At 38.8% G+C, this 72,089-nt stretch overlaps 4 protein-coding genes across 13 annotated transcripts; 2 read left to right on the top strand and 2 right to left on the bottom strand.

Moving 5' to 3' along the window:
• Positions 1-24,540: 24,540 nt before the first annotated feature.
• LOC142163280 (uncharacterized) lies at positions 24,541-25,281 on the bottom strand. Its single transcript, XM_075220551.1, has one exon. It carries the CDS (start codon positions 25,279-25,281, stop codon positions 24,541-24,543), a length of 741 nt encoding a protein of 246 aa, XP_075076652.1.
• Positions 25,282-28,313: 3,032 nt separating this feature from the next.
• On the top strand, positions 28,314-39,217 carry LOC107811392 (betaine aldehyde dehydrogenase, chloroplastic-like). Of its 8 annotated transcripts, XR_001653899.2 has the most exons (17): positions 28,314-28,399; positions 28,518-28,666; positions 29,141-29,274; positions 33,146-33,226; positions 33,310-33,458; positions 36,016-36,108; positions 36,202-36,325; positions 36,410-36,475; positions 36,578-36,647; positions 36,746-36,822; positions 37,515-37,628; positions 37,843-37,920; positions 38,004-38,155; positions 38,235-38,295; positions 38,408-38,514; positions 38,590-38,731; positions 38,845-39,217. XR_001653899.2 is itself a non-coding variant. In XM_016636311.2 (16 exons), exons 2-16 carry the CDS (start codon positions 28,549-28,551, stop codon positions 38,933-38,935), a joined length of 1,515 nt encoding a protein of 504 aa, XP_016491797.2. In that variant the 5' UTR covers positions 28,314-28,399; positions 28,518-28,548; the 3' UTR covers positions 38,936-39,217.
• Positions 39,218-39,662: 445 nt separating this feature from the next.
• On the top strand, positions 39,663-43,969 carry LOC107811391 (protein EDS1L). Its single transcript, XM_016636310.2, has 3 exons — positions 39,663-41,057; positions 42,104-42,907; positions 42,986-43,969. Exons 1-3 carry the CDS (start codon positions 40,734-40,736, stop codon positions 43,685-43,687), a joined length of 1,830 nt encoding a protein of 609 aa, XP_016491796.1. The 5' UTR covers positions 39,663-40,733; the 3' UTR covers positions 43,688-43,969.
• Positions 43,970-45,109: 1,140 nt separating this feature from the next.
• On the bottom strand, positions 45,110-47,921 carry LOC107811393 (uncharacterized). 3 transcript variants are annotated; one of them, XM_075219582.1, is made up of 3 exons: positions 47,708-47,921; positions 47,503-47,587; positions 45,110-46,246 (listed from the first exon to the last, which is right to left on the bottom strand). In XM_075219582.1, exons 1-3 carry the CDS (start codon positions 47,783-47,785, stop codon positions 45,330-45,332), a joined length of 1,080 nt encoding a protein of 359 aa, XP_075075683.1. In that variant the 5' UTR covers positions 47,786-47,921; the 3' UTR covers positions 45,110-45,329. The 3 variants fall into 3 exon arrangements, with proteins under 3 accessions (XP_075075683.1, XP_016491801.1, XP_016491802.1); XM_016636315.2 differs by having other exon boundaries at positions 47,521-47,587; XM_016636316.2 differs by having other exon boundaries at positions 45,110-46,241; positions 47,521-47,587; positions 47,708-47,852.
• Between the last annotated feature and the right edge of the window lie 24,168 nt (positions 47,922-72,089).

The following is a 72,089-nucleotide window of genomic DNA, read 5'->3' as shown; positions in this document are numbered from 1 at the left end:
TTGAAATGTCGAAAGGTCAATTTTTGAAGTTTCTGAATCGATAGTGAAATTTTGATATCGGGGTCGGAATCTGATTCCGAAAGTTAGAATAGCTCCGTAGTGTTGAATGTGACTTGTGTGCAAAATTTGGGGTCATTCGGACTTAGGTTGGTTGGTTTCGGCATCGGTTGTAAGTTTCTTAAAGTTTCAAGTTCTTTAGGTTTGGATTGGAGGGTGATTCGTGGTCTTAGCGTTGTTTGATGTGATTTGAGGTTTGGACTAAGTTCGTACGATATTTTAGGAATGGTTGGTATGTTTGGTTGAGGTCCCGGGCGCCTCGAGTGAGTTTCGGGTGCTTAACGGAAGTTGAATTGGACTTAGGAAAATCTTAGGTTTGCAGAAACTGTCATAATCACACCTGCGTGTGTGGGACCGCAGGTGCGGCACCGCAGAAGCGGTTAGGGAACCGTAGGTGTGGTCCAAGGTCTAATTGGAGTTGGTCGTAGATGTGGCCCAAGGACCGCAGAAGCGGACCGCATCTGCGAGTAAGTGAGTGCAGGTGCGGAATCTGGGCCTTTAATGAATTCTCGCAGGTGCGACTCCCCAGCCGCAGAAGCGGGACCGCATATGCAGTCCCATGGTCGCAGAAGCGGAAATTGCTGGGCAGAAATATGAAAATCGAGGATTTGAGTTCATAACTTGAAAAATCAAATTTGGAGCTCGGGGTAGGGAGATTCTGTAGGGATTTTGAAGAGAAGATCATTGGGTAATGATTCCTAATACCTTTTTGATTTTATCTCATTAATCTATGCTTAAATTCATCAATTAATTTCAGATTTGGGATGAAAATTTGGGAAATTTGAGGAAAGGTTCTCCAACTTAAAATCTGAGATTTGAGAGAGATTTTGGGCGTCAGATTTTGATAATTTTTGGACGAGTGTTCTCGTGAGTGAATGGGTGTTCTAAATTGGTAACTTTTACCCGATTCCGAGACGTGGGCCCGGAGAGGATTTTTTGGCATTTTCGTATTTTTTTAGCTTAACTTCGATACCTTTAGATAAATTAGTTGCTTATTGTTTTATTTATATTGTGAAATTTATTTGATTAGATTTGTGCCACTTGGAGTTGGATACTCGTGGCAAGAGCGTGGTTTCGGGTTAATTTTGAGCCGGTTCGAGGTAAGTGCTGGCCTAACCTTTTGTGGGGGAATTCCCCTTAGGATTTGGTATTGTTGTTATATGAGTGTCGTGTACGTGAGGCGACGAGTACGTACATGTGCTAATTGTTGAAGAACCCCATTTTCATTAAGTAAAGATCTATGATCTCTTGTAACTGAGCAATACGCGTACTTGAAGCCTCTTGTTTAGTTTAGGAAAAGCATGCTTATGTGACCTAATTGTCTTACCTGCTTTAATTGCTTACTTGTACTCTGTGCAGCATGTTTAGGGTAGAATTACTGTTTATTCTCGAATAGAATTGTAGATTCTTTCTGAGACTGGTTGTGTGTTTACTTTGGGACTAAAGGACGATATCCTAGGAGATTCCCCTTGCATGTTTCCTTTGGGACTACAAATCGGTATTCCGGGAGAACCCCTAGCACATTTACATTTGGGACTACGGGACGACACCTGGGAGATTCTATGTAATGGATATTTACTTTGGGACTACAGATTGGTATTCCGGGAGTTTCCCCTACATGATTATGATTCAGACGAGATCCCGGGAGAACCTCTGGACATTTACGTTTTGGACTACAAGACGATATCTTGGGAGATCCCCTGTTGCTATTTCTGTGCACTGAGTTAGATTCTTTCTGTGATTTTTATTTTCCATCATCTGTCAGTATTTTAATTATATTGTCGTATCCTATACTATTTACCTTGTTTTTCATATATGACCAGTAGGGCCCTGACCTTCCTCGTCACTACCCGACCGAGGTTAGGCTTGGCACTTACTGAGTACCGATGTGGTGTACTCATGCTCTTTCCTGCATATGTTTTCATGTGCAGATCCAGGTTCTTCAGCTCAGCCATACTATCAGTGAGGCGCAGCAATTCTCAAAGACTTCGAGGTGTATTTGTTGCGTCCGTAGACCAAGGAGTCCCTCTTTATTCCCTCTTTTAGCTGTAGACCTTCTGTACTTACTTCGTGTAGACTTCTAGAGTTAGAACATTTTGTATTTCCTCTAGTTTGTGATTCATGAGATTTCGAGTTTTGGGAAGTTGTTTTCAGTATTGTGAGAATATATTGTATATGCCGAGCGGCATTTCTAAACTCTTTATTTATACTTTTACTCAAAATTTTCCAATTTTGTATTTTATTTCCTTTTTCCACAATTTGTTAGGCTTACCTAGTCGTAAGGACTAGGTGTTGTTACGACAGTTCACGGAGGGAGAACTAGGTTCGTGAAAAAAGCTTAGACAAGAATCTCAATGAAAAGGTAATGTTTGTATCTTAGCAAATGAGACCCGATTCTCTTTCTCAAATCAAAGTGTATTTTTTTACAAATGAATATCATATGCCAACTATCATAGTGTCTTTTTCTTTTTATAGGGAACACGCTCCTAAAAAATCCTAATAGTACAAGTGCCAAGAATATACACTCTTTCAAAGCGATTACTTTGAAAGATTTTTGAATTTATCGTAATTGTCAAGCATTAAGCTGCGTTTTTGGCAGAAAACATCACGGAATTATACCCAAAACTGAAGGTACAACCTTAAAGCTATCAAGGTAAACAAAATACATCCTTAGAAATTTTCATCCTAACTAATTAACGGAACTACCATGTGCAAAGTCACATGACACCAAAAGCTTCAACCAAAACTTCTCTTGAGGGCTTACTCACTAATTAACGGAACAAGCCATATTAATTTTCTTATTATTTATACATACATATTTACGAATTTTTTTATGAAGTGGTGTCACGTGACACCGTTTGAGATAAAGTGCCTACGACTCTGACTACAACAAGGATTTTTACACTTTGTAGGCCTGAGTGAAATACTATAAAGACCACTACAATATTCAAAAGAAAATAACCATCTCTTGAAATTTTCATCTTATTATAATATAGTTCACACTCTCTATTTTTCTTACGGACTATTATTCTATACCATAGCGGTGATGTCTCACTCTTTCTTTCTCTGTTTCTTGGTGCAGACAAATGAGGAGAAAGCTCCTCGATTATAGGAGAAAGTCGTAGGCTCTAAATATGTTGCAGGAACAATTTGATTCTCCTACAAACTTTCCAAACTCAGTCTCTGGGTATGAACTTCAGCCATGTATTATTATATAGGCACATGCCTATTTTAAGAGAAGGACCCCACACCATGCCCCTCTCTCTGTCGCTTCCTAAAATTGAAACAGATCAAATTAACTCGGAGTTCAACATTTGTAGAGAGAAAGAGTAATCTCTATTTTAATTTGTTGCTTTTTTTTTCTTTATTTTAGTTTTTACCATCTTTTATTTTTAAGTTCATACAATGTAGAACAAGCACATGTTGCATGCTAAAATTCTTTTAAGAACCTTGTTTGACCAAAAAATATAGATCTTGTTTCAAATAATTAAATTTATATAAATTTATAGTTAATCTTAGCTAGCAATAATACCCCTAGATAGAATCATAAAGAAGCAACAAATACTATGTAGATATGGTCGGACAGTGGCGGTGGCATATAATAAATATTCTAGAAATCATAAAAAATAATGTACCATTCAATAACAATTAATAGCAATAAATAGTATTTAAGTAAATAGATTGAATGATTCGCCCAAGAAAGGATGGAGTAAGAATATGTTATTTCTAACAATGATGAATGATAGACAATTCCTTGAATATGTCATGACCCGAATTTCCCACCGTCGGGACGGTGATGGCGCCTAACATCGCACTCGCTAGGCAAGCCAACGTTAGAGTTTTGTTCACTTTTTCCCTTTACTTTTGTAATTAAAACTTAACAAAAACTAATTCAAGAGAAATACATGACTAACTGGTTATCTTTATGCTATTAACAAAATAGAAATAGTTACCACCCAGAAACTGGTGTCACAACTCACGAACATTCTATGAATACTACAAGTAATGGTTTGAAAGAAAAGTACATATGTCTCGGAAGAAGATAAAAATATAAATATAAAACATAGGAGGGGACTCTAGGACCTGCAGACGCCTGCAGGACTACCTTGGATCTCCCGAGTGAAATATCAGCAACCGACCTCTCGATCAGCCACTACCAGCTCCGAAATCTGCATATAAAGTGCAGAGTGCAGTATCCTTACAACCAACCCCTTGTATTGGTAAGTGCTGAACCTAACCTCGACGAAGTAGTGACGAGGCTATGGCTGGGCATAAACAATATATCCTGCAATAGTTTAAAATAAGGCAGAAAGAAAATATAGATTGAAATAGGATAGTAACTTGCATTAAATAAATACATAACCCAGTCGTTCTACCAATACTCAGCTATAACCAATCCTAAGAGAGTTTCAATACCACAATAATGAATCACAACAGAAGAAGAATACATAACCAATAACTGATGCGGCGCACATCCCGATCCCACCATATAATCAATAACATTATGAATATTCACCCTTATTACTCATTGTTGCGGTGTGCAACCCTATCACACCAGTCCACCCTTATTACTCCTCAATATATCACCCTTATTCCTCCTGTTGCGACACGCAACCCGATCTCACTTGTCCACCCTTATTACTCCTTGTTGCGGCGCGCTACCCGATCCCACCAGACAATCATATTTAACCCTTATTCCTCATGTTGAGGCATCCAACCCGATCCCACCATATTAGTACCAGTCACAAAATAAGAATAAGTATTTTATAAGTTAACTCAAATCCTCCACAACATTTATGCCTCAAACTAAAACAACGGAAGATCTCTACAATTATGAAACTTCATCTGCTAATACTACATAGCGAGACCAACCAAAGTGTACCATGAAGCACCAACAAACCAACATAAACCAACAATATAATATAATGAAACTACGGAACAATTAATACCTTCAATAGAGAAAATAACATTTAACAAGAAGCAATTAGACATGGAAGCACCAATAAGCAAGTAGCAGTTAAGACATGAAAACAATATATTAGGAAACGGGAAAAGCAACAGGCTAAACAGATAATTTGGTGGTGCATAGGTACTCCTCACCACACCTATAAACCACACACATGGAATTTCACATAGCAATTAAGTCGGAGATCACTAATCCCTCGAGTCAAGGTTTGACCAAACATTTACCTCAAGCCAACGGGTATTTCAAAGCTCAATTACCGCTTTACCTCTCGATTTCACCTCCAATCCGCTCGTATCTAGTCATAATTAACTTAATAACATCAATTAACACTAAAAAATCAATTCCAATGCATAATTATAGATTCCCCAATATTTTCCCCAAAAAGTCAAAAATCGACCCCGGGCGCACTTGGTCAAAACCCGAAATTCAGACCAAAATCTGATTATCTATTCGCTCCCGAGCCCAGATATGCAATTGGTTTTGGAATCCGACCTCGATTTGAGGTCTAAATCCCCAAATTTTGAAATTCCTAAGTTCTACCCAAAAACACCCAATTCCACCATGAAAAACCCTAGATTCGGGGATGAACTTGCCCAAGGAAAATCGCCTCTTGAAGTTTAGATTTTGAAAAAATGGGAGAATGAATGAAAGATCCCGTCTAAGACCCTTTTACTCAGCTGTAGATGTCGCAATTGCGACCTGAATTTCGCAAATGCGAAGGAGCTATCACAAATGCGAAGCCCTTAAAAATCCTGATGTCTTCGCAAATGCGAAGAAAGTGTCGCATTTGCGAAAACTATTCCTCGCAAATGCGAGTAGAAGATCGCATTTGCGATCATACCCCTTCCCATACTCCCTTCGCAATTGCAAAGATTTGTTCGCATTTGTGAACTCTACTGCCTCAGGCTTTCTTCGTAAATGCGATAAATACCTCGCAATTGCCATGCATGCATGGTTCGCATTTGCGAAGCCTAATCTCGCAATTGCAAGATCAAAGGCCTGCTACAGACACCAGTTACACCAACAAATTTCTAAGTTCCAAAATCATTTTGTAGCCTATCAAAAACTCACCCGAGCCCTCGAGGCTCCAAACCAAACATGCACACAAGTCTTAAAATATTATACGAACTTGGTCATGCGATCAAATCACCGAAATAACACCTAGAACTAAGAATTTAGCACCAAATTGCATGAAATTTTAAAGATAGTTTCAAAACTTCTATTTTCTCAATCAAAAGTCTGAATCACATCAAATCAATTCCGTTTTCACCAAATTTCACAGATAAGGTTTAAATATCATAACGGACCTGTACCGGGCTCCGGAACCAAAATATGGGCCTGATACCAACAAGATCAAATCCTTTAACTTATTACATTTTCAGTTTTATCAATTTCCTTCAAAAATTCATTTCTCAGGCTAGGGACCTCGGAATTCGATTCCGAGCATATGCCCAGGTCCCATATTTCATTACGGACCCTCTGGGACTGTCGGAACACGAGTTCGGGTCCGTTTACCCAAAATGTTGATCGAAGTCAACAAAAATTAACTTTTTAGGCCAAAAATCATCATTTATTAAATTTTTATGGCTTTCCGGATACACGCCTACACTGCGCATGCAAATTGAGGAGAGATAAAATAAGATTTTCAAGGCCTCGGAATACAGAATTGGATTATAAAACAAAAGATGACCTTTTGGGTCATCATATTCTCCACCTCTAAAACAACTGTTCGTCCTCGAACGGACACAGAAAAATACCTGAGTCAATGAAAAGATGGGGATATCTGCTTCGCATATAGAACTTGGACTCCTAGGTAGATGCCTTAACAGACTGACCTCTCCACTGTACACGAACCGAAGGGTAACTCTTCGATCTCAAATGTCGAACATGTCGGTCTAGAATAGCTACCGGCTCCTCCCCGTAGGTCAAATCATTGTCCAACTGGACAGTGTTGAAGTCTAACACGTGGGATGGATCTCCGTGATACTTTCGAAGTATGGACACATGAAACACTGGATACACCACTGATAAACCTAGAGGCAGCGCAAATCTGTAAGCCACCTCTCCCACTCGATCAAGGATCTCAAAAGGCCCGATGAACCTAGGGCTTAGCTTGCCCTTCTTCCCAAATCTTATTACGCCCTTCATGGGCGACACCCAAAGCAACACTCTCTCTCCGACCATGAATGCCACATCACAAACCTTACGGTCGGCATAACTCTTTTGCATGGACTGAGCTGTACGAAGTCTATCCTAAATGATCTTAACCTTATCCAAGGCATCATGTACTAAATTTGTACCCAACAACCGAGCCTCCCTCGGCTCAAACCACTCAACCGGTGATCGACACCATCTACCATATAATGCCTTATAAGGAGCCATCTGGATGCTCGACAGATAGATGTTGTTGTAGGCAAACTCCGCTAATAGCAAGAACTGATCCCAAGAACCTCCAAAGTCAATAACAAAGGCGCAGAGTATATCCTCCAAAATCTGAATAGTACGCTCGGATTGTCCGTCTGTCTGAGGATAAAATATTGTGCTCAACTCGACCCGCATACCCAACTCACGTTGTACTGCCCTCCAAATATACAAGGTAAACTGCGTACCTCAGTCAGAAATGTTACACACGGGCACACCATGAAGACAAAAGATCACAGATATAGATCTCTGCCAACCGCTCTGAAGAATAAGAAACTGCCACATGAATGAAATACGTTGACTTAATCAGCCTATCCACAATAACCTATACTGCATAGAACTTCCTCTAAGTCCGTGGGAGTCCAACAATAAAATCCATAATGATATGCTCCCACTTCCACTCAGGAACCTCAATATTCTGAAGCAAACCACCGGGTCTCTGATGCTCGTACTTTACTTTCTAACAATTCAAACACCAAGCTACATATCTAGCAATATCCTTCTTCATCCTCCTCCACCAATAATATTACCGCAAGTCCTGATACATCTTAGTGGCTCCCGGATGGATAGAATACCGGGAATTGTGAGCCTCCTCTAGAATCAACTCTCGAAGTCCATCCACATTAGGCACACAAACTCGACCCTGCATCCTCAAAACTCCATCATCTCCAACTGTAACCTGTTTGGCATCTCTGTGTCGCACTGTGTCCCTAAGGACAAGCAAATGAGGATCATCATATTGTCGATCTCTAATACGCTCAAGCAAGGAAGACCGAGCGACTATGCAAGCCAAAACACGACTGTGCTCAGAAACATCCAACCTCACAAACTGATTGTCCAAATCCTGAACATCTAATGCAAGCGGTCTCTCCCCAACTGGAATATACGCAAGGCTACCCATACTAGCTGACTTCCTACTCAAAGCATCGGCCACCATATTGTCCTTCCCGGAATAATACAAGATGGTGATATCATAGTCTTTCAATAGCTCCAACCACCTCCTCTGCCTCAAATTGAGCTCCTTCTGCTTGAACAAATACTACAAACTTTTATGATCCGTGAACACCTCACACGACATGTCATATAAAGAATGCCTCCAAATCTTCAGTGTGTGAACAATGGTTGCTAGCTCCAAGTCATAAATTGGATAATTCTTGTCGTGAATCTTCAACTGCCGCGAAGAATATGCAATAACCTTGCCATTCTGCATCAACATTGTACCAAGTCCAATACGAGATGCATCACAATATACTGTATATGGCCCTGAACCTGTGGGCAATACCAAAATCGGCACCGTAGTCAAAGCTGTCTTGAGCTTCTGAAAGTTCGCCTCACACTCGTCCGACCAACTGAATGGGGAACCCTTATGGGTTAACCTGGTCATCAGGGCTTCTATAGATGAAAACCCCTCCACAAACCGATGGTAATAACTCACCAAACCCAATAAACTCCAATTATCTATAGCTGATGTGGGTCTAGGCCAGTCCTTGACTGCCTCAATCTTCCTACGATCCACTTGTATACCCTCTACTGATACAACGTGACCCAAGAATTCAACATAACTCAACCAGAACTCACACTTCGAAAACTTAGCATATAACCGGCTGTCTCTCAAAATCTGAAGAACGACTCGAAGATGCTGCTCATGCTCCTCTTGGCTGCGGGAGTAGATCAAGATATTATCAATGAAAACAATCACAAAAGGAATCCAGATATGGCTTGAACACTTAGTTCATCAAATCCATAAATGTTGTTGGGGCATTTGTCAACCCAAATGACATCACTAGAAAATCATAATGCTAGTACCGAGTGCCAAAAGTTGTCATAGGGACATCGGATGCTCTAATCCTTAACTGATGATATCCATACCTCAAATCGATCTTCGAAAACACCTTGGCACCCTGAAGTTGATCAAATAAATTATCAATCATCAGCAATTGATACTTGTTCTTGATGGTGACTTTGTTCAACGACCGATAGTCTATGCACATCCTCATTGATCCGTACTTCTTCTTTACAAACAATACCGGCATACCCCCAGGGCAAGACACTAGGTCTAGTAAAGCCCTTATCAAGCAAATCTTGCAATAGCTCTTTCAATTCTTTTAACTCTAGCAGGGCCATACGGTACGGCGGAATTCAAATAGGCTGAGTGCCCGAAGCCAAATCAATGCAAAAGTCAATATCCCTATCGGGTGGCATCCCCGGCAGGTCTACAGGAAATACTTCTGGAAACTCTCAAATAACTAGCACAGCATCCATAGAAGGAACCTCGGCACCACAATATCGAACATATGTCAAATAAGGCAAACACCCCTTCTCGACCATACGCCGAGCCTTCATATAACAGATAACCCTACTGGTAGAATGACCAAGAGTCCCTCTCCACTCTAATCGACGCAATGCTGGCAATGCTAAGGTCATGATTTTGGCGTGACAGTCCAATATAGCATGATAAGGTGACAACCAATCCATCCCCAAAATGATATTGAAATCAACCATATCGAGAAGTAGGAGATCTACACTAGTCTCAAGACCCCCAATAATAACCACACACGAGCGATAGATACGATCTACAATAATAGAACCCCCTACTAGTGTGGACACATACACGGGAGCACTCAAAGAATCACGAGGCACAACCAAATTTGAAGCAAAATAAGATGACATATGGGAGTATGTATACCCTGGATAAAATAGAACTAAAGCATCTCTACTACAAGCCGAAACATTACCTGTGATAACTACACCGGAGGACTTAGCCCCAGGCCTGCCTGGGAAGGCATAACATCGGGGCTGGGCCCTACCACCTTAAACAATATCCATTGGAGGACCTCCTTGTGGCTGGCCTCCACCTCTAACGGGCTGACTCCTACCTCTATCTCCATGATCCCTACCTCTAGTTGGCTGGGCAGGTGGTGCTGGAATCATGGCACGATAACTCTGCTGCTGCGACTGAACACCCACTAATCTCGGAGAGGTCCTCCAGACATGCCCATACTCACCACACTCAAAATATTCATCTGAATATTGCGGCTGAGGAAACTGAGCCTGACCCTGAAGGGCCGACTAACTGCGATAATAACTTTGAAGAAGAGGTGCCCTGATAGGGGCTGGCGGTGAACTATAAGATGGTTGCCCTAAAGGAGGTACATTAGGACCACGACCCCCTGAAGCTCCATGGGATATATGAAGTGTTGAATGAAATGGCCTAGGATGATGGCCTCTACCAAAAGTACCTCGACCTCCAGATGAGGCCCCACTGAATCCATCGGAGTTACGAGGCCTCTTGTCAGACCCCTAACCACTCCCTTGAGTTAAAACCATTTCAACTCGTTTGGCCACATTGGCTGCATCTTGGAAAGAAATCTCACTCCTTGTCTCCTTAGCCATATGCAATCTGATAGGCTGAGCAAGTACCTCAATAAACCTTCTCACTCACTCACTCTCTCTCTCGGTGGGAAGTATAAGAAGAGAATGATGGTCCGAATCGACAAATCTAGTCTCCTACTGAGTGACTGTCATAGAACCCTACTGAAGTCGCACGAACTGCCTCTGATAGTCCTCTCCCTGAGTGATAGAAAGATACTTCTCCAAAAATAGCTGAGAGAATTGGTCCCAAGTGAGAGCTGGTGAACCAGCTGGTCTAGCCAAACAATAATCCCTCCACCAATTCTTGACGGAACCTGATAGATGAAAAGTAGCAAAGTTGACCCCATTGGTCTCCACTATCCCCATGTTACGTAACACCTCGTAACAACTGTCCAGATAGTCCTGGGGATCCTCTGAAGATGTACTGCCATAGGTAGTGGTGAAAAGCTTGGTGAACCTGTCCAATCTCCACAAGGCATCATAAGACACAGCTGATCCATCACCGGTCTGTGCTACAACACCTGGCAAAACTACCCCAACTAGCTGAGCTGCTGGAGTCTGAAACTAGGGAGCCATCTGCTCCAGAGTGGGAGTAGCGGGTGTTTGTGTTCCTCCCCTAGCTCAAGAGACAGCTGGTGCTACAGGAAGCATACCGACATGGGTAACACTCTTCATTAGGCCCACTAGACGGGCCAAAGCATCTTGAAGTATCGGGGTAGCTATGAACCCCTCTGGAACCTGAATTGGCCCTGCTGGAACGGTCTGGGCCGGAGCCTCCTCATCGAACTCTAACTGAGGCTCCGCCACTGGTGCTGCTGCTCGAGCTTTGGGCTGACCCCTTCCCCTGCCTCAGCTTCTAGCACGGCCTCGGCCTCGTCCTCTGCCCCTCGTAGGAGCTGCCACTAGGGGATCGGGCTGCTGATTAGTTGATGAAATGGTACATGTTCTCTCCATCTGTGAAAGAACAGAGTAGAGAGTTCAATTAGCATTGAGATATCAAACTGCATGACAGAGATGAATAGAAGTGAAATTGTTCCTAACTCTATAGCCTCTGGGGATAAGCGCAGACGTCTCTGCACCGATCCCTCAGACTCTACCTTGCTTGTTCGTGAATTGTGAGATCTAGGCAACCTAGTGCTCTGATACCAACTTGTCACGACCCGAATTTCCCATCGTCGGGGCCGTGATGGCGCCTAACATTGCACTTGCTAGGCAAGTTAACGTTAGAGTTTTGTTTACCTTTTTCCTTTACTTTTTTTAATTAAAACTTAACAGAAACTAATTTAGCGGAAATACATGATTAACTGATTATCACTATACTATTAACAAAACCGAAATAGGTACCACCCAGAAACTGGTGTCACAACTTACGAACATTCTATGAATACTACAAGTAATCGTTGGAAATAAAAGTACATCTATCTCGAAAGAACATAAAAATAGAAATGTAAAACATAAGAGGGGATGCCAGAGCCTACGGATGCCTGAAGGACTACCTTGGGTCTCCTGAGTGAAATATCAACAACCAACCTCTCGATCAGCCACTACCAGCTCCGAAATCTGCACAAAAAGTACAGAGTGTAGTATCAGTACAACCGACCCCATGTACTGATACATACCGAGCCTAACATCGACGAAGTAGTTACGAGGCTACGGCGGGGCATAAACAATATATCCTGCAGCAGTTTATAATAAGACAAAAAGAAAATGCACATTGAAATAGGACTTTAACTTGCATTAAATAAATATAGAACCCAGTCATTCTACCAATACTTAGCTATAACCAACCCTTAAGAGAGTTTTAATACCACAATAATGAATCACAGTAGAAGAAGAATACATAACCAACAACTGATGTGGCGCGCATCCCGATCCCACCATATAATCAATAAAAATATTAACATTTACCCTTACTACTCCTTGTTGCGGCGTGCAACCCGATCCTACCAGTCGACCCATATTACTCCTCAATATATCACCTTTATTCCTCCTGTTGCAGCGTGCAACCCGATCCCACCTGTCCACCCTTATTACTCCTTGTTGCGGTGCGCAACCCGATCTTACCAGACAATCACATTTCACCATTATTCCTTTTGTTGCGGCGTGCAACCCGATCCCACCATATCAGTACCAGTCACAAAATAAGAACAAGTATTTTATAAGTTAACTCAAATCCTCCACAACATTTATACCTCAAACCAAAACGACGGAAGATCTCTACAATTATGATACTTCATCAGTTAATACTACACAGCGAGACCAACCAAAGTGTAACATGAAGCACCAACAAACCAGCGTAAACCAACAATATAATATAATGAAACTACGGAACAATTAATGCCTTCAATAGAGAAAACAACATTTAACAAGAAGCAATTAGACATGGAAGCATCAATAAGCAAGTAGCAGTTAAGACAGTAAAGCAATATTTAGGAAACGGGGAAGGGAACATGCTAAACAGATAATTTGGCGGCGCATAGGTACTCGTCACCACACCTATACTCCACACACATGGAATTTCACATAGCAATTAAGTCGGGGATCCCTAATCCCTCGAGTAAAGATTAGACCAAACACTTACTTCAAGTCAACGGATATTTCAAAGCTCAATAACCGCTTTACCTCTCGATTCCACCTCCAATCCACTCGTATCTAGTCATAATTAACATAATAACATCAATTAACTCTAAAGAAATCAATTCCAAATGCATAATTATAGATTCCCCAATATTTTCCCCAAAAAGTCAAAAATCCACACCGGACCGCTTGGTCAAAACCCAAAATTCGGACCAAACCCAATTACCAATTCACCCCGTAGCCCGGGGATATAATTGGTTTTATAATCCGACCTCGATTTAAGGTCTAAATCCTCAAATTTTAAAATTCCTAAGTTCTACCCAAAAACACCCAATTCCAATATAAAAAACCCTAGATTTTAGGATGAAATTTTGTAAAAAGATGAAATAGATTGAAAGAGATGAGTTAAGAATCATTTACCTATGATTTGGGGATGAACTTGCCCTAGGAAAATCGACTCTTGAAGTTTAGGTTTTGAAAAAATGGGAGAATGAATGAAAAATTCCGTCTAAGACCTTTTTACTTCAATTTTCAGTCTTATCAGTTATAGACCTTTTCAGTCTTATCAATTTTCTTCAAAAATTTATTTCTCGGGCTAGGGATCTCGGAATTCGATTCCGGGCATACGCCCAAGTCCCATATTTTACTACGGACCCTCTAGGACAGTTGGAACACATGTCCGGGTCTCTTTACCCAAAACATTGACTGAAGTCAACAAAAATCAACTTTTTAGGCCAAAAATAATCATTTCTTTAATTTGTCACATAAGGGATTTCTGGATACACGCTCGGACTGTGCACACAAATCGAGAAGAGATAAAATAAGGTTTTCAAGGTCTCGAGATATGGAATCAAATTCTAAAATAGAAGATGACCTTTTGGATCATCACAGAATATTTGAATTATTTTCAGATCTAGTGAAAAAACCTAGACAAGAATCTTAGCGAAAATGTGATATTTGTATCTTAGCAAATGAGACCCGATTCTCTTTCTCAAGTCAAAGTGTATTTTTTTTTACAAATGAATATCACATGCGCCCATGATAGTGTCTTTTTCTATTTATAGGGAACATGCTCTAAAATATCCTAATAGTACAAGTGCCGAGAATATCCACTCTTTCAAAGCGATTACTTTGAAAGAGTTTTGAATTTATCGTAGTTTTTGGCAGAAAACATCATGGAATTATATCCAAAACTAAAGGTACATCCTTAAAGATATCATGGTAAACAAAATACATCCTTCGAGTATTCAAATCTTAACAATTTTCATCATTTCTTTTGATTCTATTAAAAAACTAATTAACGGAACTACCCATGTGCAAAGTCACATAATAACAAAAGCTCCAATCAAAATTTCTTTTGAGGGCTTACTCACTAATTAACGGAACTACCCATATTATGTTTCTTATTATTTATACATACATATTTACGAATTTTTTTTATGAAGCGGTGTCACGTGACACCGCTTGAGATAAGGTGCCTACGCCTCTGACTATAACAAGGATTTTTACCCTTTGTAGGCCTGAGTGAAATACTCTAAAGACCACTATAATATTCAAAAGAAAATAATCCTCTCTTGATATTTTCACCTTATTATAATATAGTTCAGACTCTCTATTTCCTCACCTACTATTATTCTATACCCTATGGTGATGCCTCACTCTTTCTTTCTCTGTTTGTTGGTGCGGACAAATGAGGAGAAAGCTCATCAATTATAGGAGAAAAGTCGTAGGCTCTAAATATGTTGTAGGAACATTTTGATTGTCCTCCATAACTTTCCAAACTTGGTCTCCAGGTACGAACTTCAGCCAAGTATTATTATATAGGCACATGCCTATTTTAAGGGAAAGACCCCACACCATGACCCTCTCTCTGCCGCTTCCTAAAATCAAAACAGATCAAATAAACTCGGAGTTCAACATTTGTAGACAAAAAAAGTACTCTCTATTTTAATTTGTTGCTCTTTTTTTTTTTTAAGTTTTTATCATCTTTTTTTTTTAAGTTCATACAATGTAGAACAAGCATAGGTTGCATGCTAAAATTCTTTTAAGAACCTTGTTTGACCAAAAAATATAGATCTTTGTTCAAATATTAAACTTATATAAATTTAGGGTTAATCTTAGCTAACAATAATACCCCTGGATGGAGTCTTAAAGAAGCAACAAATACTATATAGATATGGTCAGACAGTGGAGGTGGCATATAATAAATATTCTAGAAATCAAAAAAATAATGTGGCATTCAATAACAATGAACATCAATAAATAGTATTTAAGTAAATAGAATGAATGAGTCACCTAAGAAAGGATGAAGTAAGTGGATGTTCTTTTTAACAATGATGAATGATAGACAATTCCTTGAATATTTGAGCTATTCTCGGATCTAGTGAAAAACCCTAGACAAGAATCTTAGTGAAAAGGTGATTTTGTATCTTAGCAAATGAGACCCAATTCTCTTACTCAAGTCAAAGTGTATTTTTTTTACAAATGAATATCGCATGCCCCCTATCATAGTGTCTTTTTCTATTTATAGGAAACATGCTCCTAAAAAATTCTAATAGTACAAGGGCCGAAAATATCCACTCTTTCAAAGCGATTACTTTGAAAGAGTTTTGAATTTATCGTAATTGTCACGCATTAATCTGAGTTTTTGGCAGAAAACATCATGGAATTATACCCAAAACTAAAGGTACAACCTTAAAGCTATCAAGGTAAACAAAATACATCCTTAGAGTATTCAAATCTTAGCAATTTTCAGCCTTTCTTTTGATTCTGTTAAAAAACAAATTAACGGAACTACCCTTGTGCAAAGTCACATGACACCAAAAGCTCCAATCAAAACTTCTTGAGGGCTTACTCACTAAATAACGGAACTACCCATATTATGTTTCTTATTATTTATACATACATATTTACGAATTTTTTTTATGAAGCGGTGTCACGTGACACCGCTTGAGATAAGGTGCCTACGCCTCTGACTATAACAAGGATTTTTACCCTTTGTAGGCCTGAGTGAAATACTCTAAAGACCACTATAATATTCAAAAGAAAATAACCCTCTCTTGATATTTTCACCTTATTATAATATAGTTCAGACTCTCTATTTCCTCACCTACTATTATTCTATACCCTATGGTGATGCCTCACTCTTTCTTTCTCTGTTTGTTGGTGCGGACAAATGAGGAGAAAGCTCATCAATTATAGGAGAAAAGTCGTAGGCTCTAAATATGTTGTAGGAACATTTTGATTGTCCTCCATAACTTTCCTAACTTGGTCTCCAGGTACGAACTTCAGCCAAGTATTATTATATAGGCACATGCCTATTTTAAGGGAAAGACCCCACACCATGCCCCTCTCTCTGCCGCTTCCTAAAATCAAAACAGATCAAATAAACTCGGAGTTCAACATTTGTAGACAAAAAAAGTACTCTCTATTTTAATTTGTTGCTCTTTTTTTTTTAAAGTTTTTATCATCTTTTTTTTTTTAAGTTCATACAATGTAGAACAAGCATAGGTTGCATGCTAAAATTCTTTTAAGAACCTTGTTTGACCAAAAAATATAGATCTTTGTTCAAATATTAAACTTATATAAATTTAGGGTTAATCTTAGCTAACAATAATACCCTTGGATGGAGTCTTAAAGAAGCAACAAATACTATATAGATATGGTCAGACAGTGGAGGTGGCATATAATAAATATTCTAGAAATCAAAAAAATAATGTGGCATTCAATAACAATGAACATCAATAAATAGTATTTAAGTAAATAGAATGAATGAGTCACCTAAGAAAGGATGAAGTAAGTGGATGTTCTTTTTAACAATGATGAATGATAGACAATTCCTTGAATATTTGAGCTATTCTCGGATCTAGTGAAAAACCCTAGACAAGAATCTTAGTGAAAAGGTGATTTTGTATCTTAGCAAATGAGACCCAATTCTCTTACTCAAGTCAAAGTGTATTTTTTTTACAAATGAATATCGCATGCCCCCTATCATAGTGTCTTTTTCTATTTATAGGAAACATGCTCCTAAAAAATTCTAATAGTACAAGGGCCGAAAATATCCACTCTTTCAAAGCGATTACTTTGAAAGAGTTTTGAATTTATCGTAATTGTCACGCATTAATCTGAGTTTTTGGCAGAAAACATCATGGAATTATACCCAAAACTAAAGGTACAACCTTAAAGCTATCAAGGTAAACAAAATACATCCTTAGAGTATTCAAATCTTAGCAATTTTCAGCCTTTCTTTTGATTCTGTTAAAAAACAAATTAACGGAACTACCCTTGTGCAAAGTCACATGACACCAAAAGCTCCAATCAAAACTTCTTGAGGGCTTACTCACTAAATAACGGAACTACCCATATTATGTTTCTTATTATTTATACATACATATTTACGAATTTTTTTTATGAAGCGGTGTCACGTGACACCGCTTGAGATAAGGTGCCTACGCCTCTGACTATAACAAGGATTTTTACCCTTTGTAGGCCTGAGTGAAATACTCTAAAGACCACTATAATATTCAAAAGAAAATAACCCTCTCTTGATATTTTCACCTTATTATAATATAGTTCAGACTCTCTATTTCCTCACCTACTATTATTCTATACCCTATGGTGATGCCTCACTCTTTCTTTCTTTCTCTGTTTGTTGGTGCGGACAAATGAGGAGAAAGCTCATCAATTATAGGAGAAAAGTCGTAGGCTCTAAATATGTTGTAGGAACATTTTGATTGTCCTCCATAACTTTCCTAACTTGGTCTCCAGGTACGAACTTCAGCCAAGTATTATTATATAGGCACATGCCTATTTTAAGGGAAAGACCCCACACCATGCCCCTCTCTCTGCCGCTTCCTAAAATCAAAACAGATCAAATAAACTCGGAGTTCAACATTTGTAGACAAAAAAAGTACTCTCTATTTTAATTTGTTGCTCTTTTTTTTTTAAGTTTTTATCATCTTTTTTTTTTAAGTTCATACAATGTAGAACAAGCATAGGTTGCATGCTAAAATTCTTTTAAGAACCTTGTTTGACCAAAAAATATAGATCTTTGTTCAAATATTAAACTTATATATAAATTTAGGGTTAATCTTAGCTAACAATAATACCCCTGGATGGAGTCTTAAAGAAGCAACAAATACTATATAGATATGGTCAGACAGTGGAGGTGGCATATAATAAATATTCTAGAAATCAAAAAAATAATGTGGCATTCAATAACAATAAACATCAATAAATAGTATTTAAGTAAATAGAATGAATGAGTCACCTAAGAAAGGATGAAGTAAGTGGATGTTCTTTTTAACAATGATGAATGATAGACAATTCCTTGAATATTTGAGCTATTCTCGGATCTAGTGAAAAACCCTAGACAAGAATCTTAGTGAAAAGGTGATTTTGTATCTTAGCAAATGAGACCCAATTCTCTTACTCAAGTCAAAGTGTATTTTTTTTACAAATGAATATCGCATGCCCCCTATCATAGTGTCTTTTTCTATTTATAGGAAACATGCTCCTAAAAAATTCTAATAGTACAAGGGCCGAAAATATCCACTCTTTCAAAGCGATTACTTTGAAAGAGTTTTGAATTTATCGTAATTGTCACGCATTAATCTGAGTTTTTGGCAGAAAACATCATGGAATTATACCCAAAACTAAAGGTACAACCTTAAAGCTATCAAGGTAAACAAAATACATCCTTAGAGTATTCAAATCTTAGCAATTTTCAGCCTTTCTTTTGATTCTGTTAAAAAACAAATTAACGGAACTACCCTTGTGCAAAGTCACATGACACCAAAAGCTCCAATCAAAACTTCTTGAGGGCTTACTCACTAAATAACGGAACTACCCATATTATGTTTCTTATTATTTATACATACATATTTACGAATTTTTTTTATGAAGCGGTGTCACGTGACACCGCTTGAGATAAGGTGCCTACGCCTCTGACTATAACAAGGATTTTTACCCTTTGTAGGCCTGAGTGAAATACTCTAACTTGATATTTTCACCTTATTATAATATAGTTCACACTCTTTATTTTCCTTACTAACTCATATTCTATACCCTATCGGTGATGTCTCACTCTTTCTTTCTTTGTTTGTTGGTGCGGACAAATGAGGAGAAAGTTCCTCAGTTATAGGAGAAAAGTTGTAGGCTCTAAATATGTTGCAGGAACAATTTGATTGTCCTCCACAACTTTTCAAACTTGGTCTCCGGGTATGAACTTCAGCCAATATTATTATATAGGCATATGCCTATTTTAAGGGAAGGACCCCACACCATGCCCCTCTCTCTCTCGCTTCCTAAAATCGAAACAGATCAAATAAATTCGAAGTTCAACATTTGTAAAGAAAAAGAGTAATCTTTATTTTAATTTGTTGCTTTTTTTTTCTTTCTCTTAGTTTTTATCATCTTTTATTTTTTAAGTTCATACAATATAGAACAAGCACAGGTTGCATGCTAAAATTCTTTTAAGAACCTCTTGCAATTTTGATTTCACAAGTTTTAGTTCGTCACCCGATACTTATGGCTAAGAGGAATTTTTTGAAATTGAAGTTGGACTAATTTGCAAAACATGGAATAACTTTGTATTGCACCTACTATTTCGTCGTTTTGTATTTTAAAGTTCATCGACAGCCATCATTATGTTCCTTTGAATCCATACTTATCAGTAATTTGACTTGCACAAAGGTGGTTCTGTTAGTTGTTTTTAACAGAGAAAACAAAAAGATGAAAATTGCTAAGATTTGAAGACTCCAAGGATGTTAGAATATAATAATTAAAACTGGCTTTGAGGCGTGAAAATCGACTGTCCTTAAAGAGTTATCGTCTGTATACTAATTTAGAGAAAATACAAAACGATTCTCTTCAGGATACAACAAAACCTGCAATAACACTTGTGATTTTCTATTTTCACTTCGTTGGAATTCTTGTGTATTTATAGGCAACCAACAGATCCTTTCAGAAAAGATGTCTTGTTTCACAAACAGACACGACTATTTATTCGAATTTTGAATTTAAAATTCAAATAAATTTGATTTTTCTGTTAAAAATAATTAACTCTAGGATCTCGTGCCTGCTGAGTCAATTTCGTGTCTGTTGAGTCAATTTCGTGCTTGTTGAGTCAGTCTCGTGCCTGTTGAGTCAATCTCGTGCCTGTTGAGTTAGTCTCGTGCCTGTTGAGTGTTATTTCATAATGATCAGTTCCGAGGCTAACAGGCACGGTACGAGAAAGAAACGTCCCACTTCCAACTTGCCAATAACAAATTATCTTACAATCCCCCACTAGTTTGTTATTTCACTTCATAACACTTGTGAATAATTGAAAGTATCTTTTACAGATTTGAACTTTCCTTTAGTGTAAGTATATTAAAGTTTTGACGAAGTTAATGGTATCTTAAGATTTGAACTACAAATCCTTGTGCCAAAATCGAAAGTACCACACACACAGTGTTATCTAGTAGCTTAGAAAATCCAGTATTCGCTTTAGCACGTTTACGGCCATGTGCTCATCCTGAATTCATGAATATTTACAAGATCAACCCTTTAAATCTTGCTAGAAGCGGCACCACTTCAATATTCATATAAGTGGAATTAGTTACTATGTCCCTGTTACTCCAGACATTAATAATTTCATTAAGATTAATCAACTTCTTCATGTAACAGTATGCACTTTGGAGTTTGTCTTTATGCCCTTGTTATAACAAGCATTTAACAACTCCTTAACTCCTCATATAACAGTAAGTAGTACAATAGAATTAGGGCTCCTAAAGAGGAGATCAGTGCTTAAACAATACAAGTAACTTGTTATTACCCATTGAACTTATATTGTTAGAGTGTATACTAACTCAAAGTGGGGTTCCTATTCCTTGTATTTAATTTAAGGGTCTCAGCCCCATCCCTCCACAAGTTTGTTGTACTATATCTCTACCTAATGGCTTCGTAAGTGGATCAGCCAAATTCTTATTTGATCTCACATATATTATAGCTATAGCTCCATTTGTAATTAATTCTCTTATATAAGCATGTCTCAAGCTTATATGTCTCGATTTCCCATTATATATTTTATTGTGAGCAACACACATTGTAGTCTCACTATCACGGAATATGGAAATGGCTGGCATAGGTTGTGGCCACAACTTTATATCAAGTAACATATTCCTCAGTCATTCGGCTTCTTTTCCAGCAGCTGCTAATGCAATAAATTCAGATTCCATAGTAGAATGGGAAATACATGTTTGTTTATTGGATGCCCAACTAATGGCTCCACCGCCTAGAGTAAATATCCATCCTGATGTGTATTTATTATCATTAACACTTGTAATCCAACTTGCATCAGAATATCCCTCTAATACATTAGGAAAACCATTATAGCAAATGCCTAAGTGCTTTGTATATTTTAAATATCCAAGTACTCTACTTATTGCTTTCCAATGATCATTACCTAGATTACTGGTAAACCTTGAAAGTTTACAAACTTCAAATGCAATGTCGGGTCTAGTGCAATGCATTGCATATATCATACTACCTATCGCACTTGCATACTCCAACTGTGCTACTGCTCTTCCAGTATTTGCAGTTAGCTTAACACTAGAATCATAAGGAGTATTATACCCCTTTATTCCTAAATGACTGAATTTAGTAAGGATTTTATCTATATAATGTGCTTGTGACAAAGTCACTTGCTTGTTATCTCTTTTGACCTTGATTCCCAAAATAGTATCAACTTCATTTAAATCCTTCATTTTAAAAACTGAGGTTAGATACTTCTTGGTCTCGGTAATTCCTTGTAGATTCGTACCAAAAATCAGCATGTCATCGACATATAAACAAATTATTACTCCATATTCTTTTGTAAATTTAGAGTAAATGCACTTGTCTGCATTATTATGTACGAATCCGGTTGATAGTATTACACTATCAAATCTTTCATGCCACTGTTTAGGCGCTTGTTTAAGACCATAAAGAGACTTTATCAATTTACAAACTTTCTTCTCGTTTCCCGGAAGAACAAAACCTTCAGGTTGTTGCATATATATTTCTTCACTAAGGTTCCCATTTAAAAAGGCTGTTTTAACATCCATTTGATGTACGTAAAGATCATAGATAGAGGCCAAGGATAAAAAGACTCTAATGGATGTTATTCTTGCAACAGGAGCATATGTATCAAAATAGTCTATGCCTTCCTTTTGAGTGAAACCTTTTGCAACTAATCTTGCTTTGAAGGTTTGGACAGAACCATCTGTATTGTACTTTCTCCTAAAGACCCACTTACAACCTATAGGTTTTGATCCAAGAGGAAGATCAACCAAAACCCAAGTGTTGTTGGATATAATTGAGTCCATTCCATCATTAATGGCCTCTTTCCAAAAAGCAGCGTCTCTAGAAGACATTGCTTCTTGAAACGTCTTTGGGTCTTCTTCAACATTTAATACAATTGGAATTTGATTACAAACGTTTGTCTTATCTCCTTCAACAAGAAATACTATAGATTGTGAAGAAATAAAATCAGAACCAAGATGTTTTTCCTTTCTTATTCTTTGGCTTTTCCTTGGTTCTATCTGCATATCATCACTTCTTTCCTTAGTTTTAATAATTTCAGAAAGCGACAATTTATTAGCATCAATACGTTTTCCATTTATTTCAGTCATTTCATCAACATTGTCATTTATAAATCTATTTTCAATAAATTCAACATGTATAGATTCTATAATGACATTAGATTCTAGATCTAGCAGTCTATAAGCTTTGGAGTGTTGTGCATATCCTACAAAAATACTTTTAATTCCTCTAGGACCCAATTTTGTTCTTTGATGGTCAGGTACTCTATAATAGGATATACACCCCCACACTTTAAAATAATTTAAATTTGGTTTTCTATCATTCCAAAGCTCATAAGGCGAAATATGCATACTTTTTAAAGGTACTCTATTTAAAATATAACATGCAGTTAGTATTGCTTCACCCCATAAATTATGTGGCAGATGTGCATTAAGTAACATAACATTAACCATATCCACCAAAGTTCTATTTTTTCTTTCCGCTAACCCTTTTTGTTGAGGAGTATAAGGGGCACTCATTTGATGTATTAGGACATGCTCTTCACAGTACTTATTAAATTCGTTAGGAAAATATTCTCCGCCTCTATCACTTCGAATAATTTTAATTTTCCTACTCCTTTGATTTTCCACAACAGACTTGTATTCTTTAAACTTTTGAAAAGCTTCGTCCTTAGTTCTAAGTAGGTAAACATATGTAAATCTAGAGAAGTCGTCTATAAAAGTAATAAAATATCTTTTGCCTCCTCTAGTTAATTCTCCATTTAATTCTCACAAGTCTGAATGTATTAAATCTAATAGTTCTGTGGATCTTTCAACTTTACGAAATAGTTTCTTAGTCATCTTTGCTTGTATGCAAATTTCACATTTTATATGTTGAGTTTTACATGAGATATAACCATTTTTGGACATATAATTCAAGGAGCCAAAATTTAAATGTCCTAGTCTAGCATGCCATAAACAAGAATCAGATTCAACGATGTAAGCAGAAACATAATTTATTTCATTAATACTCAATTTGAACATGCCGTTACAGTTATAGCCTTTTCCAACAAAAACTCCATTCTTAGACACTATTACATGATCAGATCCAATAACTATCTTGAAGCCTTTCTTGACAGCAAAGCAGCGGACATTAAGTTTTTCTTCATATCAGGAACATGATACACATTCAGTAACGTCAACTTCTGGTCAGATGTGAAGTTAATCTCAATACTTCCTTTTCCAGCAACATCTGCCGCAACATGGTTTCCCATCAAGACTTGTTCAGAATCCTGCACTTCTGCATATGTCTTGAACATCTTCTTGTCATAACAGACATGAATAGTAGCTCCCGAATCTAGCCACCAGTCTTGAGTATTTGTAGCAGCGGTAGCCACATTCAACTCTGTGACCATACCAATTTGCATTGCGGAAACCATGGCAACCAGTCCTTGGGCAGAATTTTCCACTACGTTTGCCTTTTCAGAATTTCCAGATTTTTTAATCTTTCCAGACTTTTCGGTATTGCCTGCATTGAAATTTATTCCTGCCTTTCTATATCTGCAGTCCCGAATCATATGGCCTTTCTTTCCACAATGATGACAACTAAAATTTCTTTCTCTTTTTAAAAGAAAACTTTTTGGAAACTTTCAGATGTTTGTTCCCACTTCCTGAATCATTCTGACTGATAAAATTGACTGCGGAACTCGAAGGCTGACTAATAGCATCACGAGCACGAGTCTCACTTTCAGTTTGAATGTGAGTACGAAATTGCTCCACAGTCATTTTATCCATAGAATGTAGGATTTTCTTTCTATAGTCATTCCAAGAGGAAGGCGATTTCGAAAGAATAACACCTAATTGAAGTGCATCAGGAATTTTAACTTCAAGATCACTTAGTTTTGATACTAAGATTTGCAGTTCATGAATCTGATCCATTATAGTCCTAGTATCAAATATTTTAATTTCAAAGCACTGTAGAGCCAGGAATTTGTCAATACCTCGTTTTTCATTCTGGTATGCAGTTTGTAGAGCAGTCCAAATCTCTCTTGGCGACTTCAGATTGCAGTAAAGATCATAGAGTCGATCTGTTAAAGTATTCAGAATATGGTCGCGACACAACAGTTCATCATGTTCTCGTTTCTTCCTTTCTTCCTTGACTACGTCAGAATCTTCTGTTGTGGGCTTAGGCATCGGAGGCAACGCAGAATCAAGAACATAGTAGATATTGAGAGCGGACAACAAGAATGTCATCTTGTCTCTCCAACGGGTAAAGTTCGTTCCATCAAAGCGATCAAGTTTGATGAACTCCTTCGGATTCTCAATAACAGACATCAATTTCTCCATAGCAGAATAACTCTTTAAGATTGTTAGAATATAATAATCAAAATTAGCTTTGAGGCGTGAAAATCGACTGTCCTTAAAGAGTTATCGCCTGTATACTAATTTAGGGAAAATACAAAACGATTCTCTTCAGGATACAACAAAGCCTGCAATAACACTTGTGATTTTCTATTTTCACTTCGTTGGAATTCTTGTGTATTTATAGGCAACCAACAGACCCTTTCAGAAAAGATGTCTTGTTTCACAAACAGACACGACTATTTATTCGAATTTTGAATTTAAAATTCAAATAAATTTGATTTTTCTGTTAAAAATAATTAACTCTAGGATCTCGTGCCTGTTGAGTCAATTTCGTGCCTGTTGAGTCAGTCTCGTGCCTGTTGAGTCAGTCTCGTGCATGTTGAGTCAATCTCGTGCCTGTTTAGTTAGTCTCGTGCCTGTTGAGTGCTATTTCATAATGATCAGTTCCGAGGCTAACAGGTACGGTACGAGAAAGAAACGTCTCACTTCCAACTTGCCAATAACAAACTATCTTACAAAGGATGTATATTGGTTACTCTGATAGCTTAAGGATGTACCTTTAGTTTTGGGTATAGTTCAGGATGCATGTATGTATCCTATAATTTAAAGATTCACTTAAAACATGAGATAATTTGATCCTTTAATAATTCAAGAGACTGGGTGTTATCTTAATAGTTTAAAGCCTAAACAATGACGTAAAAAGAAAATTTAAGATCTCAACATTTAAATATGAATACTATACGCACACATGTACACTCGAGCTAGGTCATAAATATAAAATGCATGGTTCTAAATTTATACGTTTACCAAAGAATTGAGACAATATGGTCCTCCACTAACCCAAGGAATTGGTTGTTCTATAAATAGGTTAATTTTAAAAGCGTGAATAATTTACGCGAAAAGGAGAAAAAAAAGAATCTCAAATTTAAAAATAAGATTGAATAGTTACGCCCAAAAAAAAAAAAGAATCTCGCATCCGTTTACCAAAGAATTGAGATAATATGGTCCTCCACTAACCCAAGGAATTGGTTGTTCTCTAAATAGTTTAATTTTAAAAGCGTGAATAATTTACGCGAAAAGGAGAAAAAAAAAAGAATTTCAAATTTAAAAATAAGATTGAATAGTTACACCCAAAAAAAAAAAAGAATCTCGCATTTTTAAATAGACAAATGAATCTTACGTATGTAAACTCAAGCTAAGCCAAAGCTATAAATATAAATGTATATATGCTATAATTAATAGATTCCCCAAAGACTAGAGATAATATCGTTCTCTCCAGTAATCAAGAGACTTCTCTAAATAGCGTAATTTAAAGCCTGACATGGGCAGAAATTAAAAGATAGATAAATTAATTAATGCATTGTATGAAATGCACACAATACAATTTAAGTAAGAACAATTCGGAGAAAGTAACGATTAGTACTGATATAATACACATGAAATACAATAAAAAATAATGTGATATAAATGAAGTAATTAATACGGAGCATATCTGATGCAATTAATTAGTGCCAAAAATGTAAATATCAACGAGTAAATGATACGTAATCAACAGTTTCCTGCATAGTCCAAAAACTTTGTGTTTAAACCCCACCAAGCAAAACAAAAACAAAAAAATGAAAATGAAAAAGGGAATTAAGAAAGTACTATCACTACAGCTGCATCTAGGGTTGAACCATTTCTTTAAGAATAAATTACTTTAAATATTTTTCTAATTAAAAGTCAAACGCTTCAATTCATACGTAACACTAAGATTTACGCAAATGATTAAGATAAACATTATATCTTGAAATCAACAGGCAAACGCACAAATTTCCAAATGAGTGGAATAGACGTGCAACAGGTGTAAGCGGTTGTTCGCTTACGTTGTAACTAACTGAAAGAGTCGTTGAGAAGTTCTAAAAAAACACTCTGGTCCCTGTTTTTATTTTTATTGCATTTATGCCTTTGTCGCATTCATCCCAATTTACATGAAAGTGCTTGACTGATTTAAAAGAAAAACATCTTTTGAAACTTGTGATTTAAAAACAAGGTAGAAATATTCATGTGGCTATAATTTATCTCATTATAGATAAAATAAGGGTTTATAAGTTATTTGACTGCAAAACGGGATATCCAGGGATTAATAACCTTATAATCCTCAGATTGTTATCCCACATCCAATATAAGATAGTTAATACACCATTTTGGTATAAAAAGTGTATAAGCATATGATAAATACAATCTCAAATTGTATCATGGGATTATAATCCTAATTCCATACCCAAACGATTTTTTAAAGTTAAATTATTTCTGAATAATAAAATAAACATTCTTTTTTAAATAGACTAAAAGGCAATTATTAAGCATTGCATTCATTAGCCATCCCCATGCTACTTATTGGTCATGGATGAATGCACGTGGAACGAAGCAATATCGTCGAAATTTTTTACGAGATATATATAGTAATACTGTACGGAAATAATAAAATAAAAGAAATGACACCACATATTGTTGCTTGGCAATTTGGTTAAGTTCCTAATTTTGCTCTATGAGGTTAGAGGTTTGAATCTCAACTAGATTTTTTCTTTAAAGCAAATATTTGAGAGAGCCTCTATTGTTAAAAATTGTAGATAGGTAGAAAGAATTGAACTCATGACATCTTCTAACTTAAGACTCAACAAAATCAATTGACTAAGGCTATTTCTCGTTAGGTACTGTAATATGATATACTAGTACTCATTCTGTTTCAATTTAGATGGGGTAGTTTGACTCGGCACGGAGTTTAAGGGGAAAAAAAGATTTTTGCAACTTGTGGTCTTAAAAGCTTAAGGGATAGAAGCTTTTTGGTGCCATGACATTTGTGTGGTTATAAAAGCTTCTCATTAAAGGTAAAATGAAGAGTTTAAAGATGAATTATTTTTAAATTTAAAAATTTGTCATTTATTTTGGAACAGGCCAAAAAGAAAAATACCTCATCTAATTACGGACTAAGTATTATTTATTCTCCGCTCTTCTATAAATATTGAAAAATGCTGGGCACGCCCTGTAATAGGCTGTAAGAAAAAATTCCACTTTGGAGCTATCTTTTCTCTTTTTTCCACCTTTCATTCATCTTTTGGTAAGTGGTTGGGATTTTTTTTTTTTTTTTTGGTCAATATTGTGGTTGTGAACTTAGGTGACTGCTTCTATAAATAACAACTTACTCCCTGCTCTATTTTTGTTGTAATGTAAAGTAGAATCAACTATTTTGAGTGATCATATCGAGATATGGCAATTCCAAACGTACGTATTCCCAGCCGACAGCTATACATCGACGGTGAATGGAGAGAACCAGTCAAGAAGAACAGAATACCTATAATCAGTCCGGCTACTGAAGAAATTATCGGTATATTTCAGCAAATTATTATTTGCATACTTAGTTCTTGCATTGATCTTCATCGTCTTTCTTGATATTTTTCTACCTTGTTGAATTGTGAAGTACCTGTGGGTATATATTTTTGACCAACCACATGGAAGTTTTTTTTTTTTTTTTTTTTTTTTTTTTTTTGATAATGATGGGACTATCTTCTTAGATACAGTATCATGTTGAATTGCGTGTAAGCAGGGGCGAATCCATGTTGTCCCAAGGGTGGTCAACTTAATACCCTTTGTCGAAAAATTATACTACATATAAGTTAAAATATTAGTACTTGTTATTGATAAAAACAGATTTTAAACACCTTGCATAACTCACTAGCAAAGGATGTTCAAAATTTGAACACCCATATTGAATTTTCTGGCTTCGCCAGTAAGCTATTAGAAAAAGAACACATTTGCTTATTTAGTTTTACTACAACAAGGGGAAATTGGAATTTTTCAGGGGAAATACCGGCTGCTACTGAGGAAGATGTGGATATAGCTGTGGAAGCTGCTCGGAGAGCGCTAGCTCGGGATGACTGGGGCTCAACAACAGGGGCACAGCGCGCAAAATATCTTCGTGCTATTGCTGCTAAGGTGTGTATACCGATTTGGCTTCTTCTTACATATTGTTTGATTTTATCCAGGAAATAATTATGTTTAAAAAATATGGTTTCATGGACAAGATTGACATCTACGAAATTCTAAAACTACATGAAACTGGTTATGTTTTTGTGGAATTTATTAGAACCCAGATGCAGACATTTACTAGTTTCAGAAACAGAGAAATGATCTTTATTTCGGTGCTGATTTCATAGTTATGTCTGAAAATGGAATAGCGTTGAGCTTCAATTATACAGGATATAGGATGTGCTTGAAGGAAAATATTTCAAAGTAGTTTTCTTATTTATTTTCTGGTTTTTGATAAGTAGAAAATATTGTCCCAAGAGCATTTATATATAATCTAGGCAAACATAATGCTATGGGGGGGGTCAGCGGGGGGGGGGGGGGGGGTTGCCGCCAACGGGGATGAAGGCACGTGGTGTGAAAAATCCAAGACAAGATAATATTTACGTGGTTTGATATTTTTTGGGGTTGCCGCTGGAGGCCGGGGATGAAGGCACGTGGTGTGAAAAATCCAAGACAAGATAATATTTACGTGGTTTGATATTTTTTGCCTATTTCACAGTTACACAGTGAATAGCTTTGTTGAGCTTCTACTTCCAGTACTAGTGTTGTTTCCCACGTAGTGGGAACAAACAATCTAGCTCTATCTTTGTACAACGGATATCTTTGTATCGTGTATGCATCCAAGACTCTAAACTTATGTAAATATTTGTTATGTTATAATATTGCCTATCTTTCCACCAAAAAAAAAGATAATGAGAGAGAAAGAAGAATGTAAGGGATGAGATAGGACGGCACCGCAAACTTTGTGCTCAATTCTTACTTTCACATTTGTGGTCCTTTTCTCTCACTCTTAATTTAGTTCTTTGTCCCTAATCCAAGAATATTAGTAAAATATTGTATAAGAACTGATTCTGTTTTACATGAGACTTTATTTTGGAAAATCCCAACACCATCCCATCAATGATACAAACTATCTTGCAGTAATTTGACTGTTCAAATTTCTCTCTAATTAACTTTTTAGAAACAATTTTAATATCTTTTGACACCATCAAAAAACTGCAAAAGTCATAAGCATGTTATTATTCTCTACCTAGTGAAATAACTTCAGATAATATAGGTCAGAAAGAGCAATAAAATAACCTCACACATTAATAATAAATTACTGAAATTACAGCGATAAATGACCCTAAAATAATTGTCCACAAGTGCCTGATGGTAACGGGCTTAACTGCAAACAGATATCACAAGTGGAATTCAGCAGGTGGGGTGAGAAATGAAAGAAAGAATCGAACAACAATACCAGTTGGAGTGGAGAAAATATCAGCCTAATTATGAAAGTGTATTTGTACCTTTTGCACCTCGGCAACCACATCAAGGGAGTTTCCTAAAAGGGAACGAGTAACCTGCATAATATAAAACGATCAATGCTTATTAACTCATCAAATTGTTATGTGTTACTTCCTCCATTCAAGTTTATGCAAATTTATTTCCTTTTTGGTCCGTTCCAAACAGAATGATCCCTTTCTAAATTTAAAAACAATTTAGCTTAAACTTCCAATTCTACCATTAATGAGAAGTTTTTATAACCGAACAAATATTATGAACCCCTTTTCGGTCAATCTGTGGAGCCAACAACTCCATTGTTGAAATAATTCCATCAGTCCCAACTCAATTATTAATTAGGATACAAAACTACTTCTCTGAACCATTGAAATAAATATTTCTTCCGGTGATGCATGAATTTTGGTTCTCAATGCAACCTCCGAACTGGTTAGCAGAGCCTGAGTCAATATTTGTGTAAAGCTAGTATTAGAACCTTCGTATAACTGCATCAATGAATTTAAAGGAAAAGAAAACAAATCGATACCAATAAAAAAATTAAAATATAAAGACCACCAGCAAACTAAGAAAATTAGAATTTGATTGTTTAGAGATTGAACCTCAAGACTTGAGCCCAAGGATTGTTGCTCATGTTGTTGCATTGCTCTAGCTTTTAAAGTCTTTTGTGGTGCCCTCTTCTTTTTTTGCTCAAGTTTTGGTTTCAATCTTCCTTATCCACTTCCTTTACCCTTTTTCTTATTTGGAATCATTAGTTCCTGAAGGACTAGTAGTTGTACTAAATATAGGATCGCTCTTATGAGTACCTTCTGCATATAACTCATGTTGGAGTTTAGTAATCTCAACCCTTGCTTGATACAAATACTTTCTAGCAATTTCTTCAGACTCGGCATCGTTTGCAGCTAAAGTCATAACAGCAAATGATTCTTTCAGCAAACCATTTAAGCGAATGACCATAGATGAAGTTGGTGATTTCTTCATATTGTTGTACTCATCAAATCCATTCCCTTGTTTTGCATTCTTTGTCCATCTTTTCAGAATATATTGTACAGGGATATAAGAATAACACTTTTAGTGCATGGTAACATAACCAACCCAAGGATTCAAACATAAGACAACTACAACTTATTGTCAAATGAATTGAATTGAACGGTGTCAGTTTGTCCTCCTTCCCCTCTAAGAATTGTATATGTGCGACAAGTGCCATTATTTTCAAATTTGGTCACCTTCTTAGATGTTCCTTGCAAAAATCCATGTTCAAATCTTGTAAATATAGTTCTTGTGTAGATACTCGCAACATACTTTAATATCCCATAATCTTCTATAGCAAGTTTGGGTGTTCCTTGACATTTAAAATCCTTTGTCGCCTCAATATCACGCATTTCAGTTGCCCATTGCTCATAATGATTAACAAATTCAGTTAAAGTCATCGTCTTGCAAGCCCTTTCAGTAAAGATCCTACTCACTCCTCTGAGTTGATTTAATGTCTGCGGAGAAAATGGAGCGACTAAATGCAGGGCACCATTTTTCCCTTAAATCATACAATCTTTGAAGCCAACTATTGCTCCCACATTCCCATTCTTTAGTCATTTCTTTCCATACCGACTCAATCTCTGACTGTGACTTGCACCTCTATAAGAGCTTATCAAAATATTTTTTTCTAAATCCTGTTTCCAATAAAGTTGAGGTATTTTTTTTTTTTGAGCATTTTTTGTCAATATGCCATTCGCATAGACGGTGACAGGTACTAGCAAAAACTTCCTTCTTAATGGCAGACCATTTTATTGATATCACTTTCCCTGGGTCCTTGAACTCAGGTGAAGTGCCATCTAGTTGTTGAATGACTCTTAATATTGCTAGTCTGTTTAATGATCATTGAAATATCACCAACCTATACTTCGTCAAATTCTACCTCTCCATTGAAGGATGGCTTAACTTTGAGCAGGGGCGAATTTAGAGGTGGAAGGGGGTTCGCCGGAAATTACATTGTACATATAAAGCAAAAATCCGTTTTGTACATCTTGTATTATATATTGAATCCCCTTGTTACAACCGAAAAGTATAACTCAATGGTCAAGGGGGTTCAAAATCTTTATGAGGTTGCCAATTCAATTCCCACTGGCCAGTCCCTTTCAATTTTTTAACATTTTCTTGAGACGCCTGAAAGGTAGTGCAGCTGTAGATAACTTTTTCGTGAGACGCCTGAAAGGTAGTGCAGCTGTAGATATCGCGGAGGATAAACAGGTGCACATATTTTTATTTTAGGCGTATCTAACTTACTATTTGAGGATCATGATTTTGATGGTTGTTGAGACAAGCATCCTTAAAATAATAGTAGTAATTTAGCAGCAAATCTCCACTCAAGTAGATTATGTTCTTGGATACTAGTCTCTGCTGTGTATATATTGCATTTCACCTGGTGTTGTTGAAACCGTTGTTCATGATTATTATGCTTTTCAAAAAATGATTCATTTGCTAACTGTTTTAGATTTTTTCTTAGATACTAGAGAGGAAGTCTGAACTTGCAAAACTTGAATCGCTTGATTGTGGAAAAACATTATTTGAGGCTGCTTGGGATATGGTATTTTCTCGCATAATGAAATAAACATATTCTGCTTCATCTTGAAGTACACAATTTATTTTATGTGCTCTCTTATATTTCAGGATGATGTCGCAGCAAGTTTTGAGTACTACGCAGACCTCGCTGAAGCTCTGGATTCAAAAAGGAAAACTCCAGTTGATCTCCATCTGGATTCATTTAAGACTTATGTTCTTAGAGAACCTCTTGGTGTAGTTGGATTGATAACTCCATGGTATGTGCCGTTTTCAGAGTTATTATGGTTTTATTAGTTTGACAAACCACAAATTGATAGAGGCAGATGTTATTAAGAATATAGTAGATATGCCTAGATCCAATATCATATTTGATGATTTGAACATATTTTTGTCAACGTTATTTGATATAAAATATATGTCATTCTTTTATCATAGTTATTATTAATTGTTTGATTAATTTGATAAGGTCCTTGATTAAATTTTGAGATTTGTCATCGTGATAGAGATCATGATAATGAGAGCAAAGTCTCTTACAATTTAATCTAAATTTGTTCTTGATCGTAGGATTATTAATTTGGACATTAGTAATCCGGTTAGATCAATATTTATGTTATCGTCTTTATTGGATAAAGATTAGTTGATCTCATTAACTAAATCACATAGATAGATGATGCATATAGAGATATGATCATTGAACCGACTCACTGGATAATTCCTAATGGTTAGAATTACCATAACTGTCAATAGGATATTCTCTTGAAGAATGTGATGTAAAAATTTTCTTTGACCTGAGATCGTCATAGTAATTGACAAGTTATTTATTGTGCTTTGATACCAGACACCTATGGTCCTATGGCGATAGTTGAAAGGATATTGGGTATGATTAAATGCTTGTAGAATTAGTGATTGATCAAGATGGAATCTGTCAACTCTTGGTAATGAGTTTAAGCTCCATGTTGTCATGAATTATAAACGACCAAATTAAGACCTTGGCCAAGGCAATTGAATGAAAGAAGAAAAGAGTTTCTTAGGTCATTCAATGGTCTATTATATTTGACGTGAACACATAGTTGGTCGCCTATTAGGATTTGACAGTTGAACCATATCCTAGGGTGATTCAGAGCTATAAGGACAGAAGGAATTACTACATTATTCTTCTGAGAGTAAATTGTATACTTCATGCTATCCGGTCGTTAAGGAGTGTTGCTAGACGTCACCCTTGATTAGTATATTAATGTGATTGATTTACTACCGGTTTAGTATTGAACCCATGGGGTCGCACACTAACGAGTGTTCTGATCGTTGCTAAAGGATCAATTACTTTATTATTTGACAATTAAATTAAAGAATTTGATTAGTCAAATAAATTTAGTTATTAGTCCAAATGAAATATTATTATATTCTTTGCTAGCACAGATGATAGAATTAATATTGTGAACAAATTGAAGTTTTCTATTTTGAAATGAAAAAATAAATTAATCTATTAATTGAAATATATATATATATATATATATATATATATATATATATATATATATATATATATAAAATTAGTAATTCATATAAGAATGTATATGAAATATGAATAAAAGGATTGAAAGTTGAATCCAACTTTGAATTGGATCGACGTAAGTTCTAAAGGACGCGTCGGCCAACACAGATCCCATTTAGAATGGGATTGAATTTTTCCAAATAAAAGGATTCCATAATTCCAATTTTGGAATGGATTTTGGGAAGGAAAAAACCAACGCCTCTAACTTTTCCTTGTCCTATTGGGACAGTGTTGCAAGTTCATGTATATATATACATATCGTCAAACACAAGAGGATACGAAAAAGGGACGGAAGTGCATGAGCCGCACAAATATTCAAAAGGTTATATATTTTTGACAAGGAAACTGTTTTTCTTGTTCCGTTTATTTCTAGGCTGAATCTTTGAAAAAGATTTCAGCACAAGTTTTTCGTTCAATTTGTTCGCGTGTTTCATTGTTCGAAGAGTTGATAGCAAGGAGCAGTTTCGGTGTGGATACGCATAGAGTCCTTGCACTATTGAAGAATTTTTGAAACGAGACTCTCTTCACCAGGTACGTCTTAGATCCGATCTTTGATATGTAAATAAATTTTAAGCAGATGTCCGTGTTGGAACTTCTGCATTCCACTTATGTTTTCTGTACATGTATAAACTCACCGGCCATGTTAGTGCCATTGACAAGATAAAACTAAGGCATTCTGCTTTATTTGAGCTGGTCTGATTAATTTCTTAAAAATTTAAAGTTAGTTTGGCAATGAAGAACATTCAGTTAATCTAGTTACCTCCTGGTTCAGCAATATATTTCATGCAAAGTTGGACCATAATACTAACAAATACGAACACTGAGAATGACAATTCATGTGTACTTGTTGATTTGATGGCGACCCCAATTAAAAATTTCCAGTGTTTACAAGGAAAAACATGAGATTCATGAGATAAAGGCCTTTAGAAAGTTGATATAACTTATAAGGGTAAAGATGCCTAAGAAAACGAGGTCCACTTTGCCAACTCGTAAATGTGGCGTGAGTTAATTAAGTAAATCCATCGACTACATTACCCCTTAAAACATTTCTTTTCTTCATGGAGAAAAGGCGTAATCCTCATTGACTTAGTCGAAAGCATACAACTTGGCTAGAAGGTGCAAAACCTTGTGCTAAAAGTGCATGCTTCACCTGACTATTTCAAAGCAATCAGGCCACACACTCTTGAATTTCTTTTACAAGATTATGAAATTTTACTGGTTTTTTATGATTGACTGATGATTCTTCTGTTTTCATAATGAAGGAATTATCCACTGTTAATGGCCACATGGAAAGTTGCCCCTGCCCTGGCTGCTGGTTGTGCAGCAATACTTAAGCCGTCTGAACTAGCATCTATGTCAGTCCTTATCATATCATCTTCATTATCTATGTATCCTTTATCCTTATTCGTTGCATCTTTAAATACACAAATCTGAAAATTCAATTGCAGAACCTGTTTGGAGTTGGGTGAGATCTGTAGAGAGGTGGGCCTCCCTCCTGGTGCTCTAAACATTTTAACAGGATTGGGGCCTGAAGCTGGTGCTCCTTTGGTATCTCATCCTCATGTTGACAAGGTTTGCCTGTTTCCTTATACTTTTGGATATTTATCAAATCTCACATTTTAATATGGCGAAGGAAATTTTATTCTTTGGTGGCAGATTGCATTTACAGGAAGTGGCGCCACAGGAGTTAAGATCATGACTGCTGCAGCTCAACTTGTTAAAGTATGTTCTGGCATAAATAAGTAGTAATATATTTAGGTTCGTACTGACAAAAAAACTAGCTGGAGGCTGGAGTATAACTAAGCTCAAATGTTTCATTTGCAGCCAGTTACTCTTGAGCTTGGTGGAAAAAGTCCAATAGTGGTGTTTGATGACATTGATAACCTTGATCTAGGTTTGCTCTTTTTAATTTCTATGACAGTTATTTTCTGCACTTGCATTTTGGTTAAGAAGATAACTTATCGTTAAACTAATATTGGCGCTCTAATGCAGCTGTTGAGTGGACTCTTTTTGGTTGCTTTGCAAATGCTGGTCAAGTTTGCAGTGCAACATCACGTCTTATACTACAGGTAACAAGTGTTAAATGTGGATGAGGTCCATATATTTAGTCACAGTATTTTCCTCTGGTTAGCTCAGTACTGGGTTGGCACTATTTACCATTATCTAGGAAGTACCTACGAGTACGTTTGATCATCAAGTCATGTTGTGCTTGGCAGCGTAATAGGAACGTCAACTTCCACCCTAATTAACACATTGTGAGGGTTATGATTGAGAGAAGATACCCAAAGTTGCAGTAAGCCCTATAATATTCATCAGAGAAAGAGCTAGCTAACATCTGTCGGTTTCCTTTATCAACAATCTCTCTGTCCCCTAAAATGTGAACTAATATGGATTGTAAGGGTACAATTTTTGGTTTTACTTTGGATATCAATTGATTTACCTAATGAAAAGATAATTTATAAAATCAGAAGTTGCATGGAGAAGAATACTATCAAATGATATACTGGAATCAGAAATAGCAAAAAGGTGTAACAAATATGAGCATATGAGACGGGGTGGATTTTCCAAGAAAAAGATGATTTAGTATATGATCTACTATACTTTAGTATACCAAGGGCAGACGTGAATGCTGATTACTTTAGTTCTAACTATAAAAACTGCAGCATTTCTCGGTCTTTTTGATGTATTCTTTTGTTCTATTTTCCTTTCTGTTATAGACAAGGTTGGAGCTTTTGTTGACACCAAATTCCAAATACTGCAGGAAAGCATTGCTTCTGAATTTTTGGAGAGGCTGCTTCTCTGGATAAAAAATATCAAAATCTCAGATCCTTTGGAAGAAGATTGCAAGCTTGGTCCCATCGTTAGTTCTGGACAGGTTAGAAAAAGCATTCTATTGGATTAATAGAAGAGGCGGTTCTAACTTCTAACTGTATAAAGTGCTTTTCAGAAACAAAATATGATATCTTGTTACCTTGAATTGAGACTTATATATCCTTCAATGTGTTTCTTTTTTACCTCTCCTGATTTATGAGGTATACATTATTTCTGCAGTATGATAAATTTTCTGTGTTGATATTGTTAATCTACAGTATGAGAAGGTATTGAAGTTCATCTCAAAAGCCAAAGATGAAGGTGCAACCATTTTATGTGGTGGCGAAAGGCCTCAGGTAAAAGTCCTTCCTAAAAGGCCTTGCAGCTGCTTTATTTGTCAATCTTTTGTAACACAAGTAAAACCACGATCAAATCGCAGCATATGAAGAAAGGATATTATGTTCAACCAACAATTATTACTGATGTTAATACCTCCATGGAAATCTGGAAAGAGGAAGTATTCGGACCTGTTCTTTGTGTCAAAACATTCAAAACTGAAGAGGAAGCCATTGAACTAGCAAATGACACCAAGTGAGTTGGCTACACGGACTTATCCAATAGGGGGTTCTGCTACTTTAGATCAATATAAAATGTGTTATGTTTTTCATAGGTATGGTTTGGCTTCTGCTATTATGTCAAAAGATGTTGAAAGGTGTGAGCGTTTCACAAAGGTAGGAGAATATTTCTCATTTGCTACAAGCAATTTCTTTCTATGAATGAATATCAAAAGGCATATTGGTTGCTGCAAGAGGAGCATGACATCTTGTTAATTGGATTTTGCAGGCTTTTCAGACAGGGATCATCTGGTTCAACTGTTCACAGCCAACCTTTACGCAGCTTCCATGGGGTGGTAGAAAGCGTAGTGGTTTTGGACGCGATCTAGGGGAATGGTAAGCACTCACTAGGCTTTCTCTAAAGCACAATGACTAACATATAAAGTGATTAGTTGTATTTCTATTTGCAAGGAATATCTCCAAATGTTTCCTTGTGCTTAAATGGCCTCAGATTTGAAATTGGTAGAATGATGGATCAAGTAAAAAAGATATTCAAAGTATGTTTGGTAGGTTACTATACTCAGGATGCAGAGACAGACGCAGGATTTCAAACGTGCGGATTCAGAGTAGTATTATGGCATTCACTATTCAAACGCCCCGTATATTGATAGTCATATGGCATGTTATGGGACTGATAAGTGATGTTACTTGTCTTGTTTGATGCAGGGGTCTTGAGAACTACTTGAACATTAAGCAGGTGACGCAGTATACTTCTGTTGAACCATGGGCTTTTTACAAGTCACCTTCAAAGGTGTGAAATTTTCTCAGTTGTCGAAGAAAATGCAACATATTGCTGTTACAAGAACCACTGAAAGGGAGTTGATTGAGGCTTGGGATGTGAAACTGTTAGTCAATCTGTATTACTATAATAAATAACGAAAAATAAACTTTATGAAATAGAAAAAATAGAAACAGAAAGTTAGCAACAACAGAATGTCGAAATAATTTCTGGAAAAACGATTTCGAAATAAATCGAGCCCACTGAATGCACAATGTGTAGAATGTCGAAATAATTTTTGGAAAACAATTTCGAAATAAATTGAGCCCACTGAATGCACATTGTCCTTAAGAAAATTATTCCCCTCAAGTACCCGAGATGCTGGAATATTGTCCTCCTAGGATAGAACGATTTAACTCACCGGAATATTGGTACCAAAAATGCCGGTGAAACCGAAGCCGAGCGAGCAACGACGATGGGGCGAGGCTTACTTTCTTTCCAATCCATTTAACACCAAGAGAAGTGTTTTCTCAATATAAGCAATAAGCACATTCACTTTTCCTTCCACCACCCACCAATGAGGGACACTTTGCTCTTTCCAAAGCAAAAGGGAGCTCACTTTCCCTCCACTTTCTTCCCTCCATTTCCGGTTCACCAATCTTTAATCCCAACAGAAACTAGTCTACTCTTGTTTGTTTTGCTAGTTAGTAGCAGTAGGTACTAAACTTAATCCAATGGAGAAAACTCAATCAAGTTTTCCAACAAAATTACCTGTCTATCTTTTATCTTTCACAACTTTATCATCTTTTTTTGGAGTAATCATGTGTGATCACTGCGTAAGTTTATAGTTTATATCTTGGTCAGTTCAAAGGATCTAATCCTTTTTTCCTTCAAAAAAAGAGCACATTAACAGTTTTCTTCAACTGTATTCTTCACAAATTTGTATTTTTCTATAAAAAGTTCCAAAACAAGTTTATTATTCTCCTTTCCAATCCTTTGCTTCTTCCTTCCCAATTTATATGGCACTGTTTGACTGGACACGGTTTAAGAAAAAATAAAATATTTTAAAACTTATGGGGTAAAATAAATCTTAAATATTTATTTGGCTATAAATCATCTCGTTAAAGATAAAATGAAATTTTAAAGTTAAATTATTTTTAAATATAAGAAATAAATATATTTTTTGAAGCAAACTAAAAAGTAAGTATCATATAAATTGTAAAATTTTATAAAGAGAAAAAACATAAAGGCTTCTCTTCCTCTAAAAGTACTTATTTGACCTTACATTGGGACTCATGTGTAAGTCTGAAACCACCAAATCTGTGGTTCAGCTCATGGAACGTAAACAAGGGAGCACAACTAAATTGTCCTTGAGTGGGTACCACTTGCATCTTCAACTTCAAGTGAAGAATATAACTTTTTTTAACAAATGTGGTATATGATCCTAAAAAGCTTTAAGATTCTCAACTCTATTCATTGACCTCTTAAGCGAAAAATATAATAGCAGTAATATAAGTAGCACGTTAAGAATAAAATGAAAATAACAAAGTTAATAGTAACTTATTAAATTTATGAAAAGAATAGTAAAATACATGAAATAAAGAATTAGTGACACCACGCAGAATAATGAAGAGGAAATTTCCTCGATTGCCACTGTTTTCGAATTTCCGCACCAAGAGTCAAGCAATGACTCCAAAGTCAATGCCTCGACATTTCATTCATCAAAAGCTTAAAACCCCATTTTTCCTTAGCTTCATTTCATCACAACCATCAATCTTTCTTTAAGATTCTTGATAACTAAACAGATATATTTCCCATCTTTGAGCTGCTAGCAAAAATGGTGAGAATTGAAGAGGGGAGAGAAGTCAAAGATGAGCTGATCAAGAAAGCTTGTAACTTAGCTATGGAAGCTCACAGTTTGTCTTCTGGGAAGCCTTATATTTACAAGAAAAAAAGTGGATCGATGGATGTTTTTTTTGCTTTTGCTGGAAATTGGTCTGTTGATGGTTGGTACAGTAGCACTTGTTTTGGAGAGAAAAAAATTAACATATCTTTGTTTCCATCTTTGAAAAGTGTTGGCACAGATGAGGTAGCCATGGTTAATAAAGCATTTGCTAGCAGATTTGAACACATATTGAACGACTCTTCTCTTAAAAATGAGGTACTGTGTTTGATAATCTTGTTCCTTTTCTTTCTCTTTTTTGGGTGGTATTTTGTTTTTCGTTTTGGGTGATTAAATGTTTAACTTCCGTGCACTGACAATGTATGATTTGTGTATACACTATCAAATTAAGGTGACTTGAACAACAGTGTTATAACAATTTAGACTATAGTGACAATGTTAGAATTCTTTACACCGTCTTAAATATGATAATTAATTAGCTAAATAGTATTGTGAATTGTGGAAAAAGATTCAATTTTTTTATTTTTGAGGTGGGGTTTTGAAGGGAGGGACTGTTCCAGAAGGGGAAAGGAAGAACCTCAAGTGTATACTATATGATAGCACTGGAAATGGATTAGCAGATAGAGGAGATTGAATATTGTCTCCTTTCTTTTTAGACAAAGGTTTTCAAAGCTGAGTGTATTCCTGTCCCCAAAAAAATATCATATTCTAAACAATCTTTAAATAAGGAATTATATTTTTAATTCAAACTTCTTTTAAAAGTACCTTCTTCTTTGGTGACCTAGACCTGATGTGAGTATTAGTTTTATTGCCTCGTCTCCTGGGCAGAGGCGATGCAATCTTTGTGTAACGGGTTCAACTATACTTAATATTTTCGACACTAAGCTATATATGTGTGTGAACAACCTCTAATATTTCAACAAAACGCATAATTTTAGAAGTACAATGAATTTAGTCTAACAACCTTAAAGGTTGAATCAATCACGTTTAAATCCTAAATCCGCCTCTCCTCCCAAGACCGGCTTTGTTAATTTCAACAATGGGAGACAGAGAGGGTTATCTCAGCGTCAAGAAGTTCCACTCCTGACAATATCATGCTGATCTAGCCAACTTAATTCCTCTTTATTAGCTCTTAGTTATCAAATCTTCATGTCCAAGAATATGTTCCCAAGTCAAACTAAAACACTGATTCCTATCAAATATCTTTCAAGATGATTCCTCTTTAGACTAACAAAGATTAACCCTCATAGCTTCATCTTTAATTTGGAAACTGAATGTTGATTCATGGGAACTGTTCGTTTTAGGTGGAGAAGGCGATGTCAGATGGAAAACAGATAGTGTTTGCAGGGCACTCGTCGGGTGGCCCTATTGCGATTTTGGCAGCCCTATGGTGTCTGGAACATTGTTGCACAAGACCAAATGACAACCTAGTTTATCCATACTGTATAACCTTTGGATCCCCTCTTGTTGGTGACAGAATATGGTCTCATGCCCTCAGGCGCGAAAACTGGGCTAGTTACTTCATACATTTTGTCATGAAGTATGATATCGTTCCTCAGATGATGTTTGCTCCCCTTTCATCGATTCAAGAATGGCTTCAAGCAATCTTTGACTTCATCAATCCAAAATCCCGGAATTATCAGCATGAGGCAGTTGTAAGATCAAATGATGCATCGAAGAATTTCTTTATGACTGTAATGAGGAGTGCATCCTCTGTTGCAAGCTATGCTGCATGTAATCTGAAGGGATGTACAAACTTCTTGTTAGAAACAGTTTCTAACATTGTTCAACTCAGCCCTTATAGACCTTTCGGAACTTACATCTTCTGCACTGGAAATGGGAAACTGGTGGTCGTTGAGAATCCAGATGCTGTTCTGCAGTTACTGTTCTATTGTGCTCAAATGAGTTCCGAAACAGAAGTTGACGAAGTTGTTGCCAGAAGCTTAAACGAACATTTGTTATATAGAAAAGAAATGCAGGAAAGCTTAGAGATGCTGGATGTGGTTCATCTCAATAATCTTACCGATATTCCCTTGTCTTCAAATGCCATTGCATTAGCTAGTGATGAAGTGGTAACTATGAATTTAGCCCTGAATGACTTAGGCCTGGTAAGTGATAAATGTGTTTGCTCTTTGTGTTGATTTTCACATTTAGCTCAAAGTAACGGGTTCTTTTTCACGTTACAGAGTACAAGAGCACGGTTGTGTCTTCGTGCAGCAGGAGAATGGGAGAAGCAGAAAAGGAAGAACGAGGAAAAGATTGATGGTAATAAGAACAGCATCACGGAAGGATTAAGCAAGATACAGGAGTACCAGACCAAGTGTGATATTCAGAAAGTCGGGTATTATGATGCGTTCAAGCTTCAAGAAACCATAGATGACTTCAATGCTAATGTGAAAAGGCTCGAGCTAGCAGGAATATGGGACGAAATCATTGAAATGTTGAAAAGGTATGAGCTCCCAGATAGTTTTGAGGGACGAAAGGAATGGATAAAACTAGGGACACAGTTCCGCCTGCAAGTTGAGCCCTTGGATATTGCAAACTATTACAGGCATTTGAAGAATGAAGATACAGGACCTTACATGATCAGGGCTAGGCCGAAGCGTTATAGGTTCACACAACGATGGTTAGAGCATGAAGAAAGGGTGCAAACAGGTGAACGCTCTGAGTCTTGTTTTTGGGCAGAAGTGGAGGAACTAAGAAACAAGCCAATTATGGAAGTGCAAAACAGGATTTTGAGTTTAGAAACAAAGGCATGGGATTGGTCCCAGAGTGGTCTTCTGGGCGATGATGTTTTCTTCCCTGAGTCTACCTTTACCAAATGGTGGAAACAACTCCCTACTCAGCACAGACTGACATCTTGGATATCAGGGAAAATAAATTCTTAGCGTCTTTTACAGCTCCATATTATGCCATTGCCAACGCCCTAATGTTTTGATAATGATGGTGTCCTAGCCAGCTTGCTGGTACTCCTAGTCCAATTCCCTAATAAGAGAAGCCAGATGGTGCATTAGTGAAAAATGTCTGGATAGGCTGAAAGCACCACATTACTTCAATAAGAGCTTCTTACCTCAGATAATTGAAAATGCCTCAATGTTCCTAGGAACTGCTTTGCTTGTATGGTGGAATAGTAGCAAGAATACCAACATTCAAGTATTTAAGGTGGGATACTACATGCTCACGTTTTCCCCAAGTAAGAACGTTTTAAGAACCTGAATTCCTTAAATTAACCACGCTGACAAAACTTGGATTACACAACTTTTTTAGTAGGAAGAAATATGAACAACATAATAGCCGCAGAAGGCCAGGGTCAAGATGCCAAATATTAAAGTCACTCATTGTTATTGAAAACCATAGTCCAAAGTCTTCTTCTCCATGGAAAACCAATCGACTTGTACAAGGGAAAAACGAGCAACACCACATAATTAATGCTACTTCTTTAAAAACAATTGGCACACTAACATAATCTTGTTAACATCCAGTAAGCAGACAGTAGAGATAAAGCTTAGAAAAAGTTTGAGATATTGAATAGAAGCTTTACATGTAAATGTCAGCCTTCAACAAAACTAACCATATTGAAGGACTTGATATCAATATTTACCAGCTTGAGAGGGGAAGCAAAGCAAGGTATAGGACATTTTTTGACATACTTCTAAATGACAGCCCCCACCACCCTAGAATCATCCCATTTTACAGGTTCAAGAAACTACTGAATGCACAATTTGAATTCAACGGCAATATTATCCAAATGTCCAGCAAGCACACAAGTAATGCACACTTTGAATATAGAACTGTCAGGAATGCAACAACGATGACAAAAATAAGAACGTCAAACATACAGATGATCAATGTAAACTCAACAAGACTACTTCACTTCAAAAAGACCCTACACCTTAAGGTGACTCCAAAAAATCACAAGAATATTAGCAAGTCACACGAGAATCTAAATATCAATTCACTTCCTTATTACCTTAAGGTAGAGCATTAATACATAGCTTGTCTCAAAAAATTTATCAATACTTATCTGCCGCACTACAAGCCCATAATGTGGTGGGGATGCATTTTGTGATTCAATCCCAAAATGAACTGAAGAGATAAGTGAAAGCAACAGACCGGTTAACAAATATTGGTTGCTCATTTACTCAGATTCATCACAAGCAGTCGAGATGAAGAGCAGCAAAAATATTAAAAGAGAGAAGATATTCATGCAAAGTTTGATGTCCAATTGTTCACTCATTTTTATTCATGGTAATCTAGAAGGTGACAAAGTGCTCAACGAGACAAGGACCTTTATATCATCAAATTCAATCTACCTAACTTTTATCCAGCTTATTTATTCACAAAACAAGTATTCTACATCAGCACAAGCACCATATTACATTGAGCAAAATTATAAGAGAACCATAACAGTTCCACCATGCTTTCAGAATCTCGGTCTTATATAAACATCTAATGCTAAGAAAAAACTGAGTCTAACAAAGTCAAGCCACACGGAGAAAGAGGACGCCACATACACATTCACAGAAAATCCTACGACCTTGATATCATGCTACAAGAACGAGACGGTCGAAATGTCAGACTTCCTGCATCTTCGGTTGTCTCTACCTCAAGTGGGTCATGTTTATACTGCTTCCTGCAACCTGGACACCGCCCATCCTCCTCAAGAATCCTCTTGTGACAAAAGAGACAAAGCCTAAACCCACAAGGACAAGGGAGAAAGCTTGTGTCTGTAAAATCCAAATCCTCACAGCATATAGGACATGATGTGGGTATCGATAAACTTTTACATCCCCATACAGAGCCTCCCCGGTAATGCCGCCCCAAATTCATAGGGAAAGTATACTGTTTCGATAAATTCGGAAGACTTTGTGGACGGAAGGCATCATCAGGCCTCCATGCTCGAAAGCTGACAGGAGATCTAGGTTCCCTGGACTTCTGCTTTGATATATCCAGCCCCGATTCAGGCCGATCAGGATCTTCTGGAGAACTCACATGCACCACATTCTCATCCCTCTCTGGAGCTGAATCCAAGCTAGAGCTAAGCTGCTCCTGCTTCTCATCGGTGGCAGCTAAAGCATCAGCAACAGCTTCCCAATCATCCAAGCAGCCATCGTCCCCTTCATTATCTTCCTCACTCATACTCCCTGAACAACACCCACCACTGCTACTACTGCTGCTACTGCTCCTGCTGCTGCCACCTGTGAAATTCGTCCCGGAATCATTCCCTTCCAACAAGCTACTAGTGTCGCTGGTAGGGCTATTAGAAGATGAGTCAAAATCACTATAGTTGTTTGTGCAACCTCCATTCTCTTCTTCTTCTTCTTCTTCTCCTCTGGGCTTTATCACTAACTTCTCCATCAATCGTCTCCTCTCATTAGCAAAGTGCATCCTCTGGACAGGAGCCCCTCCCCCACCATTCAATTCCTCATTGGAGCCTTTATTCTTCACTACACAAGCCCAATCACCAAGAATTAAGGCACATACAAATAGGAAAACTACATAATTAATACTCCCTCCATCCCAATTTATGTGACCGTGTTTGACTAATCATGGAGTTAAAAATGAATGAAAGAAAGGCATTGAAACATGAGGTCTAAAATAAGCCATAGACATTTGTGTGGCTACAGATTATCTCGTTGAGGGTAACAGTGGAAGGTTGCTCTGTTTGGATCATTGTTACCCATCCTTTTATAATGTATCGTATTGTATTGAATGGTATTGTATTGTATCGTTTTATGAATACAACGTTTGGATAGATTGTATTGTTTGTTGTTGTCAAATAACATTTTGTTGTTTGATGATAAGTTTACTAAAATACCCTCAATTGTTTTAAATATTATCAAGAATTACACATAAAGCAATTAGAATTGGAATTAAAACTCAATATTAAACAGCTAATTGGAGATAAAGTAATTAGAATTGGAGTTACAAATCAAAGCAGAAGAAAGAACAAAACAAAAAGAAGGCAAAACCTATACTTGATGTTGGAGTTGGAAGAGGCAGAAGGAAAAACGGAATGAAGACGTAGGTTATAGGTTAGGAGATTTGGATTAAAATAACAAAAAAGTAAATAGTAAAATAGAATTATAAAGTAATAAGTTAGGATATAATTGGAAAGAAAAATAGGAAACAATCCCACCACACCAAATTGGTTGTTTTAAAAAATGGGACTTTTCATTGTTCCGGAACAATAGATTCAACAATACAATACAACCAATTTTAACCAAACAATCAAAACAAACATTGTTTTGGGATAACAACACAACATATACAATGGGAAACAGCCATCCAAACAAGCTGTAAAGCTAAATATTTTCTAATTATATAAATATATCATACTTTTTGGGACAGACTAGAAAAGGAAAGAGTGTCATATAAATTTGGACAAAAGTACCAATCTTGAGATTGATCAAATACCAAAAGCACAGACGTATTCAAAGATGTCAACTTTAATGGATGTGAAATACCTCTGTACCCAACGTTACATTTGATAATAATAATAATAAAATAATAATAATAATAATAATAATAATAATAATAATAATAATAATAATAATAATAATAATAATAATAATAATAATAATAATAATAATAATAATAATAATTTACAATTGATCTGAGTAGTTTTAAGATAAATATAAATATTTTTTAAAAAAAATTAATTGTAAAAAAAAAGGGCAGATTACAAATGCATGAAAGATACGGAGAAACTTTAAGCAACCTTGTGAAAGCCACTGTTCCCGTCGAGCATCAAGCTTGCACTGCTTCAACTTAGCCGACCGATTCGCCTGAGGAAATTAAAACTCAATCACATTGGAAAGAAAAAAGCTTAAATATAATTAATTAAAATGTAAAAGGAAACAGAAATTTGAAAGAGAGAAAAAAGAACAAATTAAACAAATTGTTACCCTTTTTTTCTTGGCGAAATCTTTGGGGTTAGAGGAAAGCATGGGGATTGAAGCATTGGCGATTAAATCGGAACCCATTATGGTTGCTGAGTCGACTCGGTAATCAAATTTGGCAAAAACCCTAAATTGATCAGAGGAATATCTCAAAGAATTTAGAAATTAGAAGGATAGGTGGATTGTTATATTATAGATATAGAGAGAGAAGATAACGGAAATTTGCTTAATGCAACGCTCGGCTCTTTTATATATAAGCAGTGTACCGGTTTTGCCCTTGATTTTTACCCAAATCTATGCGTTTTCTCAGGAAATGACGCCATAAATAAGTTACACCCTCTCAATTGAAACCCAATTTTTAACTTTAAATTTTAGTTGGATAAAAATAAATTAAAAGGACTAGTGTTTACCGTGAAAATGATAATAACAATTAAACTTGTTGATGGGACTCTAAAAATACGTGATCTATTTTTATGTTAGTTGTTAAGTAATTGATGTTATATATATGGAGATAAAAGATGAAATGCGAGCTAAAATGGAATTATAATCAAACCAAATGGTTAGCTATTCTGGCCTTGGACTGACCGATGAGGGGCCTCGAGGTCGATGCCTGGGCTCGGGCTCGAGCTATCGGGGATAATCGGAAAAGGGCTAACAGTTAGGATATAATTTAGGGAGGCTCTTTATGGCCAATAACCAGCAATAAATGAAGAACAAATATGCGGGCAATAAATATGAGCAATAATACCGAGAGAGAATATGTTAGAGAGAAAATAAAGAGTTCTTGTATATTTCATGTAGAATAGTTGGAGTAACAGAGTTTACAAAGGGCCAAGGATCCCCCTTATATAGGAGGAGAAATCCCAACATAGTACAAAATGCATTAATAATAAAAGTAGAGGGATGAGACAACTAGATAGCATTAGGCTCTGTCAATATCAACGGCGTGCCTTGGGAACTCCCCTCTCCCCTATTATAGCCGTTAGTACGCGCTGCCCCTCCGGGGCCGAAACCCGAGGCTCCCAAAGGTGGGTCTCGACCTCGGCTTCGAACCTTGAGAAGCATGTTCGCGAGGTGACCTAATGACGGGGAAATCGGGCCCCCGGTTTTATCACATACAGATAGTCTTCGCGTTTCTTAGATTGGAAGCGATAAGAAACGACCTTGAATTTCCTCCTCCTCCTTCAATATTCTTGCAATCGGCAATAGCCACAAGATGCCAAGATACGACACTCATGCAGGTTTCCGCATTGACTATGGTAGTTGGCTGCCTCTTGGCCTCCTTCAATGCACATACGGTGCTTTTATAAATACTCCCCTTCTTCTTTTCTATAACCCATTGCGTGCCCAAACCCCTGAAAAGGTTCTCTCTTCCTTTGCTCTCGTTCTTTCTCAGGAACGCCGCTCTTTTTCTTCCTCCAGAATCTTCTAGGGATGGCGAAAACTTCCACCTCTGCTTCTCAGGAGGTTGCGGGCTCATCATCTTCGCTTTTTTCTCAAGGTGAAGTGGCCACACCTCCACATGCTGAGGAATGCGTCCCAGGATCTTTTGCGATGACCTCCGATTTTAAGGTCGAGAGACCTTCCTCGAAACTAGAGCGTCGCGAGCCCGTGACTGGGTATATCCGCTCGGTAATAGACATCGAAAGAGTGAGGGCTGACTGTCACTGGGGGGATACCGTGCTTGTGGAGATCCTTGAGTGTGTACACCTATCCGTTTACCTTGGGGCCAATGGGGCCATCTTCGCCCCCGATCGACCCCGTGATTCTCGACTTCTATCGACGGTATCAAGTAACCCTTGGTCAAATTCATCCTTCATTCTGGCGTTGTTTATATGATCAGGCATTACACAAACATGATAGAGGAGATGTCATTCACCCTCAACCACCTGATCAGGATGTATAGTCCTCGTCTCCTCCGCGGGGGCCTAATCAAACTCCGTTGTCGAGCCCTGAGGTCCCTCTTTGCCTGTACCGAGGAGCTTGGCAATGAGGGATGGGCAAGCCAATTCGTCATAGTGAGGACTTCTGACCTGATCCCGGCGGAAAAGATGTCATTCCCCGAGAGGTGGAGTGTTGGGCGTAAGTAAACGTGTTGTCGGGTCTTCCTTCGCTTCTCGTTGACAATATTTCTCCAAGCATCTAACTCTACTTCTCTTGCTTTTTTAGCCGTAGCAACCTACCCCAGTGCGGTTTCGGACCTCCAGGATTGGGTCGGCCGCTTATACTCGCTTTGCCCATATGTCGAACGAGTATGGCAAGATTTATCTCGAGCCCGGTGGGAAGCCAAAGATCATGGTGAGCTCCGAACTTTGTTGTATCCGCACCCTTTGATGCAAATTGCTATTAGTAGTGTTCTTCATTCTTTGTGTTTAACTTCTACGTTTGTGTAGGTCTGGGGAAGTCCCTTTGACGAAGGAGAAGTAGATGGGGACGCCTTAGTGCCTGGTGAGAAGAAGAGAAGGTAGGGGGGTATGTCGGTCGGGCCGCTGGAGTTCAAGAGGGTTAAGGTAGAAGAGTCTAAGGTCGACCCGGCAGCTCTGACCCCGGAGACGGCGGGAAGCCCTTGAGTTGAAGATGAGGGGGAAAGTAGCTTCCTAACGGCCCCTGAGGAGTGTATAGACTCAGCCGGTCCTCGGGCCGTGGGGATGGAGGCTTCTGAACCGGAGCCTGATGCCGCTGCGGTCCATCTTTGTGGTGGGGAGGCAACGGACGGAATATCGAGTACTACCCCCGAGTTGGCTGGCGGCCAGGATTCTCCCCGAGTTGAGGTGCCCTTGGTAGGCAGTTCGGAGGGTCCTAGCTCTGGGGTCCAGGGTAAACAAGGGATGGAGACTTTGATTGACCTGCCAGTTTTGTGATCGTTATTGATTCTCCTCAGGGAGTGATTCTACCGCCTCATGGAGTGCAAGATGCCCCGCGTGAAGAGCCCTCCAATGTAGGGGCACCAGTCAAAGGCGTAGATGCGCCCGAGAGACCGCCAACCACTCTCGAGGGAATTCCCGAGGTTAACGCTTCATTCATTTTTGGCGAAATGGGCAGACTTTGCGAGCGAGTAATTTTTGCTAATCCTGTCCGCCACTCTGGGCTGCTTCGATCTTTGTTTTGTTAACTTGTCCTTTTTCGTGGCTTTAGACCAAAGCACTTTACAGCCAGGCTTTCACCCAATACCAAGATGAGGTGAACCGTCGCAAGCGTGAGAAAGCCTATCTTACCAAGCATGTTATTCATCCCCCATTTACTACTATCTGAATCCTTGGTAGATTCCAGTGCCTTCAACATTTCGGACTTGATTTGTGCAGTTTGAGAAGGAAAACACCCTGCTGATAGAGGAGCTCTGGGCCAGAGATGCTGAAATTTCCGAGCTCAGTCGGTATATAAGGGAAATAACCTCCGAGAGGGACACCCTCCTGGGGAAGGTAACCTCAGTTGAGCATCAGCTCCAGGATGCGAAGGAGGACATTGACAAGTACATAGGTCTCCATTCCGAGTTGGTAGCTGCACTATCTAGGATCAAAGCCGAAGCCGCAACGCTTGTATCCTCTCATGGAGAGGAAGCCATTGTCGCAAGTGCTCGCGTTGAGAGGGCGTATGAGGAGGCTAACCCGGATTTACCTCAAGTTGTGGACCATGCTTGGCCGGATTCTCGAAAGCAGGATGTTGGAGGTGTGTCGGGTGACATCTCGGGCTATGCTAAAAACAATGGTAAATCCCTGGAAAGGGAAGATGCCATTGAGAAGGGGCCGTTGAGAGACTCATAGCTGTTGGGGTGCAACCCTCGGGGGAGCCATTGAGAATGTAGGCATGACAATATTAGGATTCCGTCGATTTTCCTGTTTGTACATAGTACTTTTATATTGGCATATGTATAAAGTAAACCCTGTGGCTTTGCTTCTTCCAGTCCCATTTTTGTCTGGAATTCAGCCAGGTGATCCCGTTTTAAAGTTGGCAAGAATTCTTAGATTCGTGATACGGCCCTGGGGCTCATTAGGCAGGCTCGGGGCCTTTTATGCTTTTTCTCAACTGTTTTGGGTTTAGTCTCCTAGTCGAGTTTCGACTCGAGCTCATTTGGCCCTCGAGCTTTTGCATCTATATGGGCTGGCGACAATGGCTTTTACTCCTTTGATCAAAGCGATCCCTTATATGCACAGCCTTGAGGCTCATTAAGTTGGCGACAAAGGCTCTTATGCTTTGCCCTGAGGCATTTTTATTTTAACTATTTTGGGTTCAGTCTCTGAGTCGGGTTTCGACTCGAGCTCACTCGACCCTCAAGTTTTGCATTTGTGTGGGTTGGAGACAATGGCTATTACGCCTTGGGTCGAAACGACCTTTTAATGTTAGTTGGCGACAATGGCTCTTACTTGCGATAATGGCTCTTTCGCTTTGCCCTTAGGCATATGTAGTTAACTATTTCGGGTTAAGTCTCAGAATCAGGTTTCGACTCGAGCTCACTTTGACCCTCAAGTTTTGCATTTGTGTGGGTTGGCGATGATGGCTCTTACGACTTGGGTCGAAGTGACCTTTTAATGTTAGCCGGCAAAAATGGCTCTTACGCTTTGACCTTAGGCATATGTAGGCTTTGTTTTCCTCTCGTTAAGGACTTTTTGAAATAATTTTGTCTGACCCGTCATCGGTTAGGGAAGAACCTCGATTTCAAGTCATTTGCGGCGATGTTAGAGCATCTCGGAAGGTTTGGCTCGTAGGCTGAGAAGCTCGAAACCTTGTGATTTGGAGCTGACATGGTCAAAGCCCTTTTGCCTGTTGAGAGTAGCCTGTTTAACCGGTTCTTTTCGAAGTAGATTCGAAGTAATGGCATATGATTTTGCAGTGACGGTCGGGTGTCCCAGAGTCGCGTTAATTTGGCTGGTACAGCCATATGACCGTAGTCATTTGTGTTTGGCCGGAGCCATTTTTGGTTCCGAGTGTAGTAGTTTAGGCGTCTATATCGAGGGTATGCCCTTTCAGGAGTCTTACAAATGCAATATATAGCCTCAACTTCGGGATTGAGTTTATGCCTGTAGTAAGGTCTTACAAAATTTTCATGCCTTTCGAGGTCTTACAGTTTGTGTCATTGATACTCAGTACGAGTATGATTCATGCCTTGTTTGAGGTCTTACAGTTTTATTTATACTTGGTACAAGTATGATTCATGCCTTGCTTGAGGTCTTACAGTTTTGTTGATACTTGGTACAAGTATGATGCATGTCTTACTTGAGGTCTTACAGTTTTGTTGATACTTGGTACAAGTATGATTCATGCCTTGCTTGAGGTCTTACAGTTTTGTTGATACTTGGTACAAGTATGATTCATGCCTTTCTTGAGGTCTTATAGTTTGTGTTGTTGCCTTAAATAGTTCTTATTAGACCGAGTCTACCCACTCGGGGTCTTACGGTCTCGGGTTTTTTAACGAACGGCGAATGGTGACAGTCTTCGAGTCATCGAGTTTGCTTTGGCTCGGGAGCCATTACTCGTGAGCTCGGAATTGCCTCATTGAGGGCTTACGATTTCAGAGATTCCGACCCTGAGGTCTTGCAGGTGTTGAGTTATTGACGCTAGTCTCCGAGTATTCGGGGCGCTCTTGGCGGAGGAATCTTTGTTGAGAAAACGTTGAGTTTCCTTTGGAGTATGAGGTGCTTTGGTAAAGACATTCTTTGATTGGTTGGCACAAATACATGTCATTTTGTTGCCGTGGGTTCGGCTCATACGGGCACGGTTCATTCGACCGTTTGGCCCGGTACATCATTTTCATGTTGGAATCCTATTTGGCGTATATTTTAGGCTAGAAACCCGTGTTTTAGCCGTGGTATTACATTCCAATGATTGCATTTTTACGTGCATTTGAGCTCAAATGATAGTGAATTACACATAGTACGTGTTTTATGCCTTGTAAGAAGCGATCCGGAGCTAAAAAGTTAATTTGGAGCTTTGAAGTCTGAGTAAAAGCCTAATACATTAATCCGGGATCGTGTTCAGGGGTCGTGTATCAAGTCTGGATGCTAAAAGAGGATGAAACAAGTTCACTCTGAGAAAACTACACTGATGCGCCGCATTGGGCGCCGCAAGCAGTGTAAAATGTTGTCTAAAGCGAAAAGTTGAGGCTACAGATAAAATGCACTAACGTGTCGCATGGTGCGGCGCAGCCTGCGGCGCAGCTGTTCAATTTTTACAGAGCTAAGTCCTAGTTCGGCAAGAAAGGATTTTTTCATCTGGGCCCGACCCTATTTGGTATAAATACATGTAAAAATGCCATTTTGAAGACTTTTGACATATTTTAGACCTAGGGAGGCTATTGTGGAAGGGAGAATACGTTTTGAGCAATTTCCGGAGGAGATTGACATCAAATTCTTCATTCCTTCATCTTTGCTTTGTAATTTAATTATGCAATTTATTTGGAAAATTATGAACACGATTATGAGTAGTTAAAAATTTAGTCTAAGGTTTTGATGGAACCTATTGAAGGATGAACTTCTTGTTATGTTAATATAGTTTGCCTGGTTTAATCTCTATTTGTTCAACTACGTTCTTGTTGTAGTTAATTGATAGGATCCTCAATTAGCTGTGCTTATTTAGTATGCATAACTTGGGAGAGATTGCATATTTAGGTAATTGTTTAACAACACCACTCCCAGAGTATATGAGGGATCAATAACCGAGCGTTTAAAGGAGGGATTATAGATAACGAAGCCTGGGGTGCAATCTAAAGTGAGTTGTAATAAACAAAGCCAGCTAGCGTAACTCGGGAGAGTGCGTCTAGTATATTGTCGTGATTACTCGAAAGAGATTTACGGTAATAAGAGTGCTCATGATTGAAAGAGACGATTAGGCGAGTCTATGTAAAACATAACCGAAAGGGATTCCATCAATAGGGGAAATTATAACCTTTGATCCTTCCCTTAATTGTTTACAACTTAATCATAGTTAGTCTTTATTTTCTTAATTACAGTCAGTCTTAGTTTGTAGAAACATCCTCAATTGTTATTCAAAACGTTTGGGAAGTTGATTACGTAGAATTTAGTAAGTCTGACAAGATTAATTGATAGGTTAATTCCTTGTGGGTTCGACTCTGGGTGAAATACTCAGATTATATTTGCAACGTCCGCGAGTCCTTTTTATAAGGCATAGTTGGGCGTGATCAAATTTTGGCGTCATTGCCGGGGAATTAACGGTGTTATCAATTACAATTGAAAGAAATACAATAATTCTTAGTGTAATCAGTTTTCTCTATACCTAATCTATACATTGAAATTTTAACATTTGTTGGATTGGTCATACAAGTGTATGCCTAGAAACTCATCGAGAACTGGTGAAGTATTTGAAGCATTATCAGATCTCGAGAAAGTTTTCAAGGCCTTGAATCGGGCCAACCGGAAAAACAAACAACAACGAACAACTGAACATTTCGAACCAGACATGGGAGACAACGTAGTAGACCTAGCTGCACCATTAGCGCCAGTGGTATCTCTTGTGCCAGAAGCTGCACTATATGACTGGGCACAACCCACAACAGACAACTTGGCCACAACGATTTTAGTCCCACAGATACAGTCTGAATCGTTTCAAATCACGAACAACATGATGCACTTGTTACAAAACAAGGGACTATTTTCGGGGTCACAAATCGAAGATCCCCAACAACACTTGAATAATTTCCTGTCAATCTGCAAAATTCAAAGGTAGTCCAACGTAACTCAGGAAGTAATCAAGTTGTTATTGTTTCCATTCTCAGTGACAGGAACTGCCCAGACTTGGCTAAATTCACTCCCCATTAATTCCATAACAACTTGGGAGGAGTTAGTCAAGCAATTTGTAAACAAGTTCCACCCACCCAACAAGACTGCTCTATAAATTGATGAAATCTTGAGTTTCAAACAGAGACCAATGGAGACACTGCAAGAAACATGGGAACGATTCAAAGGGATGATGGTTATATGTCTGCACCACGGTATTCCAGATCAAATGTTGGGGCAGTAGTTTTACATGGGTTTGGTAGATGGCGTGAAGGGTAATGTGGATGCTTCAGCTGGTGGAGCATTTTTGAGTAAAACATGGAGAGAAAGTCAGAGTCTACTTGACAAGATGGCACAAAATTCGGGGTGGACAACCAGGAATGCACCTATCACTCCAGTAGTTCACTCAGTGCCCTTAGATTCATCCAACACTCTTGTTGAAAACATGGCCACATTAATGACACAGATGAGTATACTCACCAAAAAGGTGGAAGAGTCATGGCAGAAGCAGCAGGTACACATTGTATATACTACCAATGGGGATTATGCACATCTTGCATTAGTTAGCCAATTGGTAACTAGTGGAATGCAAAAAGTGATCATCATCACTACCCTGAGGACATGAATTATGTGTCTAATTATGGAGGCCAGAGACAAAGTGGTCAAAACTGGGGCCAACAAAATCAGTCGTACAGGCCAGTCCAGTCACAGCTCAACTATAGAAACATGGGAGGTATGAGACATCGCAATAATATGGCGCCTTACCAAAGGCCACAGGGATATAATAAACAAAATCAGCAACAGGGTTATCATCCTCCTCAGCAGCAGCATGGTGGAAAATAGGAAGATGGGTTTGCTCGACTTGAGGCAATGATGCAGTAGGTTATTGGGTCAAATGCAAAAATCAGTGAAAGAGTAGACACACATAATTCAGCTATTAAGAATATTGAAGTGCAGATGGGCCAGATTTTGATGTCTTTGAATAATCCTCCTCATGGGACATCACTTGTAGACACTCAAATAAATCCAAAAGATCAAGGCCCGAAGCAGCTGATGGTAGTGAGTCTACGTAATGGTAGAGAATTAGACTTGGAGCAAGAGAGGGCTTGAGAAAGTAGACAGGTTGAGACACTTGTACCAGTGCCCATTGAGCTAGATGATTCAACAAAACTGACAGAGGTGACAGTGCAGCCTGCCGAGGGAGAAAATAACACACAGATTGAAGCTAAGAAAGAAGCTGAGACAGCCCAGGAACTGGTAGTTGAGGTGGTAGCTGACAAAGAAAATGCCCAAATCATTGGGAAGAAGAGACCCCCGCACCATTCCCACAGAGGCTGGCCAAGTACCGAAAAGAGGAACAATACAAGAAGTTCTTGGAGATGCTGAAACAAATCCAGGTAAATATTTCATTGATTGATGCTTTGAAGGAGATGCCTGGTTATGCTAAAATGATGAAGGACTTGATGTCCCGAAAATTCGATTTCCAAGACTTGGCCACGGTGACTCTTACTTACACCTGCAGTGCGGTGGTGACTAGACCAATTGTTGAGAAGCTGTTTGACCCAGGGAATTTCACAATTCCCTGCACTATTGGCAACTTTGCTTTCGCCAAAGCACTTTGTGATTTGGGGTCCAGCATAAATCTTATGCCTTTGGCGATTTATAAGAGGTTGGGGATTGGAAGAGCTAGACCCATATCTATGTTGTTGTAGCTAGCTAACAGGACCGTGAAAAGACCTTCTGGTATCTTAAATGACGTGCTGATTCAGGTAGGGAAATTTGTGTTCCCTGCAGATTTTGTGATTCTAGATTGCAAGGTGGATGAAGAAATTCCCATAATTTTGTGAAGGCCGTTCTTGGCCACTGGGAGAGCTCTCATTGATTGTTAGACTCCGGAGCTCAAGATGAGGTTGAACGATGAAGAGATAACATTCAATGTGTAGAAATCTATGAGGCGACCAAGTGAATTCGCCAATTGTTCTCTTATTAATGCCCTGGATGTAATTGTGGAAGCTGATGATGAAATACTGACTATTGAGGACCCTCTTGCTGCATGTATGGTAAGTTTAGATGAGGTGAATGGGGAAGAATTGGCAGAATGGGTGTTGGCTTTACAGGGTAGATGGTTCTGGGATAGAACTCTTGAATTCGAGCCCCTGCACTTAGAAAAAAAAGAAAGTCCTCCAGCCAAACTATCCATAGAAGAACCACCAAAGTTGGAATTAAAGCCAATGCCTGCCCATCTCAGGTATGAGCTTTTTGGACCTAACTCCACATTACCTGTTATTATCTTATCTAGTTTGTTAGATGTGCAGGCGCAACAACTTTTACAGGTACTCAAGGAGTATAAGACTGTCATTGGGTGAACCATGGCAGACATTAAGGGGATCAACCCAGCCTATTGTATGTATAAAATTTTGCTGGAAGAGGGACACAAACCTTCCAGGGAACACCAAAGAAGGTTGAACCCCAATATAAAGGAAGTGGTGAAGAAAAAAGTGATAAAGTGGTTGGATGCGAGAATCATTTTCCCAATCTCTAACAGCAACTGGGTTAGCCCGATGCAATGTGTTCCTAAGTAGGGTGGCATGACGGAGGTCAAAAATGATAACAATGAGCTGATCTCTACAAGAACCATCACGGGCTGGAGAATTTGCATGGACTACAGAAAGTTAAATCTGGCCACCCGGAAAGACCACTTCCCACTTCCTTTCATTAATCAGATGCTAGACAGATCGGCAGGAAGGTCTCACTTCTGTTTTCTGGATGGGTACTCAGGGTACAATCAGATCTCCATTGCACCAAACGACAGAGAGAAGACCTCCTTCACTTGCCCATATGGCATTTATGCTTTTCGGAGGATGCCCTTTGGCCTATGCAATGCACCTACCACATTCCAAAGGTGCATGATGGCCATATTCACTGACATGGTCGAAGACATAATGGAGTTGTTCATGGATGATTTCTCAATGGTGGGAAACTCGTTCGATGAGTGCCTTATAAATCTGACCCGAGTGCTGAAAAGATGTATTGAGACTAACCTGGTACTTAATTGGGAAAAGTGTCATTTCATGGTACAAGAGGGCATAGTCTTGGGACACCGGGTATCAAGTAAAGGAATCAAGGTGGATCGTGCAAAGTTGACGTGATAGCAAAGCTTCCACCTCCCACTTCAGTCAAGGCAATTAGGAGCTTCCTTTGGTATGCCGGTTTCTACCGGAGATTCATAAGAGACTTCTCAAAAATTTCTAACCCTCTCTATAAGTTGTTAGAAAAAGATCACCCTTTCTTGTTTTCTGATGATTGCAGGGTAGCATTCGAGGAGTTGAAAAAGAGGCTAGTCAGAACACCCATCATTGTCGCCCCCGACTGGGAGCAACCATTCGAACTCATGTGTGACGCTAGTGACTACGCAGTGGGGGAAGTGTTGGGATAGCAAAAAGACAAGCTAATGCACCCAATCTACTATGCTAGTAGAATGTTGAGTGGATCCCAGCTAAACTACACTGTGACTGAAAAGGAGATGCTGGCCGTGGTGTTTGCATTCGACAAGTTCATATCATACCTAATTGGCTCTAAGGTAATTGTATATACTGATCATGCAACTCTCAGGTACTTGATTGAGAAGAAAGAGTCCAAACCGCACCTGGTTCGTTGGGCGTTGTTACTGCAAAAGTTCGACCTTGAAATTCATGACCGTAAGGGCACGAAAAACCAAGTCACTAATCATCTATCACGACTTGAGGGAGCTGAAAATTCAGTTGAGGTCGAGGACATTCTGGAAACCTTTCCAGACGAGCAGCTGCTCGCTACAAGCCTTGAGGAAGTGCCATGGTATGCAGACTTTGCAGATTACCTGACAAGCGATATTGTTCCTTATGACCTTTCCTCTGTTCAAAAGAAAAAAATTTATCGTGACTGCCGCATGTATTATTAGGATGAACCTTACCTATTTAGAATATGTGTTGACAATATGATCTGGAGATGTGTCCCCGAGATAGAACAATCTTATGTTTGTAGGCATGTCATGCATCGGCGTATGGAGGGCATTTTGGAGTAGTCAGGATGGTCGCGAAAGTACTAGAGGCCGAGTTCTTCTGGCCAACAGTGTTCAAGGATGTACATCAATGGGTGAAGGGCTATGATGAATGTCACCGAACCGGGAACATTTCCCGTCGCCATGAGATGCCCATGAACCCAATTCAAGAGGTGGAAGTGTTCGATGTCTGGGGATTGACTTCATGAGCCCCTTCGTCAACTACTTTGGTAATAAGTACATACTTGTTGTTGTAGATTACGTGTCCAAATGGGTAGAAGCTGCAGCATTTCCCACCAATGATGAAAGAGTGGTGGTGGGATTTCTGAAGAAGAATGTATTCACCCGTTTTGGGACTCCGAGAGACATTATCAGTGACGGAGGCACTTACTTTTGCAATCGAGCCTTCGAGGAATTGCTAGCGAAGTATGATGTGCACCACAAGGTGGCAAAGCTATATCATCCTCATACCAGTGGACAGGTTGAAGTGTCAAACAGAGAGATAAAGAGTGTGCCAACCAAGATTGTGAATGCCACAAGAACTGATTGGGTGAAAAAGCTAGATGATGCACTCTAGGACTACAGAACTGCTTTCAAAACACCGATTGGTATGTCACCATATAAGTTGGTATTCGGGAAGGCCTGCCACTTGCCAATGGAACTTGAACATAAAGCTTGGTGGGCACTGAAACAGCTGAACCTAGACATTGAGGCTGTGGGAACAACTAGAGTCACAGAATTGCATGATCTCGACGAGTTCTAATATCTTGCTTTCGAGAGTACGAGGCTGAATAAGGAGAGAATGAAGCGGTTACACGACAAGAACATTGTTGATAGAAATTTCAAGTCCGGAGATATGGTGTTGCTTTATAACTTAAGGTTAAGGCTATTTCCGGGTAAACTCAGGTCACGATGGTCTGGACCATTTCGAGTGGTCGAAGTATTCCCTTCAAGTGCTGTAGAGTTTGCCTCAGAGAAAGACTCTCATTCATTTAGAGTCAATGGGTAGAGATTGAAACTATATGTGGGCATGAATGAACCAAAGGAAATGTTTGAGATCCACCTGACTGAACCTCAGAGGTCAAGCGAGCCTTAAATGCGCTCAACTGCATCGTGCCGCGACGTTAAATCAGGCATTTATTGGGAGGCAACCAAATTGTTAACCTCACTAACCCATAATTGTAGGGTCTCTCTAACCCTGTGAAAAATGGCCTACCGCGCTACATGGGGCGTCGTGCCATGTGTCGTGCCAGGCCAAATGGGTTTGAGAGACCAAAGTGTCAGGCCTCTGATAAATTACACTACCGCGCCGCACCCTACGATGAGGTTGTGCAGTTTTAAAATATATATATATATATTTATATTAGCTTTTTTTTAAGCGTTGTTTAGCGCACCCCCCCCCCAAACCCCTTTTTCTCTTTTCTCTTTTCTCTTTTAACGCACAGGCCCTAGCCCTCCTCCAAATCCCCCATTCCCTCTTCTTCTCCAATTCCTCTCCCACACACACCTTCCATCCTTTCCATTCATCCTCAAGGTAAGTTCTCTATACTCTTCTCTTTTCTTTAAGTAATTTAGTGTAATGAGTAGTATAGTTTAATTTGAACTAAACCCTAGGTAGTGTAGTGATGCTAATTTTTTCACTTTAATTCCTTATTTTGGCCATGATTGGTACTTAACTTGTTGGGTTTCCCTTGTGCTCATACTTGTGGAAGAATTTTAGCATGTCTTGATGCTTATAAAAAAAATTATGGTGAAGTTGTGTGGAGGTGCCTTAAAGGCCGAAAATTAGTGGTATATTTGTGCAAATTTGGAGCACTTTGTGCCCTTTTTACATTGTGGTGGTGGTAGGATGGTTGATTGGTATGGTTGCGTAGTAATCTTGGAAGAATTAAAGTTGAAATTTGGAGGTAACTTTGGTGAATGCCATGTGTTTGATTAAGTGTCTCAATGACATAGAACGTGACATTGTAGCTTAGTGGAGAATAATTGCTATGAGAAAATGTGGTGCTAGGTGCTAATTGGAATATTCGATTCATGATTTGTGCTTGTGTAGTGTTGTGTTGTATTTTGTGAAGTTTGTTAGTAGTGCATTAGTATAACTTCTTTTATTTCTCTTTGTAGTTGCTAGATTAGCTTCTTAATTTTGTATGTTTAACTAGTATAGTCCGTGGTTTTGTAGTTGTACTATTATGTTTGTGGTTGGGGGGATTTTTGATTGCTTGTAGCGCACTTCCATCGGGGTAGTCTGAGTCCCTGATATACATTTTACTTGTGAACATGTCAGTAACATAAGTGTAGGGTGGTTACCCCGTTTGGCCTTGATTTGAATTTTCGTGTCGTGGTTAATATTATTCGTCTTGTGCAGGTATAATGTCTCGCCGCCCGAGCGAACGCTATAACATTGGTTCTTCTGAGGTTGCTTCTAGTAGCCATCATGGTGGGAGACGAGCACCTCCCCCTGCCCCAGTAGTGGAGGAAGAGGACCTCATTGACCCTGATGCGGATGTGGTGCCAACATACAAATATAGTATACGGGTTGTCCCCGCCCATGCTCGACACTAGTTTCAGACATTTGTCCCGTCAGTCAACCCGGAACCTGAGGTCGCTATTGGCGATGGGAAGTTGGCCCGTAAATATAGTGAAATTTACATCAACATTCGGGCATTGGGTTTCGACAGTCTGTTCTGCTCGGGTGATGCGGTGAATATGAACCTAGTCAAAGAATTTTATGCTAATTGGTAACCTGAAGCCAGCTTGGATGTGGTTTACGAAGTGCATGTAAGGGGTAAAGTGATTCCATTCTCCTCCCGGGTGATCAATCAGATTATGGGATTCACAGAGCATCCCCACAAGCTCTTTCAGAGGTTTCTTCGTCGGCCGTACTATCCGGCTATTCGTCGCTTGTTATGTGGCATTGACTTTTCTGCAACATGGACACGAGATGCAAATGAATTCCATAAGGACATGAAGAAGGCAACATTCTAGCGGCCAGCCAGGGTTGTTTTGCGGTTGATTAATGTCAAGATCACGCCGATTATAAGTGACACTAATCTACCCCGACTGAAGGTGTGTTTGATCTATGCCCTGTTGACTCGGATGCGGTTTGACCTGGGTAAAATCATGCTTGAGCATACGGCTAAAGTGCGACCACTGGGGGCTCGCCGTCTACATTACCCGAGTATGATCACTCGATTGTTGCGAGCATACCTTGTGGAGGAGGAGTACCACTATGATAGGACTATTCCAATGTCTTACCCTATTGGGCCCTATAATGTGATGTCGGAAATAGACCCCCCTACTGCGGCTGTTAATTCAGACCAGAGGATGGTCCGCGTTGAGGAGACACTACAACTACTGTTTGCTGACTTGCACCTTCGGGCTGCTGGGGGGGGCAACTTGGACGAGTTGCAACAGTATCACCCCCTTTCCACTATCACTCAGTAGTGGTTGGGGTTGGTGAGAGGAGGACAACTTCCACCCGATGAAGATGTGAACTCCATTCCTTCTAATGATGAGGAGTATTTGCGCACCTTCGAGTGTGCTGATGATTAGGCCTTGGTCCTCAGGGAGTCACCTTTTCACTATTGATTTTACTATTTTGCATTAGGGACAATGCAATTTCTTAAGTGTGGGGTGGGGTGATCCTATTTGATTGTATCTATACTTGTTTTTATTTTTTCATTTGCCATTTGATTTTGTTTTATTTGTTTCTTGATTTCTTAGACAATTGGTCGGTAATCTATAATTCTGAATTCTATTGGGCCTATAATAGTTAGTAATTAAGTATGTAGTTCGACTCTTCCCGACGATGGATTTCGTCGATTGGTTTCTTGAGGGAGATGAGTCAAAAGAAAAAAACAAAAAAAATTCATATATATGAAAATTCAAAAATATGTCTTTTATTTTAGTTTCTTTTTAGGTAATGTAACAATTCCCCCTTGGTTTTTCTTTGTGCCGCGGTTCTTTTCCAAGGGTTTTGCTTGAACCGGGTGTAGTTAGATCTTTTTATTTTAAGAATTAAGAATCTTTACTCATGAAGCTAATTTAAAGGATCAATTTCCCTTGATTGCATATGCCTTGAGAGTGGTAAGGACCTTAGTTGTGATACCTAAGCTCAATTCTTGACTTTTAAATAAGTGCCTTAAATCATATGATTAAAACTGTGCTTAACTGCTTTGACTAAGAGTGTCTTGATTTGTCCAATCCTGAGTGAGTTATGTGCCATGTGTGTGTAAGGTTTTGTGTTATTCTGTCCATTGCATTTGATGCCTAGAACTTGCCCCGTGTGTTTGCAAAGCAAAATAGTAGTTTTGTTCAGTCTTGGAAGTGATATAGGCATTTCTTGTTGAGCCATATATACATATTTTACCCGCCTAATTGTGATGTATCGTAGTTAACCCCTTTGAGCATATAATCCTGTTTCTTTGGCAACCACATTACAAGCATTATCCAATTATTTGAATTGACCATATATTTGAACCTTTTTACTTCTCATGAGCACTTGAATTGTTATGAACTTTGTAAAAGTTAAAGTGTGGGGTGGTTGGTTTGGCTTTTGAGTGGAACTAATGGAATAAGGAGAAAGGTGTGTTGTGTTAAAAAAAAAGTAAGAGCCACTTGAATTGAAAAAGAAAGAAAAGAAAAAGAAGAAAAAAATAAATATATATATTCTTTGATAGTGGTGGCTCTTGACGTAAGTGTGCTTAAAGATGTAGGGAGCTGATCTAGTTTGATGTGAAGGTGGAGTTGTGGTTTGACATAAGTGTGGTTTGAATGTTAAAGTATATGTATTAAAGTTCTTAGGGAGGTGCAGTCACTTCTATATCTAAATGTATCCTACCCGTCCCGCAGCCTACATTACAACCAATTAAAGTCCTACTTGATCCTAGACTGAATGAGCTCGATTAGAAGAGTAGTACACTAAGAGCAAGCCTATGGTGCATCTTTTGTGGCATATAAAATATTATTTCTAAGAGTGAGTGAATTCTTTCTATCTCAAGTTCCTAAATATTCTTAAATTTTATTGTGTGGGACTACTTTCTTTTGTTGTGTGAGGGAACTTGATTCATGAAGAAGAGGTAATGTCATTGACCTCTATGTTAGAGTAAGTGGTCAAGTGACTAATGCATGGTACTTTTGAGTCGAATCTTGAGGGTGGGATGTTATGATAAGGTGCTCAGTCTACTTTACTTATTCTTGGCATGATGTATCAGGGAAGTTGTTTGATGACAGGTTATCCCTAGGTGCAGTGTAGTTCAAATGCTCAAGGATGAGCAATTGTCTAAGTGTGGGATGTTGATACTAGGCTAGAAACCCGTGTTTTAGTCAAGGTATTACATTCCAATGATTGCATTTTTACGTGCGTTTGACCTCAAATGATAATGAATTAAACTTAGTACGTGTTTTATGCCTTGCAAGAAGTGATCCGGAGCTAAAAAGTTAATTTGGAGCTAAATTGATCAATTTGGAGCTTTGAAGTCTGAGTAAAAGCCCAATACATTAAGCCGAGATCGTGTTGGGGGGTCGTGTATCAAGTATGGATGCTAAAAGAGGACGAAACAAGTTCACTCTGAGAAAACTACACTGTTGCGCCGCATGGGGCGCCGCAAGGTGCGGCGCAGCAGTGTAAAATGTTGCCTGAAGCGAAAAGTTGAGGCTGTAGTTTTTATAGAGCTAAGTCCTAGTTCGCGCAGGAAAGGGTTTTTTCGTCTGGGCCCGACCCTATTTGGTATAAATACATGTAAAAATACCATTTTGAAGACTTTTGACATATCTTAGACCTAGGGAGGCTATTATGGAAGGGACAAAACGTTTTGAGCAATTTCCGGAGGAGATTGGCATCAAATTCTGCATTCCTTCATCTTTGCTTTGTAATTTAATTATGCAATTTATTTGGAAAATTATGAACACGATTATGAGTAGCTAAATATTTAGTCTAAGTTTTTGATGGAACCTATTGAAGGATGAACTTCTTGTTATGTTAATATAGTTTGTCTGGTTTAATCTCTATTTGTTCAACTACGTTCTTGTTGTAGTTAATTGATAGGATCCTCAATTAGTTGTGCCTATTTAGTATGCATAACTCAGGAGAGAGCGCATATTTAGGTAATTGTTGAACAACACCACTCCCAGAGTATATGAGGGATCAATAACCGAGCGTTTAAAGGCGGGATTAGGGATAACGAAGCCTGGGGTGCAATCTAAAGTGAGTTGTAATAAACAAGCTAGCTAGCGTAACTTGGGAGAGTGCGTCTAGTATATTGTCGTGATTACTCGAAAGAGATTTACGGTAATAAGAGTGCTCATGATTGATAGAGACGATTAGGCGAATCTATGTAAAACATAACCGGAAGGGATTCCATCAATAGGGGAAATTATAACCTTTGATCCTTCCCTTAATTGTTTACAACTTAATCATAGTTAGTCTTTATTTGCTTAATTACAGTTAGTCTTAGTTAGTAGAAACATCCTCAATTGTTATTCAAAACGTTTGGGAAGTTGATTACGTAGAATTTAGTGAGTCTGACAAGAGTAATTGATAGGTTAATTCCTTGTGGGTTTGACTCTGGGCGAAATACTCAGATTATATTTGCAACGTCCGCGTGTCCTTTTTATAAGGCATAGTTGGGCATGATCAAATTTTGACACCGTTGCCGGGGAGTTAATGGTGTTATCGAATACAATTGAAAGAAATATAAAAATTCTTAGTGTCGTCAGTTTTCTCTATCCCCAATCTATACATTGAAATTTTAACGTTTGTTGGCTTAGTTGTACAGGTGCATGCCTAGAAACTCATCGAGAACTGGTGAAGTATTTGAAGCATTATCAGATCCCGAGAAAGTTTTCAAGGCCTTGAATAGGGCCAACCAGAAAAACAAACAATAACAAACAACTGAACATTTCGAACCAGACATGGGGGAGAACGTAGTAGACCCAGCTGCACCATTAGCACCAGTGGTACCTCTTGTGCCAGAAGCTGCGCTATATGACTGGGCACAACCCACATCAGGGAACTTGGCCACAACGATTTTAGTCCCGCAGATACAGGCCGAATCATTTCAAATCACGAACAACATAATGCACTTGTTGCAAAACAAAGGACTATTTTCGGGGTCACAAATCGAAGATCCCAACAACACTTGAAGAATTTTCTGCCAATCTGCAAAACTCAAAGGCAGTCCAACGTAACTTAAGAAGTAATCAAGTTGTTATTCTTTCCATTCTCAGTGACAGGAGCTGCCCAGTCTTGGCTAAACTCACTCCCGATTAATTCCATAACAACTTGGGAGGAGTTAGTCAAGCAATTTGTGAACAAGTTCCACCCACCCAACAAGACTGCTCAATAAATTGATGAAATCTTGAGTTTCAAACAGAGACCAATGGAGACACTGCAAGAAATATGGGAACGATTCAAAGGGATGTTTGTTATATGTCTGCACCACGGTATTCCAGATCAGATGTTGGGGCAGCGGTTTTACATGGGTTTGGCAGATGGCGTGTAAGGTAATGTGGATGCTTCAGCTGGTGGAGCACTTTTGAGCAAAACATGGAGAGAGAGCTAGAGTCTACTTGACAAGATGACACAGAATTCGGGGTGGACAACTAGGAATGCACCTATCACTCCAGTAGTTCACAAAGTGCCCTTAGATCCATCCAACACTCTTGCTGAAAACATGGCCATATTAATGACACAGATGAGTATGCTTACCAAAAAGGTGGAAGAGTCAAGGCAGAAGCAACAGGTACATATTATAGATACTACCAATGGGGGCTTATGCACATCTTGCATTAGTCAGCCAATTGGTAACCAGCGGAATGCAGAAAGTGATCATCATCACTACCCTGAGGACATGAATTATGTGTCTAATAATGGAGGCCAGAGACAGAGTGGTCAAAATTGGGGCCAACAAAATCAGTCGTACGGGCCAGTCCGGCCACAGTTCAACTATAGAAACATGGGAGGTATGAGACATCGCAATAATATGGTGCCTTACCAAAGGCCACAGGGATATAATAAACAAAATCAGCAGTAGGGTTATCATCCTCCTCAGCAGCAGCATGGTATAGAACATGAAGATGGGTTTGCTCGGCTTGAGGCAATGATGCAGCAGGTTATTGGGTCAAATGCAAAAATCAGTGAAAGAGTAGACGCACATAATTCAGCTATTAAGAATATTGAAGTGCAGATGGGCCAGATTTCGATGTCTTTGAATAATCTTCCTCATGGGACATTACTTGTAGACACTCAAATAAATCCAAAAGATTAAGGCCCGAAGCAGCTGATGGCAGTGAGTCTAGGTAATGACAGAGATTTAGACTTGGAGCAAGAGAGGGCTCGAAAAAGCAGACAGGCTGAGACACTTGTACTAGTGCCCATTGAGCTAGATAATTCAACGAAACTAATAGAGGTGACAGTGTAGCCTGCCCAGGGTGAACATAACATACATATTGAGGCTGAGAAAGAAGCTGAGACAGCCTAGGAACCGGTAGTTGAGGTGGTAGCTGACAAAGAAAATACCCAAATCATTGGGAAGAAGAGACCCCCCGCAGCATTCCCACAAAGGCAGGCCAAGTACCAAAAAGAGGAACAATACAAGAAGTTCTTGGAGATGCTAAAACAAATCCAGGTAAATATTCCATTGATTGATGCTTTGAAGGAGATGCCTGGTTATGCTAAAATGATAAAGGACTTGATGTCCCAAAAATTCAATTTCCAAGACTTGGCCACGGTGACTCTTACTCAGACCTGCAGTGCGGTGGTGACTAGACCAATTGCTGAGAAGCTGTCTGAGCCAGGGAGTTTCACAATTCCCTGCACTATTGGCAACTTTGCTTTCGCCAAAGCACTTTGTGATTTGGGGGCCAGCATAAATCTTATACCCCGGGCGATTTATAAGAGGTTGGGGATTTGAAGAGCTAGACCCATATCTATGTTGTTGCAGCTAGCTGACAGGACCGTGAAAACACCTTTTGGTATCTTGATGATGTATTGATTCAGGTAGGGAAATTTGTGTTCCCTGCAGATTTTGTAATTCTAGATTGCAGGGTGGATGAAGAAATTCCCATAATTTTGGGAAGGTCGTTCTTGGCCACTGGGAGAGATCTCATTGATTGTAAGACTCGGGAGCTCAAAATGAGGTTGAACAATGAAGAGATAACATTCAATGTGCAGAAATCTATGAGGCGACCAAGTGAATTCGCCAATTGTTCTCTTATTGATGTCGTGGATGTAATCGTGGAAGCTGATGATGAGATGCTGACTATTGAGGACCCTCTTGCTGCATGTCTGGTAAATTTAGATGAGGTGAATGGGGAAGAATTGGCAGAATGGGTGTTGTATTTATAGGGTAGAGGGTTCTGGGATAGAACTCTTGAATTCGAGCCCCTGCACTTAGAAAAAAAAAAGAAAGTCCTCCAGCCAAGCCATCCATAGAAGAACCACCAAAGCTGGAATTGAAGTCAATGCCCGCCCATCTCAGGTAAGAGTTTCTTGGACCTAACTCCACATTATATGTTATTATCTCATCTAGTTTGTTAGATGTGCAGGTGCAACAACTTTTGCAGGTACTCAAGGAGTGTAAGACTGCCATTGGGTGGACCATGGCAAACATTAAGGGTATCAGCCCAGCCTATTGTATGCATAAAATTCTACTTGAAGAGGGACACAAACCTTCCAAGGAACACCAAAGAAGGCTGAACCCCAATATAAAGGAAGTGGTGAAGAAAAAAGTGATAAAGTGGTTGGATGCGAGAATCATTTTCCCAATCTCTAACAGCAACTGGGTTAGCCCGATGTAATGTGTTCCTAAGAAGGGTGGCATGACGGTGGTCAAAAATGATAACAATGAGCTAATCTCTACAAGAACCATCACGGGCTGGAGAATTTGCATGGACTACAGAAAGTTAAATCTGGCCACCCGGAAAGACCACTTCCCACTTCCTTTCATTAAGCAGATGCTAGACAGATCGGCAGGAAGGTCTCACTTGTGTTTTCTGGATGGGTACTCAGGGTACAATCAGATCTCCATTGCACCAAAGGACAGAGAGAAGACCTCCTTCACTTGCCATATGGCATTTATGCTTTTCGGAGGATGCCCTTTGGCCTATGCAATGCACCTACCACATTCCAAAGGTGCATGATGGCCATATTCACTGACATGGTCGAAGACATAATGGAGGTGTTCATGGATGATTTCTCAATGGTGGGAAACTCGTTCGATGAGTGCCTTATAAATCTTACCCGAGTGCTGAAAAGATGTATTGAGACTAACCTGGTACTTAATTAGGAAAAGTGTCATTTCATGGTACAAGAGGGCATAGTCTTGGGACACCGGGTATCAAGTAAAGGAATCAAGGTGGATCGTGCAAAGTTGACGTGATAGCAAAGCTGCCACCTCCCACTTCAGTCAAGGCAATCGGGAGCTTCCTTAGGCATGCCGGTTTCTACCGGAGATTCATAAGAGACTTCTCAAAAATTTCTAACCCTCTCTATAAGTTGTTAGAAAAAGATCACCCTTTCTTGTTTTCTGATGATTGTAGGGTAGCATTCGAGGAGTTGAAAAAGAGGCTAGTCACAGAACCCATCATTGTCGCCCCCGACTGGGAGCAACCATTCGAACTCATGTGTGACGCTAGTGACTACGCAGTGGGGGCAGTGTTGGGATAGCAAAAAGACAAGCTAATGCACCCAATCTACTACGCCAGTAGAACGCTGAGTGGAGCCCAGCTAAACTACACTATGACTGAAAACTAGATGCTGGCCGTGGTGTTTGCATTCGACAAGTTCAGATCATACCTAATTGGCTCTAAGGTAATTGTATATACTGATCATGCAGCTCTCAGGTACTTGATTAAGAAGAAAGAGTCCAAACCGCACTTGGTTCGTTGGGCGTTGTTACTACAAGAGTTCGACCTTGAAATTCATGATCGTAAGGGCACGAAAAACCAAGTCGTTAATCATCTATCACGACTTGAGGGAGCTGAAAACTCAGTTGAGGTCGAGGATATTCTGGAAAGCTTTCCAGACGAGCAGCCGCTCGCTACAAGCCTTGTGGAAGTGCCATGGTATGCAGAATTTGCAGATTACCTGGCAAGCAGTATTGTTCCCTATGACCTTTCCTCTGTTCAAAAGAAAAAATTTTATCGTGACTGCCGCATGTATTATTGGGATGAACCTTACCTATTTATGATCTGGAGGTGTGTCCCCGAGATAGAACAATCTTTTATTTTGTAGGCATGTCATCCATCGGCGTATGGAGGGCATTTTGGAGGAGTTAGGACGGCCGCAAAAGTGCTAGAGGCCGGGTTCTTCTGGCCAACAGTGTTCAAGGATGTACATCAATGGGTGAAGGGTTGTGATGAATGTCAGCGAACCGGGAACATTTCCCGTCGCCATGAGATGCCCATGAACCCAATTCAAGAGGTGGAAGTGTTCGATGTCTGGGGATTGACTTCATGAGCCCCTTCGTCAGCTACTTTGGTAATAAGTACATACTTGTTGCTGTAGATTACGTGTCCAAATGGGTAGAAGCTGCAGCATTTCCCACCAATGATGAAAGAGTGGTGGTGGGATTTCTGAAGAAGAATGTATTCACCCGTTTTGGGACTCCGAGAGCCATTATCTGTGACGGAGGCACTCACTTTTGCAATCGAGCCTTCGAGAAATTGCTAGCGAAGTATTATGTGCGCCACAAGGTGGCAACCCCATATCATCCTCATACCAGTGGATAGGTTGAAGTGTCAAATAGAAAGATAAAGAGTGTGCTAACCAAGACTCTGATTGGGCGAAAAAGCTAGATGATGCACTCTAGGCCTACAAAAATGCTTTCAAAACACCGATTGGTATGTCACCATATAAGTTGGTGTTCGAGAAGGCCTGCCACTTGCCAGCGGAACTTGAACATAAAGCTTGGTGGGCACTGAAACAGCTGAACCTAGACATTGAGGCTGCGGGAACAACTAGAGTCACAGAATTGCATGAGCTCGACGAGTTCCGATATCTTGCTTTCAAGAGCACGAGGCTGAATAAGGAGAGAATGAAGCGATTACACGACAAGAACATTGTTGAGAGAAATTTCAAGCCCGGAGATATGGTGTTTCTTGATAACTCAAGGTTAAGGCTATTTCTGGGTAATCTCAGGTGACGATGGTCTAGACCATTTTGAGTGGTCGAAGTATTCCCTTCATGTGTCGTAGAGATTGCCTCAGAGAAAGACTCTCATTCATTTAGAGTCAATGGGTAGAGATTGAAACTATATGTGGGCATGAATGAACCAAAGGAAGTGTTTGAGATCTACCTGATTGAACCTCAGAGGTCGAGCGAGCCTTAAATGCACTCATTTGCATCGTGTCGCGACGTTAAATCAGGCGCTTATTGGGAGGCAACCAAATTGTTAACCTCACTAACCCATAATTGTAGTTTAGGATTATTAGAATTTAGGAGTTATGAGACTTGATTGGACAGGTACAAGCATGAATTGGACATAAAATAAGTACAAAATATAGTTGAGGTGCAACCCCAAAGCTAACTTTCGAAAATAAATCGATCTCTGTGAAAAATGGCCTACCGGGCTCATGGGGCATCATGCTATATATATATATATATATATATATATATATATATATA

Source organism: Nicotiana tabacum, chromosome 8, assembly GCF_000715075.1.
Source record: "Nicotiana tabacum cultivar K326 chromosome 8, ASM71507v2, whole genome shotgun sequence".
Classification (NCBI taxonomy): Eukaryota; Viridiplantae; Streptophyta; class Magnoliopsida; order Solanales; family Solanaceae; genus Nicotiana; species Nicotiana tabacum.
This window is presented reverse-complemented; position numbering and strand designations above follow the sequence as displayed.

Bases quoted from the DNA above. Each gene is read 5' to 3' on its own strand.
- LOC142163280 (XM_075220551.1), bottom strand. From the start codon at position 25,281: ATGGAGAAATTGATGTCTGTTATTGAGAATCCGAAGGAGTTCATCAAA.
- LOC107811392 (XM_016636311.2), top strand. From the start codon at position 28,549: ATGGCAATTCCAAACGTACGTATTCCCAGCCGACAGCTATACATCGAC. The intron at 36,326-36,409 runs GTTTGCCTGTTT...CTTTGGTGGCAG, and splicing joins CTCATCCTCATGTTGACAAG to ATTGCATTTACAGGAAGTGG. The intron at 38,296-38,407 runs GTAGGAGAATAT...TGGATTTTGCAG, and splicing joins GGTGTGAGCGTTTCACAAAG to GCTTTTCAGACAGGGATCAT.
- LOC107811391 (XM_016636310.2), top strand. From the start codon at position 40,734: ATGGTGAGAATTGAAGAGGGGAGAGAAGTCAAAGATGAGCTGATCAAG. The intron at 41,058-42,103 runs GTACTGTGTTTG...TGTTCGTTTTAG, and splicing joins ACTCTTCTCTTAAAAATGAG to GTGGAGAAGGCGATGTCAGA. The intron at 42,908-42,985 runs GTAAGTGATAAA...TTCACGTTACAG, and splicing joins CCCTGAATGACTTAGGCCTG to AGTACAAGAGCACGGTTGTG.
- LOC107811393 (XM_075219582.1), bottom strand. From the start codon at position 47,785: ATGGGTTCCGATTTAATCGCCAATGCTTCAATCCCCATGCTTTCCTCT. The intron at 47,588-47,707 runs GTAACAATTTGT...TAATTTCCTCAG, and splicing joins ATTTCGCCAAGAAAAAAAGG to GCGAATCGGTCGGCTAAGTT. The intron at 46,247-47,502 runs GTATCTTTCATG...GGGCTTGTGTAG, and splicing joins AGGTTGCTTAAAGTTTCTCC to TGAAGAATAAAGGCTCCAAT.